This window comes from Salvelinus fontinalis, chromosome 29 (genome assembly GCF_029448725.1).
Source record: "Salvelinus fontinalis isolate EN_2023a chromosome 29, ASM2944872v1, whole genome shotgun sequence".
NCBI lineage: Eukaryota > Metazoa > Chordata > Actinopteri > Salmoniformes > Salmonidae > Salvelinus > Salvelinus fontinalis.
The window spans coordinates 11,186,040-11,246,987 of record NC_074693.1 but is presented as its reverse complement, the minus strand read 5'-3'; the positions used below and the strand labels follow the sequence as shown (position 1 = coordinate 11,246,987).

At 43.4% G+C, this 60,948-nt stretch overlaps 1 protein-coding gene across 1 annotated transcript; it reads left to right on the top strand.

Annotated features, from left to right (window-relative positions):
• The first annotated feature begins 457 nt into the window (after nt 1-457).
• Nucleotides 458-52,973, top strand: LOC129827410 (BTB/POZ domain-containing protein KCTD16-like). Its single transcript, XM_055888232.1, has 3 exons — nt 458-2,019; nt 52,362-52,580; nt 52,709-52,973. The coding sequence occupies exons 1-3, from the start codon at nt 1,179-1,181 to the stop codon at nt 52,951-52,953; spliced, it is 1,305 nt and encodes a 434-aa protein (XP_055744207.1). The 5' UTR covers nt 458-1,178; the 3' UTR covers nt 52,954-52,973.
• Nucleotides 52,974-60,948: the final 7,975 nt, after the last annotated feature.

Genomic DNA, 60,948 nt, shown 5'->3' with positions numbered 1-60,948 from the left:
TGTGCAGACAATGAGCTGCGCACTCATTCCAATGGCGGAACGATACCTGTCCATGGTGCTGAAGGGACGCCCACTCACCCAGTCCAATCACTGTACCCCCATAGGGCAGCTCAACTTCACAACGTGGAATAATAGCTAGTGATTGACAATTAAGACATTATTAATTTGCATAGATAATAATGGGGAGCAAATAAACATAAGGTGTGGGTATTTTCTTTTAGCAAATAATATAATTCATGGTTTTTAAATTATTCACCTGATAAGTTGAAGCAAATGCAAATCCCCTAATTAAATTCAACGTCACATGTTATCATCGCCTATTAGGCTACTTTGCAGAATGTTCATCTATTTTCTGAAAGTCATTCAGAATGTAGGTTAATCTACTCTACGTCACACGTTTTCAAATGTCATTTTCCTTTCAGATAATGATGTAAGACGTTACTCCCCATGATGTTTTTTCCCCGCGCCCTGCTGGAGAATCCTCATGTTAACCTTCTTCACTCCAGTGTCAAGCCTGGCCGTTACATCTGTTCTCCTCTCTGCACAGCAGTTTGGAGACGGAGAGATGGGAGCGCGCTTCACTGGCGTCCAGATTCCCATCTTCACTTTAAGAAAATCCTTGCACGCGCATGGCAATTTCAGCACGGTCTCAGTGAACAGCGAACGTGCAGTTGCTTCGGGCAGATGAAGTTACATTGGACCGTTAAAAAAAAACAAGGACAGGAGCTTGCCTTGCAGAATCAAAGAAGTTTGACATTTTTATCCAGAACGGACTGAAGTGCAGAGATATTGAATCATTTGTTCAATTGATGATGGAATAATGGTGATTTCACTTTGATTTCACTGTAGGATTAAATCAATGGACACACAGAAATAGGACATAGCAATGGACGTGTGTAAAATGATGCATTCGTTGGATGCGCTGATCGATTTCATTCAACAGAAGACATGCACGATCGGCAGGCATTTCACGCGCGGTTTAACTGAGGCACCTGAGTTTTTTTTTTACAGCACTTGTCTTGAATAATGTTGGGGAGGTTTGTAAATGGTGGTCAACGGTGTCCTTGTTATGTAGACCTAATCAGCACACAGAAGACATGCTATTTCATCCCATATAGATTGAAAACTTTTTCGGAAACATCTGCGCGCCTAACGGTGACCGGGATTTGGTTTTGTGCATGAATAAAAAAATGGCACTGAGTGAGAATTGTAAAACCCAGCCGGCTAAAGAAACAGGGTCGGTGCAAAACCCGCCGTCTGATGTTATTGAACTAAACGTAGGAGGTCAGGTATACTATACTCGTCTACATACTTTAACAAGCATCCCCAATTCCTTACTGGGACGGTTATTCTCCACCAAGAAGGGGTCCTCGAACGATTTGGCGCGGGACCTCCGGGGACGTTATTTTATCGACAGAGATGGTTTTCTGTTCCGATATGTATTGGATTATCTGCGAGATAAGCAGGTCGTTCTACCGGACCACTTCCCAGAGAAAGGAAGATTAAAACGGGAAGCGGAATACTTTGAACTCCCCAAACTGGTCAAACTGCTGGCTTCCGAGGAATCTAAACAGTTTCAGGACGACCCTTTTCACAGTGATTTCGACGACGCGTCGCTAGGCAGCGACCAGAGGATATATTCCTCCTACTCTCTGGACCGGAGGTATGGATACATAACCGTCGGTTTCAAAGGCACGTGTGCGGCACCGGGAGGCAAGGACAACCAGATTGACCCCAAATCCCAAAAAGCAGTACCCAGAATCTTCATCAGCGGAAGGATCGGCCTCGCCAAAGAGGTGTTTGGAAACACCCTGAATGAGAGCCGAGACGCGGACAGGCCTGCGGACAGGTACACCTCCCGGTTCTTCCTCCGGTTCCGTCACTTGGAGCGGGCCTTTGACATGCTGTCGGAGAGCGGGTTCCACATCGTCGCCTGTAACTCGTCGCTCACCGCCTCTTCCATCAGCCATTACGCACCCGAGAAAGTCTGGTCCAACTTCACGCAGTACATCTTCTACCGTAAGTGATTTCCCACATAACACTATAAACCTTCTTTAATAATGCCCTTTAGGTTAGGCCACTGGTTGACGCCATGTCACAATCAGTTGTTTATGTGGATTTAGTAAAGGGAATAGTTAAGCATGTTAGACTACGGATGTCTGACAGACTCACTAGGAGACATATAGTTAGTTGTCTTAGGCCTATATGGTTTCTTTTGCTATAATCCCAGCACCTGGTTTTAAATAGCTTTTCAAGTTTGTGATTATATACACTGAGTGTACAAAACATTAGGAACATCTTCCTAGTATTGAATTGCACCCACCTTTGCCCTCAGAACAGCCTCCGTTTGTCAGGGAATGGACTCTACAAGGTGTCGAAAGCATTCCCCAGGGATGCTGGCCCATGTTGAATCCAATGCTTCCCACAGTTGTGTTAAGTTGGCTGGGAGTGGATCTCTACTATGACTAGCTTGTTCCATCTCATCCCACGGATGCTCAATATACACATGGATACATTGCTGCTATGAAGGGATGCACCTGACTGACCGTGATGTTCAGATATCTTGTGGCATTCAAACTTTGCTCCACTTTTATCAAAAGGCCCAATGTGCGCCATGAAAACACACCCAACACCATCACCAGCCTGTAATGTCGACACTCGGCGTGATGGATGCATGTACTCGTGTGGTTCTCCATACCCTAGTCCTCCCATCAGCGTGAAAAAGCACCAACTGGGATTCATCAGACCAGGCAAATATTTCTCAAATTCTCCAGTGTTTGTTCTTTAGCCCATTTTCTATTTGTTTTTTGCTGAAAGAAGTGGAACTCTGTAAGGTCGTCGGCTGCCATACCCCATTAATGTCAAGGTACGATGAGTTGTACATTCTTTTATGGTAATGTTGTACTAGATTGTCAATTGACTAACTGTAGCCCATCGTGTCCTCTTTCATCAATGACCCATTTTCGACCACTGGATGTCCCCTGGGTAGTGGACCATTCATGATACACATGGGAAACTGTTGAGCGTGAAAAACCCAGCAGTGGTGCAGTTCTTGACACACTCAAAGTGGTGCGCCTGGCACCTTTTACCATACCCCGTTTAAAGGCACTTCAATATTTTGTCTTGCCCATTCACCCTCTGAATGGCACACAATCCATGTCTCAAGGCTTAACAATCCTTTTTAAAAATCGGGTTTCTTCCCTTTATCTACACGGATAGAATTGGATTTAACAGGTGACATCAATAAGGGCTCATAGACTAACCAGGTGAATCCAAGTGAAAGCTATGTCATGGAAAGAGCAGGTGTTCTTAATGCTTTGTACACTCAGTGTAAGTGCCACACACACACCTCATGCTGTCAGTATAGCGGTAGGGCTATATCATGAATAAAATAGTAACGTTACCACTGCATCGACCAACATCATTTATATTCTGTATATCACTTTGACAGTAGTGTGTGTGTATGTCACGGTGTGTGTGTTATAGTGTGTGTGTGTGTGTTGCTGTGTTCAAAACAACTGGGAACTCTAAAAAATACCAGGTCAAATCATGACGTCAGTGATCTTCAGGTGGGAAAGTCAGAGTTCTAGAAAGAGGCCTGAGTTCCCAGTTGGATGACCGTTCAAATCCATTCTTCCCAGTCAGAGTTAGTTTCCAGTCTCCCGGTTGTTTAGAATGTGACATTAGTCACAGTGTGTGAGTGTGTTTGTGTCACTGTTTGTGTGTGTGTGTGTGTCACTGTTTGTGTGTGTGTGCTACACCAGCCAACATCATTTCACATTCATACCCTCCCTGGTCTACACCCTCCCTGGTCTAAACCAGACCGTTGTGCCATTTAGCTGAAGGAGGAAAGACAGTTTGGCCACTGGCGACTGCCTACCTCCCTTCATTAGTAACTAATATGGCTCATCCCTTGCTTTCTCTCTCCTCATCCCTTGCTTCCTCTGGGTGGAGAGAGGAGGGAGATGTTGTACCATATGGCCAATTAAAAGACACTTTGTTCGTAATTCCAAATGGTTCCCCTCGGATTCCTGAAGGAAATCCAGCTGGCAGGTCAAGTTTGGGGGTTGGGTTTTTTGGGGGTGAAATCCAGCTGGCAGGTCAAGGTTGAGGGTTGATGTGGTGGAGGGTTTTAGGGAGGTAGAATAACTGCAGCTAAGGAAGACATATGGTTGGCTAATGATTTGCCTACGGAGTCGTTAATATAATTAAAATAGAATAGGTGGATGTTGACCTCCTAACACCAATTTTAGAGGCAGTTTTACTGAGTCATTGTGGGGTCTTGTGGAGACTGGGCATACGGCGTAGGTGATCACTGACGACCTCTAGCCTCACTGACAGATGCTTCTCCTGGACAGAGGGAAAGGACAGAGAGGGAGAGGAGGAGAAGGAGAGAGAGAGGTAGACTGGGTCAGAAGTAGAGGAGACTGGCAGACGAAGCGAGAAGGGACGGAGGGAGCGAGAAGGGAGAGGGGAAGAGGAAGAGAGAGAAGAGAGAGAGAAGAGAGAGAGAGAGAAGAGAGAGAGAAGAGAGAGAGAGAGAAGAGAGAGAGAAGGGAGAGAAGGGAGAGAGAGATAGAAAGAGAGAGATGAGTGGGAGGGAGAGAGAGAGAGAGGAGAGAAGGAAGGGAGGGAGGGAGAGAAAAGGGAGAGAGAAAGAGGGAGGAAAAATATACTGTAAAGGAGATGGATGAGGCAGAGGGATGCAGACCTTGTCCGAAGGAGAGGAGACAGACAGAGAAAGAGAGAGCGATGGAGAGAAGGGGAGAGGGGGAAAAATAGAGACAGGGGCAGAGGGAGAGAGAGAGATAAAGCTGGTTCTGGGGCTCTGTTCACAAACACAAACAGACCCCACAGAGCCCCAGGACAGATTAGACCCAACCAAATCATGAGAAAACAAACAGATAATTACTTGACACATTGGAAAGAATTTACAAAAAAACATAGCAAACTAGAATGCTATTTGGCCCTAAACAGAGAGTACAGAGTGGCAGAATACCTGGCCACTGTGACTGACCCAAAATTAAGTTAACCTTTGACTATGTACTGGAGGTGGACAGAGACATACTTTACTTTGTCAATGGTAGGTTACGGGGGACTCTTTGTGGAGATTCACCTATTACTCACCTCTTGGCCACAGCACAGTAAACTATATGATTACAGACATTGACCCTTTCTCTCTCAGCTCATTCACTGTCAAGCCCCTAACACCTCTGTCTGATCACAGCCAAATTACGTTGTTCCTCAAAAGAACAGACATGGAAACAACCACACATTCACAGTCCAGTAAGCTGTACAACATCAGAAATTCATACAGGTGGGCCCAAAACAGCACAGAAGAATACCAGAAAGCAATCTGGAACCAAAATATCCTAACACTCTTAGATAACTTTCTGGATACCACATTCACTCACAGTAAAGAAGGCATCAATCTAGCAGTACAAAACAACTATATATATATATATATATATATATATATTCAGGAAAACGGCAAAAGAAGCACAACTGAAATTGATAAAAAAACAAATCATAAAAGTCCACAGATGACAAACCAAACCAATCTGGTTTGATGCAGATTGTAAAATTATAAGGAAAACATTTAGAACACTATCCAACCAAAAGCACAGAGACCCAAATAATGGCGAATTACGCCTTCATTACTGTGAGACTTTAAAACTCTATAAACGTAACACTCAGAACCAAAAAAGCACAGTACAACAGCAAGCAGCTGACACTAATTGAGGAGTCCATAAACACAAACAACTTCTGGCAAAATTAGCGATACAAAATGGTGACATATGGACAACCCATTTTAAAACACTCTTCAACACCATTCAAATTGACACAAACGCAGTGCAATGCTAAATTCATGAGAAGTTGAATAGATTAGAAAAAGCTATAAAGGACAATCAAAATCCTTTGGTCTCCCCAATTACTGACCAGGAGCTCTATAAGAAACTTCCGGCCCTCAAATTTAAAAAGGCATGCGGACCTGATGGCATCCTAAATGAGATGCTCAAACTTACTAGTGTAAAATTTAAATTGGCTATATTAAAACTGTTTAATTTGATCCTGAGTGTAGGTTATTTCTCTGACATCTGGAATCAAGAACTCATAAACCCAATCTTTAAGAACGGAGACAAATTTGACCCTAACAATTACAGAGGCATTTGTGTGAAACAGTAAACTGGGGAAGGTTTTCTGTAGTATTATCAATGTAAGAGTTCTAAACTTCTTTAATAAGCACAATGTTTTGAGTAAAATCCAAATTGGATTTATACCAAAACATCACACGACTGGTCATATTTACAACCTACACACTTGATAGATAAACATGTCCACCAAAATAATACCAAAATATACACTTGCTTTATCAACTTCCAAAAAGCCTTTGATTCTATTTGGCATACAGGACTGTTCTACAAAGTTATTGAAAGTGGTGTAGGGGGTAAAAGCTATGACATAATTAAATCATTGTATACTGGCAATTCGTGCAGCATTAAAAATGTCAAGAAAATAGCAGAATTCTTTATCCAGGGGCGAGGCCTTCGCCAGGGTTGCAATCTGAGCCCTGCACTCTCCAATATTTACATCAACGAATTGACCACTGTTCTAGAAAAATCCTCAGCCCCTGGTGTTAGTCTCCACAATTCAGAAGTTAAATGCCTACTCTTCGCAGATGACCTATGCCTGCTGTCACCCACAGCACATGGCCTACAGCAGAGCCTGGACCTGCTAGAGCAGTACTGCCAGACCTGGGCCCTGGCAGTAAACCCCAAAAAGACTAAAATAATGATTTTCCAGAGAAGACCCAGATCTCAGGGAATTAAACCAAAGTTCTCAATTGGTACAACATATATAGAGTACTGTACACACTACAATTACTTAGGTTTAAAAATAAGCTCAACTGGACACCTTAATGAGGCAGTGAATGAACTGAGAGAGAAAGCACACAGGGCATTCTACGCCATTAAAAAACAAATTCAAATTGGATAAAACTAATTGAATGTGTCATTGAACCAATTGCACTTTATGGCAGCGAGGTGTGGCGTCCACTTGCAAAACAAGATTTCACCAAATGGGACAAACATCACATTGAAACTCTGCATGCAGAGTTCTGTAAGATTCTCCTACATGTCCAGAGGACAACTAAAAACAATGCATGCAGGGCAGAATTAGGCCAATATCCACTAATAATAAAACCTCAAGAGAAATTAAGTTTTGGAAACATCTAAAATACATATCATTACCAAGCCCTGCAATGCCAAGAGCTGAGCAAAGAAAAGAGTCCCCTCATCCAGCTGGTCCTGAGTTCACAAACCTGTTCTACTAACACAAAGAAGCCTCAGGACCAGAACATCCAATCAATCAGAATAAACCAAATTACAACACAGTCAAACAAAAACGACATTGCTTATTGTGAAACACAAGCACAACGCAAAATGCAGTGCTATCTGGCCCTAAATCAACAGTACACCATGGCAAACTATTTGACCATGGTCAAAACCTTGACAAAGTACAGGCTCAGAGAGCAAAGCCTTGCCATTGAGAAGGGTAGACACAGGAAAACCTGTCTCCCTGTAGAGGAAAGGCTGTGCAACCACTGCACCACAGCAGAACCTGAGACGGAGCTGCATTTCCTGACAAAATGTTTATAAATATAAAACAATTAGAGAGTGTCATTTCCCCAAATTTGAAACCCTTATTCAAGGTTTCAAAGACCTCTCTGATGAGAGTAGGCTACCCGTCCTGTTGGGGGAGGACGCAGGGAGCTGTGGGTTGGCAGCGCACTACATTGCTGCCTATCATAAGATGAGGGACAGTGTCTGACAGACCAATCAACCTGCACATGTCCTCTACTGTATGCTTATTGTTCAATGTATGGTTATTTTGACCCTTGGTTATTGTTGTTACTGTTGTCCCGTTGACAATTTTGATTCTTATTATCTTAATATTGTAAATATCCAAAGTAAGCTTTGGCAATATGTACATTGTTACGTCATGCCAATAAAGCTAATTTAATTTAATTTAATTAACATATCTGCACTCTGGACTGTGGTGAGACAACTTCAACAATATAAAAATCAAGAGCAGGAGAAGAACAGAGCACTAGAGAGGAGCAGACTGCTGGAGGAGAGGGTGAGGGGGAGGTGGCGACCCCCGCATAGAAGCCAGCAGAACAGCCCACCTCAGCTCCCGACAAAAGTCTCGAACCCACAGCAGAACAGTCCACACCAGACCAAGACCATGGCGTCGACATCACAGCAGAACAGACAAATGAAGAACCCCAAGCCCAAGGGTTCTCACCCCCTCTGACCATTCCCCCTGATAGCCCTCCTGACAACCCCCCCCCACACCCACTGAGGACAAACACAAGACACAGATTGTACTCCTTATGGACTCAAATGGGAAATATAACCAAATGTTTTCCTGGCCCACCACTCCACCCTGGACTTGAACAGCCTCTATGACCAGGTCCACCTATACAAGGCAGCAGTATCCACCTTCGCCCGGACTCTAAAGGACATCACTCTCAAACGCAGCCCCAATACTTCAAACAGGAGCAACAGATCAATAGACACCCTGCCCAGACCAGCGAGACTCTCTCCCAGACCTGCAGGACCCCCCCCCCCCCCCCCCCCCCCCCCCCCCTTCACATAGAGGACCCACGCCGAGAGGACCTACATCCAGACCACAACACCACATACACACCCCCACCAATCAACACACCCCCAAGTCAACTATGCCCACACCCCATTTATGCCCCCTCAGATCAGACCTATGCCCCTCCTGCCCACTCCATGCACCACACCCATGCAAAGAGGGCCTCAACATGGACGTCACACATACGCCGAGGCTGTGAGCGGCTAAACAGGCCCAACCCCCACTCTTACACTAGACCCCCACTCTTACACTAGACCAAGCCAATGGCATGTACCAGATGCAACATTGGACAACATTGGACACTTTATGGAACACAAAGCCTTCACTAACTCATCCTGAAACATCCAAGGCCCGAGGTCATCTGCCTTTGGCCTAAAGAGCAGGAACCTGGACTTCATCAAAGAAATTGGAAATACAGACATTGTCATCCTACAAGAAACATGGTATAAAGGAGATGGACCCACTGGTTGCCCTCTAGGTTACAGAGAGCTGGTAGTCCCATCCACCAAACTACCAGGTGTGAAACAGGGAAGAGACTCCGGGAGTATGCTAATTTGGTATAGAGCAGACCTAACTCACTCCATTAACTTAATCAAAACAGGAACATTTTACATTTGGCTCGAAATTCAAAAGGAAATTATCTTAATAGAGAAAAATGTCCTCCTGTGTGCTACCTATATCCCCCCACTAGAATCCCCATACTTTAATGAAGAGAGCTTCTACATCCTGGAGGGGTAAATCAATAATTTCCAGGCCCAGGGACATGTACTAGTCTGTGGCGACCTAAATGCCAGAACCGGACAAGAATCTGACACCCTCAGCACACAGGGACACACACACCTACCTGGAGGTGACAGCATTACCTCCCCCATATGCCCCCCTAGGCACAACCATGACAACATAACCAACAAAAACAGGTCACAACTCCTGCAGCTCTTTCGGACGCTGAGTATGTACAGTTGTGTCACGTTCTGACCATAGTTCTTGTGTGTTTTTCCTTGTTTTGTGTTGGTCAGGACGTGAGCTGGGTGGGCATTCTATGTTTTTCTGTTTCTATGTGGGGATTGGCAATTGGCCTGATGTGGTTCTCAATCAGAGGCAGGTGTTTGTCATTGTCTCTGATTGGGAACCATATTAAGGTAGCCTGTTTTGTGTTGGGATTTGTGGGTGGTTGTTTTCTATCTTTGTGTTTCTCTGCACCAGATAGGACTGTTTCGTTTTGCCACGTTTGTTATTTTTGTATTTGTATAGTGTTCACGTTATTCGTCTCTTTATTTAAAATCATGTTGAACACGGAATACGCTGCGTCTTGGTCCGATCCCTGCTACTCCTCTTCAGACGAAGAGGAGGAAGGCTGTCGTTACAAGTTGAAGTCGGAAGTTGACATCCACCTTAGTCAAATACATTTCAACTCAGTTTTTCACAATTCCTGACTTTTAATCCTAGTAAAAATTTCCTGTCTTAGGTCAGTTAGGATCACCACTTTATTTTAAGAATGTGAAATATCAGAATAATAGTAGAGAGAATGATTTATTTCAGCTTTTATTTCTTTCATCACATTCCCAGTGGGTCAGAAGTTTACATACACTCAAATAGTATTTGGTAGCATTGCCTTTAAATTGTTTAGCTTGGATCAAACGTTTTGGGTAGCCATCCACAAACTTCCCACAATAAGTTGGGTCAATTTTGTCCCATTCCTCCTGACAGAGCTGGTGTAACTGAGTCAGGTTTGTAGGCCTCTTTGCTTGCACCCACTTTCAGTTCTGCACACACATTTTCTATAGGATTGAGGTCAGGGCTTTGTGATGGCCAGTCCAATACCTTGACTTTTGTCGTTAAGCCATTTCTCCACAACTTTGGAAGTATGCTTGGGGTCATTGTCCATTTGGAAGACCCATTTGCGACCAAGCTGTAACTTCCTGACTGATGTTTTGAGATGTTGCTTCAATATATCCACATAATTTTCCTGCCTCATGATGCCATCTATTTTGTGAAGTGCACCAGTCCCTCCTGCAGCAAAGCACCCCACAACATGATGCTGCCACCCCTGTGCTTCACGGTTGTGATGGTGTTCTTGGGCTTGCAAGCATCCCCCTTTTTCCCCCAAACAGGTCATTATGGCCAAACAGTTCTATTTTTGTTTCATCAGACCAGAGGACATTTCTCCAAAAAGTATGATCTTTGTCCCCATGTGCAGTTGCAAACCGTAGTCTGGCTTTTTTATGGAAGTTTTGGAGCAGTGGTTTCTTCCTTGCTGAGCGGCTTTTCAGGTTATGTCGATATAAGACTTGTTTTACTGTGGATATAGATACTTTTGTACCCGTTTCCTCCAGCATCTTCACAAGGTACTTGTTCTGGGATTGATTAGCACTTTTCACACCAAAGTATGTTCATCTCTAGGAGACAGAACGCGTCTCCTTCCTGAGCGGTATAATGCCTGCATGGTCCCATGGTGTTTATACTTGCATAGTATTGTTTGTACAGATGAACGTGGTACCTTCAGGCATTTGAAAATTGCTCCCAAGGATGAACCAGACTTGTGGAGGTCTACAATCTACAATTGTTGGAAAAATTACTTGTGTCATGTACAAAGTAGATGTCCAAACCGACTTGCCAAAACTATAGTTTGTTAACAAGAAATGTATGGAGTGGTTGAAAAACAAGTTTTAATGACTCCAACCTAAGTGTATGTAAACTTCCGACTTCAACTGTACATAGTCAATGGTAGGCTTCGAGGGGACTCCTATGGTAGGTACACCTATAGCTCATCTCTTGGCAGTAGTACTGTAGACTACTTTATTACTGACCTCAACCCAGAGTCTCTCAGAGCGTTCACAGTCAGCCCACTGACACCCCTATCAGACCACAGCAATATCACAGACTACTTGAACAGAGCAATACTCAATCATGAGGCATCAAAGCCAAAGGAATATTAAGAAATGCTATAGCATAGAAATGATATTTTATATCTGATGTCCTTACACAGCTCTCTGGTCTTGGCCATTGTGGAGAGGTTAGGTTGGAGTCTGTTTGATTGAGTGTGTGGACAGGTGTCTTTTATACAGGTAACGAGTTCAAACAGGTGCAGTTAATACAGGTAATGAGTGGAGAACAGGAGGGCTTCTTAAAGAAAAACTAACAGGTTTGTGAGAGCCGGAATTCTTACTGGTTGGTAGGTGATCAAATACTTACTGTATGTCATGCAATAAAATGCTAATTAATTACTTTAAAATCATACAATGTAATTTTCTGGATTTTTGTTTTAGATTCCGTCTCTCACAGTTGAAGTGTACCTATGATAAAAAATTACAGACCTCTACATGCTTTGTAAGTTGGAAAACCTGCAAAATCGGCAGTGTATCAAATACTTGTTCTCCCCACTGTATATATACAGTGTTGTAATGATGTGCAAATAGTTAAGTAAAGTACAAAAGGGAAAATATATAAACATAAATATAGGTTGTATTTACAATGGTGTTTGTTCTTCACTGGTTGCCCTTTTCTTGTGGCAACAGGTCACACATCTTGCTGCTGTGATGGAACACTGTGATATTTCACCCAATAGATATGGGAGTTTATCAAAATTAGATTTTTTTTCAAATTCTTTGTGGGTCTGTGTAATCTGAGGGAAATATGTGTCTCTAATATGGTTATACATTTGGCAGGAGGTTAAGAAGTGCAGCTCAGTTTCCACCTCATTTTGTGGGCAGTGTGCACATAGCCTGTCTTCTCTTGAGAGCCAGGTCAGCCTTTGGGCTGGCTTTTTCAATAGCAAGGCTTTTTACTTTATTTTATTTCACCTTTATTTAACTAGGCAAGTCAGTTAAGAACAAATTCTTATTTACAATGACGGCCTACCAAAAGGCAAAAGGCCTCCTGCAGGGACGGGGGCCTGGGATTTAAAAGAAAATATATAAATATAGGATAAAACATACATTACAACAAGAGAGACAACACAACACTACATAAAGAGAGACCTAAGACAACAACATAGCAAGGTAGCAACACATGACAACACAACAACAACATAGTAGCAACACAACATGGTAGCAGCATAAAACATGGTAGAAACATTATTGGGCACAGACAACAGCACAAAGGTCAACAAGGTAGAGATAATACATCACACAAAGCAGCAACAACTGTTAGTAAGAGTAAGAGTGTCCATGAGTCTTTGAATGAAGAGATTGAGATTCAACTGTCCAGTTTGAGTGTTTTTTGCAGCTTATTCCAGTCGCTAGCTGCAGCGAACTGAAAAGACGAGCGACCCAGGGATGTGTGTGCTTTGGGGACCTTTAACAGAATGTGACTGGCAGAACGGATGTTGTATGTGGAGGATGAGGGCTGCAGTAGATATCTTAAATAGGGGGAGAGAGGCCTAAGAGGGTTTTTATAAATAAGCATCAACCAAGGGTTCTTGCGACGGGAATACAGAGATGACCAGTTTACAGAGGAGTATAGAATGCAGTGATGTGTCCTGTAAAGAACATTGGTGGCAAACCTGATGGCCGAATGGCAAAGAACATCTAGCCGCTCGATAGCACCCTTACCTGCCGATCTATAAATTATGTCTCCGTAATCTAGCACGGGTAGGATGGTCATCTGAATCAGGGTTAGTTTGGCAGCTGGGCTGAAAGTGGTGCGATTACGATAGAGGAAACCAAGTCTAGATTTAACTTTAGCCTGCAGCTTTGATATGTGCTGAGAGAAGGACAGTGTACCGTCTAGCCATACTCCCAAGTACTTGTATGAAGTACTTCTATACAGCAAGTACTTCTGTACAGCACTTTGAGATATCAGCTGATGTAAGAAGGGCTATATAAATAAATTTGATTTGATTTGAAGTGACTACCTCAAGCTCTAAACCCTCAGAGGTAGTAATCACACCTTTGGGGAGACCTTTGTTTTGGAAGTGTTCAGAACAAAGTTAAGGGTAGAGAAAGCTTGTTGGACAGTAAGAAAGCTTTGTTGTAAAGCGTTGAACACAAAATCTGGGGAGGGGCCAGCTGAGTATAGGACTGTATCATCTGCTAATAAATAGATCAGAGAGCATCCTACTGCCTGAGCTATGTTGTTGATGTTAATTGAGAAGAGCGCGGGGCCTAGGATCGGGCCTTGAGGTACTCCCTTGGTGACAGGCAGTGGCTGAGCCAGCAGATTTTCTGACTTTATACACTGCACTCTTTGAGAGAGGTAATTAGCAAATCAGGCCAAAGACCCCTCAGAGACACCAATACTCCTTAGCCAGCCCACAAGAATGGAATGTTCTACCGTATCAAAAGCTTTGGCCAAGTCAATAAAAATAGCATTGCTTAGAATCAAGCGCAATGGTGACATAATTGAGGACCTTTTAGGTTGCAGTGACACATCCATAACCTGAGCGGAAACCAGATTGCGTACCCGAGAGAATACTATAGACGTCAAGAAAGCCAGTCAGTTGATTATTGACAAGTTGTTCCAACCCTTTTGATAAACAGGGCAACATAGAAATAGATATATAACAGTTAGGATCATGGCTTGGCTGCCTTCCAAGCCATGGGAACCTCCCCAGAGAGAAGAGACAGGTTAAAAAGGTCAGAGATAGGCTTGGCGATGATAGGGGCAGAAACCTTAAAGACGAAAGGGTCTAAACCATCTGACCCAGATGTTTTTTGGGGTCAAGTTTCAGGAGCTCCTCTAGCACCTCGGACTCAGGTGACTGCCTGCAGGGAGAATTATTTTGTGGGGCAGGGGAAAAAGAGGGAGAAGCATCGGGTCTAGTCGCATTAGAAGGATTGGGAGATGAGGAAATGTTGGACGGGTAAGGAGGCATGGCTGAGTCAAATAGGAATCGTGACTCAATGAAGTGGTGATTAAAGAGCTCAGCCATGTGCTTCTTGTCAGTAATAACCACATCATCAACATTAAGGGACATGAGCAGCTGTGAGGAGGAGGGTTGATTCTCCAGGTCTTTAACCGTTTTCCAGAACATCTTGGGGTTAAACTCACAGAGAGAGAACTGCTCCTTAATGTAAATAACTTTGGCCTTCCGGATAGCCTGAGTGCACTTATTTTTCATTTGCCTGAACGAGAGCCAGTCAGCCTGAGTATGCGTGTGCCGAGCCTTTCATCAAATGCAATTATTGAGGTGGAGAAACCTGTCGAACCAGGGGCTGAACCTGTTTTTAATTCTCATTTTCTTTATGGGGGAGTGTTTGTTTAGAATACTGAATATATTGAAAAAGAAGGTCCAAGCGTCAGATCATGAAGGAAGGCTTGCTCATAATTTTTTTTTACCAAGCGTCTACGACAAATCAGGACAGGTCTTTTCACTGAGCAGCCATTACGAACACAGGCCGTAAAACAGTGATCACTAAGGTCACTACAGAAAACACCAGACTGGTACCTATCAGGATTATTTGTGAGGATAACATCGAGGAGAGTAGCCTTTTCTGGGGGTTTGGAGTCATACCTTGTGGGATTGGTAATAATCTGAGAACGATTTAGGGAGTCCGATTGCTTTAGGATTTGGTCAGATGGTTTAAGTCCCAATTTAGGTCACCTAGTAGGACAAATTCAGACTTAGTGTCAGGGGCCAGGAGAGAGTTTAGGGCAGGTAGGTTACAGGCCGATGCTGACGGAGGATGATAGCACCAGTCAACAAAGACATATTTGAAAGTTTAATGTTTAAAACCAGCAAATCAAATTGTTTTGGCAGAGACTTGGTGGAGACAATCAAGCACTGAAGGTGATCCTTGGAAGGTCTGTCTTGCAGAAAAAGGTTATAACCAGAAAGGTTAACTTCTTGCAACTATAGGGGGTGCTGTTTCAAATTAGCATAATTGTCTCTACAGATTAAACTGCCTAGTACTCAATTCTTGCTCGTACAATATGCATATTATTGTTATTATTGGATAGAAAACACTCTCTAGTTTCTATAGCCGCTTGAATTATGTCTCTGAGTGAAACAGAACTCATTCTACAGCACTTTTCCTCCCAGTGTGTGAGATTTAGACATCTTGGCCTCTGGTTCCAGATCAGTTTTAAAAGTCTCTGTTAATCCTATGAGATACAAACACTGCCCACGCCTTCCTCTAGATGTCAGTAAGTGGTGACAATTTGAATGGAGTCGATTGCGCAATCATTGGCTCTATAAATGACAAAATACCGGAAGTAGCCTTCCTTTGGACACTGCGCTCGACGCAAGAAGGATATCTGACTGGCCTTTTTCCAAGCATTGGTTTAGCCAGTAATATAGCGTCGGTCATCTTTTTACTTGTTATAGGTGTTAGAAACATCATAATGTAGTTAATTTAAACCGTTTTATAGCAATTTATATCCGTTTAGTGCGATTTTGAGGCATTGCTTTGTAATAGACTTTGAAGCTCCGGGCACGTTTCGGGGTCCCGGTCGTACGTTAGTGGGCATTTCGACGGACAAGTGGACATCTTTCGACCAAAAGAAGATTAGACCCAAGAAAGGATTCATTGTCCAAGATTCTGATGGGAGAACAGCTCATAGTAAGAACAATTTATGATGATAAATCGTGTTTCTGTCGATAAATGTTAAACGTTTATGCCGCCATCTTGTTTGCTATAGCTTCACTTGGCGCAACCTGTATTGAAAAGTAAGGATAATTAAAAAAATGTAATTCCGCGATTGTATTAAGAATTAAATTGTCTATCAATCGCTGTCCACCCTGTATTTTTTAGTCAAGTTTATGAGTATTTATGTATAAGACTAGATCACTGTTTAATATGGTGCAGGACATTTTCTGACCAGCTGAGCTACTTTTGTCATTGTCTAACCATGATTTTGGTGGCTAAATATACACATTTTCGAACAAACTCTCTATGTATGTTGTAATATGATATTACAGGAGTGTCAGTACCACTGAGGAAGTACAGTTCCCGCTCAGCCCAGTCCAAACTGTTCGCTGCTCTGGCACCCCAATGGTGGAACAAACTCCCTCACGACGCCAGGACAGCGGAGTCAATCACCACCTTCCGGAGACACCTGAAACCCCACCTCTTCAAGGAATACCTAGGATAGGATAAAGCAATCCTTCTGCCCCCCCCCCCCCCCCCTTAAAAGATTTAGATGCACTATTGTAAAGTGGCTGTTCCACTGGATGTCATTAGGTGAATGCACCAATTTGTAAGTCGCTCTGGATAAGAGCGTCTGCTAAATGACTTAAATGTAAATGTAAATGTACAGGAGTGTCATCTGAAGAATTCTGTGAAGGTTAGTGAAAAAATTAATATATTTTGGCGATGATTACGTTATCGCTCTCTTTGGCTAGAATTAATGCTCTGGTAATGTTTGCACATGTGGTATGCTAATATAACGATTTATTGTGTTTTCGCTGTAAGACACTTAGAAAATCTGAAATATTGTCTGTATTCACAGGATCTGTGTCTTTCGATTAGTGTATGCTGTGTATTTTTACAAAATGTTTGATGATTAGTAATTAGGTAATACACGTTGCTCTATGTATTTATTCTAGTCTAGTTGTGACGGTGGGTGCAATTGTAAACTATGATTTCTACCTGAAATATGCACATTTTTCTAACAAAACCTATCCTATACCATAAATATGTTATCAGACTGTCATCTGATGAGGTTTTTTCTTGGTTAGTGGCTATCAATGTCTTAGTTTAGCCGAATTGATGATAGCTACTGGTGTTGAGAGAAAATGGTGGACAAAGAAAAATGGTGATTTTTGCTAACGTGTTTAGCTAAAAGATTTACATATTGTGTCTTCCCTGTAAAACATTTAAAAAATCTGAAATGGTGGCTTTATTCACAGGATCTGTATCTTTCATTAGGTGTCTTGGACTTGTGATTTAATGATATTTAGATGCTACTATTTAATTGTGACGCTATGCTAGCGATGCTAATCAGTGTGGGGGGGGGGGGGGTGCTCCCGGACCCGGGGTAGAGGCTCGTGAAAGGTTAATATCAGTATTCAATCTTTCTTAACCACGTCTCAGTAATGGCCAACACATCTGGATTGGAGCTGTGAACCCACACTTTCAGTTGATCCATTTTAGGTAATAAGCTTCTAGTGTTAACGTGCAGAAATCCCAGGCTTTTACGAGAGCAGAAATCAGTGAATCAGATATCAGAGCACAAGTCAGAATTGGGGCTAGCAACAGTAGTTGGGCCAGGGAGTACATGCACATTTCCAGATATCATCAGCAGTAATACAATCAAGGCACGGCAGAGGACAGGGAGAGCTCTGCAGTGCTGATTTATGACATCGGAATGTGCATTAGATGGCAACAAGATCATATTATACAGCAATTTCATCCGGTAACATGAATACAAAGCCGGCGAGAGGTGGTTAGAATAGGATGGGAGGCCAAAAGTCTGTGTAACCAATAAAGAGTCAGAGTCCGGGAACAAACCGTCTGTCCCACGGTTGGGTAAACAAGGAAGTTCCTAGTCAACAAAACATACAGGAGTCGAGGCAAATACCAAAATAGCTAAATGCACAAGCAAAAAATTCAATATATAACGACTTGGGGCTAGCCATTGTAACTTCAGAGTCACTCGCCCCAACAGTGCGAGTGTGCTGGAGGCGAGCGAAACCTCGGGACAGAGGGTGGAGTGTGATGGAGGTACCTGTACCAGACAGGGGGAGAAAGGTCAGGGCAGACAGTGAACAGATCGCCAGGTGGAATCCAAGCAGCAGTGCAGCAGGCAACGGGAGAAGCTTTTATTTCTGGAGGCAGATTTCTTGTTGAAAATACCAGTGGAGATCTTTGAACAGCGGGAGGGGGCTTCAAAGACTCCTGACACTTGTTGGGCCCAAAGGCCTCAACACCTCTCACTTCACACCTTAGTGCTAATTGAAGATGTATCTGGTCTAGCCTAAACGTCTCCTGATGTACTGGCCTGTCTCCTGGTAGCGCCTCCATGCTCTGGACACTACGCTGACAGACACAGCAAACCTTCTTGCCACAGCTCGCATTGATGTGCCATCCTGGATGAGCTGCACTACCTGAGCCACTTGTGTGGGTTGTAGACTCCGTCTCATGCTACCACTAGAGTGAAAGCACCTCCAGCATTCAAAAGTGACCAAAACATCAGCCAGGAAGCATAGGAACTGAGAAGTGGTCTGTGGTCACCACCTGCAGAACCACTCCTTTATTGGGGGTGTCTTGTAATTGCCTATAATTTCCACCTTTTGTCTATTCCATTTGCACAACAGCATGTGAAATTTATTGTCAATCAGTGTTGCTTCCTAAGTGGACAGTTTGATTTCACAGAAGTGTGATTGACTTGGAGTTACATTGTGTTGTTTAAGTGTTCCCTTTATTTTTTTGAGCAGTGTATATATATGTTGAAGAGGGTGGGGCTTAAGCTGCATCCCTGTCTCACCCCAAGGCCTTGTGGAAAGAAATGTGTGTGTTTTTTGCCAATTTTAACCACACACTTGTTGTTCGTATACACAGATTTTATAATGTCGTATGTTTTACCCCCAACACCACTTTCCATCAATTTGTATGGCAGGCCCTCGTGCCAAATTGAGTCGAAAGATTTTTTGAAATCAGCGAAGCATGAGAAGACTTTGCCTTTGTTTTGGTTTTGTTGTTTGTCAATTAGGGTGTGCAGGGTGAATACGTGGTCTGTCGTACGGTAATTTGGTAAAAAGCCAATTTGACATTTGCTCAGTACATTGTTTTTGCTGAGGAAATGTACGGGTCTGCTGTTAATGTTAATGCAGAGCATTTTCCCAAGGTTGCTGTTGACGCATATCCCACAGTAGTTATTGGGGTTAAATTTCTCGCCACTTTTGTGGAATATGCCAGATCTGAGGCTATGGTAAAGAGTTGAAGTATAGCCAATTGGAATTTGTAGTCTGTATATTTGATCATTTCATTTAGGATACCATTAACACCACAGGCCTTTTGGGTTGAAGGGTTTGGTTCTTTTGTTCTGTAGTTCATTCAATGTAATTGGAGAATCCAATGCCTTCTGGTAGTCTTTAACAGTTGATTCTAAGTGGAGAAGTGGTTTATCCATACATCTCCATTTTGAATCGATAATTGCCTCAGTCCTCTCTCTGCCTCAGTCCTCTCTCTCTGCTTCTCTGCCTCAGTCCTCTCTCTCTCTGTGTCTCTTCCTCTGGCTCAGTCCTCTCTCTCTCTTTCTGTCTCAAACTCAACTCTCTCTGTCTCTTTCCTCTGAGTCCCCTCTCCTCTTCCTCTCAGTTTCCTCTCTTCTCTTTCTTTCAGTCTCCTATCACTCTCTCTGTTTACTTTCCTCTCCTTCTCTCCACTCTCTCACTCTCTCTTAATCTCTTTCTTTACCCCATGTTCTTCTCCATTTCCCTGTCCCCAGGGTAGTCAGGATAATCCGAGAAGGAAATTAGTGCAACACTGAAACTGAAACCATTAGAGTATATGTGAATTGACTTCATTTCCCAGCAAGCACCAGAGCAGCTGTTAACAATTTACTTTACTTCCTGGCCTGAGTGATTGATAATGACTCATCTGTGGTGAGTCTAACCTTGTTACGAAAAGGAATTGTTGTTCTGTCAATGATATCATCATGTGCCAAATGGACCATGTCAAATGGACCACCCATTCCCTTTATAGTACACTACTTTTGACCAGGGCCCATAGGGCTATAATGCCATTAGGGTACAATTTGGGATGCAAGCTGAGTTTATCTTCTGTTCAGAACATTACAAAAGGGAAAACACAGCGGCTGGCAGCGGCACACACTGAGACATTCGGGATGGATGATGTCACACACTGAGACATTCGGGATGGATGAGGTCACACACTGAGACATTCGGTATGGATGAGGTCCCACACTGAGACATTCGGTATGGATGAGGTCACACACTGAGACATTCGGTAGGGATGAGGTCACCCACTGAGACATTCAAGATGGATGAGGTCACACACTGAGACATTCAGGATGGATGAGGTCCCACACTGAGACATTCGGTATGGATGAGGTCACACACTGAGACATTTGGTATGGATGAGGTCACACACTGAGACATTCAGGATGGATGAGGCCCCAGACTGAGACATTCAGGATGGATGAGGTCACACACTGAGACATTCGGTATGGATGAGGTCCCACACTGAGACATTCAGGATGGATGAGGTCCCACACTGAGACATTCAGTATGGATGAGGTCCCACACTGAGACATTCAGGATGGATGAGGTCATACACAGACATTCGATATGGATGAGGTCACACACTGACACATTCGGTATTGATGAGGTCACACACTGACACATTCGGTATGGATGAGGTCACACACTGAGACATTCGCTACGGATGAGGTCACACACTGAGACATTCGCTACAGATGAGGTCACACACTGAGACATTCGGTACGGATGAGGTCACACACTGAGACATTCAGTACCGATGAGATCACTCACTGAGACATTCAGTACCGATGAGGTCACACACTGAGACATTCAGTACCGATGAGGTCACCCACTGAGACATTCGGTACGGATGAGGTCACACACTGAGACATTCAGTATGGATGAGGTCTCACACTGAGACATTCGGTACGGATGAGTGATGACGGTGATGATACAGTGGATGAATTTATAACAGACCTGAATAAGTTGGAGTGGAGTTTACATTGAGTAAACTATAGCTCTGAATGAAACACTTCAATATTCTATGTACCACATTGGTGTGTGTGTGTGTGTGTGTGTGTGTGGACGTGTTTAACTATACTTGTGGTCCCCACAAGGTCAAATGCTATTTCTAGAGGGTTTAGGGTTAAGGTTAGAATTAGTGTTAGGTTTAGGGTTAGGAGCTAGGGTTAGTTTTAGGGTTAGGAGGTATGGTTAGTTTTAGGGTTTGGAGCTAGTGTTAGGGTATAGAATAGGTTTTTGGTTAGGGTTTAGGGAAAATAGGATTTTGAATGGGACAGAATTGTGTCCTCCCACAAGGTTAGTTATACAAGACTCTGTGTGTGTGTGTGTGTGTGTGTGTGTGTGTAAATATGGATAAAAAAAAAACTGCCCTCAGTGCTTGTGTCAATGTAAAGAACCACCCCATTGTAAGAGACAGGAGCATATTTGTTAAAAGTATAGATGTAGGTTGTAAGTTTTAATGGGGACTATTATGCGTTAGATTAGGCTTGACAACGTGATTAGAGATAAATGGATCTAACCTACGTTGTTTTTTACGTTAGGGACCAGACTGAGGATGCATCCCAAATGGTACCCAGTTCCCTTTATAGTGCACTACTTTTCACCAGGGTTCATAGGGCTCTGGTCAAAAGGAGTGCACTATGTAGGGAATAGACTGCCATTTGGGATGCTACCCTCAATATGGCTACTTATCTCAGGCGGTGGCTAGAATGTTTTCCAAAAGCAGCACAAAATATTATCCTGCATGTTTTGTAGTGATACACTGGAGACTTCCACATCATTATCAAGACTTCCACATCATTATCAAGACTTCCACATCATTATCAAGACTTCCACATCCTTATCAAGACTTCCACATCCTTATCAAGACTTCCACATCATTATCAAGACTTCCACATCATTATCAAGACTTCCACATCATTATCAAGACTTCCACATCATTATCAAGACTTCCACATCAGTATCAAGACTTCCACATCCTTATCAAGACTTCCACATCAGTATCAAGACTTCCACATCAGTAGACTTCCACATCACTATCAAGACTTCCACATCAGTATCAAGACTTCCACATCATTATCAAGACTTCCACATCATTATCAAGACTTCCACATCATTATCAAGACTTCCACATCATTATCAAGACTTTCACATCATTATCAAGACTTTCACATCATTATCAAGACTTTCACATCATTATCAAGACTTTCACATCATTATCAAGACTTTCACATCATTATCAAGACTTTCACATCATTATCAAGACTTTCACATCAGTATCAAGACTTTCACATCAGTATCAAGACTTCCACATCATTATCAAAGGCATTTTCCCGAGACCTTTTAAAAGGAGGAATAATTTTGAAGAGTGACACTAAGATGGCCCCAGTTTAAACTAAGAATCTATATATTATAGTAGATGTTCAACTTATCAAGACTTTCATTATTCTAACTTGACCAGGATTATTTATGTTTAAAAGTGAGCCTGGGTCTACTTTACACGTGAAGGCCTACTGATTAGGCAGTGTTCTTTCCAGGTAACAAAAGCCCATAACACTCACTGCCGCGTCCAAAATGGAAGTCTACTCCCTCTATGGTGCACTATGTGCCCTTGTAAGTAGTGGACATTATAGTGAATAGGGTGTTTTCTGACACATACCCTGTCAATAGAATGTCCCCACAAGTACTGCAGTCACATAGAGATTGGTGTCATTGAATAGCAAACCAGCAGGTCTGTAATGACAAAGACAATTATATTTTCCACTATAATTCTGTGCAAAGCAACGGGAGGGAGCCTGTCAAAAAAAATCAGAGACATTTTCTCAGAGAAAGATTACTCCGAACCCATGTGTACTCTGATCTGCTAATACACATGGGATAGGGATCATTATGGCTCTGAATGCGATGATTTGTGGCCATAATGGATTTGTGAACAACGGCGAAAGGGGGACAGGGGGAGAGAGGGAGGGACATAGAGGGGGAGAAAGGGAGAGAAAGAGAGGTACAGTGGGAGAGGGGAGGAGGTAATCAATCGTTCCTCGGAAATAGTCTGACTGCCAATGACTGCCATGTATCATCTTGTAGGTGAGCTTGGGGGAGTTTCAAGCATTCTGAGCATTGTATAAGGCAAAACTGAGGTTTGAAAGGATGGCCCCATGAGATTAGGTGATGATATATGCTAAATTGAATTTTTTGTAATACTAAAATGCAGTCTATCACCACAACCAACACACACTCTCATAATCTATCATTAAACCAACACACACTCTCACAATCTATCATTAAACCAACACACACTCTCACAGTCTATCATTAAACCAACACACACTCTCACAATCTATCATTAAACCAACACACACTCTCACAATCAATCATTAAACCAACACACTCTCACAGTCTATCATTAAACCAACACACACTCTCACAATCTATCATTAAACCAACACACACTCTCATAATCTATCATTAAACCAACACACTCTCACAATCTATCATTAAACCAACACACACTCTCACAGTCTATCATTAAACCAACACACACTCTCACAATCTATCATTAAACCAACACACACTCTCATAATCTATCATTAAATCAACACTCACTGTCACGTTCGTCGTATACATAATGAGCGGACCAAGGCGCAGCGGGAGTTGAGTTCCACATATTTATTAAAGTGAACCTTCAAAAAACAACAAAGAATAAACGAAAGTGAAGTTCGTAGCGCACATAGCTCTAAACCAAAACAAAACAATATCCCACAAACGCAGGGGGGAAAAGTACCACACTAAGTATGATCCCCAATTAGAGGCAACGATCATCAGCTGCCTCCAATTGGGAACCATACTCACACCAACATAGAAACTCAAGACTAGAACACCCCCTAGTCACGCTTTGACCTATTGCACCATAGAGAACCCCAAGGGCTCTCTATGGTCAGGGCGTGACACACACTCTCACAATCAATCATTAAACCAACACACACTCTCACAATCAATCATTAAACCAACACACACTCTCACAATCTATCAGTAAACCAACACACACTCTCACAGTCTATCATTAAACCAACACACACTCTCACAATCTATCATTAAACCAACACACACTCTCACAATCTATCATTAAACCAACACACTCTCACAGTCTATCATTAAACCAACACACACTCTCACAATCTATCATTAAACCAACACACACTCTCACAATCTATCACTAAACCAACACACACTCTCACAGTCTATCATTAAACCAACACACTCTCACAATCTATCATTAAATCAACACACACTCTCACAATCTATCATTAAACCAACACACACTCTCACAATCTATCATTAAACCAACACACACTCTCACAATCTATCATTAAACCAACACACACTCTCACAATCTATCATTAAACCAACACACACTCTCATAATCTATCATTAAACCAACACACACTCTCACAATCTATCATTAAACCAACACACACTCTCACAATCTATCATTAAACCAACACACACTCTCACAGTCTATCATTAAACCAACACACTCTCACAATCTATCATTAAATCAACACACACTCTCACAATCTATCATTAAACCAACACACACTCTCATAATCTATCATTAAACCAACACACACTCTCACAATCTATCATTAAACCAACACACACTCTCACAGTCTATCATTAAACCAACACACTCTCACAGTCTATCATTAAACCAACACACACTCTCACAATCTATCATTAAACCAACACACACTCTCACAATCTATCATTAAACCAACACACACTCTCACAATTTTAGGTACCACTTTTTTTTTACCCAGTGGGCCTCAAAGGTAGACTCAGCAACCTATAGGAAGACAGAGACGAGAGATGCATTACTTGACATGACATTAAAAGGTAGATTCAGCGATATGAGATAGACGCAGAAAGTAAACAGCATAGTGGGTCAATTTCCACAACTAAGTGCGTGTGACTGTGTGAGAGTACAATCTTGCATCTCAATATCTGTAAGGGCTGTCGCTCTCCTCATCCTCGGACGAGGTGAAGAGAGAAGGATCATCAGACCAAAATGCAGCTTCAGGGAAATAAGCCATCTTTATTATAAATACGACGATGGCAACACGAAACACAAAACACTTTCAAATTTACAAAACAAGAAAACGACGTTGACGAAACCTGAACATAAACTTACATAACTACACGTAAACTCACGGACAGGAAACAGACGACATCGAAACGAAAACGAACAGCCAAACAGTCCCGTATGGTACATACATAGACACGACACAGGAGACAATCACCCACAAACAAACAGTGAGAACGCCCTACCTAAATATGACTCTTAATTAGAGGAAAACGCAAACCACCTGCCTCTAATTAAGAGCCATACCAGGCAACCCAAAACCAACATAGAAACAGATAACATAGACTGCCCACCCAAAACTAACGCCCTGACCAATTACACATACAAAACCAACATAAAACTGGTCAGGACCGTTACAATATCTGCGGTGCTGCTCGTGACAACGTCATTTCACTGAGTCTACCTTTAATCTCAGTGAGTTCAGTACTTCTATAGCTTTTCTCACACAAATCCTGGCATTTTGTCATTTTAACGCTGTGCTGTAGAGGGTGAGGAGGTGAAATGTGGTGTGAGGAGGTTGCGAGGTCATGTGAGGAGGCAGGAGGTAGGAGGAGGTGAGAGGACATGTGAGGACGCAGGAGGTAGGAGGAGGTGAGAGGACATGTGAGGACGCAGGAGGTAGGAGGAGGTGAGAGGACATGTGAGGAGGCAGGAGGTAGGAGGAGGTGTGAGGACATGTGAGGAGGCAGGAGGAGGTGTGAGGACATGTGAGGAGGCAGGAGGCAGGAGGAGGTGAGATGTGGTGTGAGGAGGGAGGAGAATGTGTGAGGAAGTGAAAGAACATATGAGGAGGCAGGAGGTAGGAGGAGGTGAGAGGAGGTGAGAGGAGGTGTGAGGATGTGTGAGGAGGTGAAAGGGGGAAAAGGACCACACTAAGTTTACTGTTAATTTGTATTGTTCATTTAACTTTTGTATATTATCTACCTCACTTGCTTTGGCAATGTTAACACATGTTTCCCATGCCAATAAAGCCCCTTGAATTGAATTGAATTGAATTGAATTTAATTTAATTGAAAGGAGATGAGAGGAGGTGAGAGGAGGTGTGAGGACGTGTGAGGAGGTGAAAGAAGATGAGAGGAGGTGAGAGGAGATGAGAGAAGGTCTGATGAGGCAGGATGTAGTGTGAAAAGGCAGAAGGAAGTGTGTGTGTTTGTATGTGTGTGTGTGTGTGTGTTTTAGTGAGTGTGTGTGTGGAGCCATGGGTGTCCCCTGTGTTGATATGCTAGAGGGGACTCTGTGAACCTGGGGAGAGGAGGAGATAGAGAGGCCCTGGTCTGAATGATGTCTTTGTTAGACAGTGATTGTAATCAGTCTATTCTCACCTGGAGGTGGAAACCTGAGCGTGTTTTGGGAATAAATGACCAGTGAGGGTTTTGAGTTTAGGCCAGTGGCATAGCGCAGTTAAAAGGATGTTATATGCATTATTTAGTTGTAATGGTATATAGTTGTTTTTGGATGGATACATGGTGTGCTTTGTTGGTAGTTAGTTATATACTGTGTGCATATGCCTCACACAAAATGACATTATTGTCATTGAGGCCCTACAGTTTCTTCCGCTCTTTACAGTGACACTCTGTCTTTCAGTATCTTTATCTTATCGGCCTTGTTTCTTGACAGGAAGTCCCTCTCTGTCAATTTAAGGGCTTTATTGGCATGTGAAACATATGTTAACATTGGCAAAGCAAGTGAAGTAGATAATAAACAAAAGTGAAATAAACAATAAAAATGTACCGTAAACATTACACTAACAACTTTTCCACATTTTGTTACTTTACATCCTTATTCTAAAATGGATTGAATTAATTTATACACACAATACCCCATAATGACAAAGCGAAAACAGGTTTTTAGAATTTGTTGCAAATGTATAAAAATAAAAAACAGAAATACCTTATTTACATAAGTAATCAGACCCTTTACTATGAGACTCAAAATTATGCTCAAGTGCATCCTGTTTCCATTGATCATTTTTTAGATGTTTCTAGGTAAAGTCCCGCCTTATCTCAGCTCACTGGTTACCATAGCAGCACCCACTCGTAGCACGCGCTCCAGCAGGTATATCTCACTGGTCACCCCCAAAGCCAATTTATCCTTTGGCCGCCTTTCCTTCCAGTTCTCTGCTGCCAATGACTGGAACGAACTGCAAAAATCACTGAAGCTGGAGACTCATATCTCCCTCACTAGCTTTAAGCACCAGCTGTCAGAGCAGCTCACAGATCACTGCACCTGTACATAGCCAATCTGTAAACAGCCCATCCAACTACCTCATCCCCATACTGTATTTATTCATTTATCTTGCTCCTTTGCACCCCAGTATCTCTACTTGCACATTCATCTTCTGCACATCTACCATTCCAGTGTTTAATTGCTATATTGTAATTACTTTGTCACCATGGCCTATTTATTACCTTAACTCCCTTCTCTTACCTCATTTTGCACTCTTTTTGTTGACTTATTGTTTTCTTTTTTCTACTGTATTATTGACTGTATGTTTGTTTATTTCATGTGTAACTCTGTGTTGTTATATGTGTCGAACTGCTATTCTTTATCTTGGCCAGGTCACAGTTGCAAATGAGAACTTGTTCTCAACTTGGCTACCTGGTTAAATTAAGGTGAAATAATTTTTTTAAATATAAATTCTTAAATGGAAGAAGTTTGGAACCACCAAGACTCTTCCTAGAGCTGGCCGGGGGAGAAGGGCCTTGGTCAGGGAGGTGACTCTGACAGAGCTCCAGGGTTCCTCTGTAGAGATGGGAGAACCAGAAGTACAACCATATCTGCAGCACTCCACTAATCAGGCCTTTATGGTAGTGGCCAGACGGAAGCCACTCCCCACTCAACATGACAGCCCGCTTGTGGTTTGTCAAAAGGCACCTGAAGGACTCTCAGACCATGAGAAACAAGATTCTCTGGTCTGATGAAACCAAGATTGAACTCTTTGGCCTGAATGCCAAGCGTCCCATCTGGAGGAAACCTGGCACCATCCCTACAGTGAATCATGGTGGTGACAGCATCATGCTGTGGGGATGTTTTTCAGCGCCAGAGACTGGGAGACTAGTCAGGATCGAAGGAAAGATGAACAGAGCAAAGCACAGAGAGATCCTTAATGAAAACCTGCTCCAGAGCGTTCAGGACCTCAGACTGGGGGCGAAGGTTCACCTTCCATCAGGACAATGACCCGAAGCACACAGCCAAGACAACGCAGAAGTGGCTTTGGGACAAGTCTCTAAATGTCCTTGAGTGGCCCAGCCAGAGCCCAGACTTGAACCCAATTGAACCTCTCTGGAGAGACCTGAAAATCTCTATGCAGCAACGCTCCCCATCTAACCTGACAGAGCTTGAGAGGATCTGCAAAGAAGAATGGGAGAAACTCCTAAATACAGGTGTGCCAAGCTTGTAGCATCATACCCGAGAAGACTCAAGGCTGCAATTGCTGCCAAAGGTGCTTCAACAAAGTCTCATATCAAAGGGTCTGAATACTTATGTACAGTGCCTTCGGAAAATATTCAGACCCCTTTTTCCAAATTTTGTTAGGTTACAGCCTTATTCTAAATTGGTTAAATTGTTTTTATTATTATTTATTATGTTTTCCATTCTCATCCCTGTCTCCATATCCCTGTCTCATCTCTCTCTCCCCCCACCTCTCTCTCTCTCTCAGCATAATTTATGTTATGACAAGAGCTCTCACAATTCCCCAGACAGTATCCTTCTCTATTTGCCTAATACTACTTCCTCTCTATCTACATCTCTCTCAATTCAATTCAATCCAAGGGGCTTTATTTGCATGGGAAACATGTGTTAACATTGACAAAACAAGTGAACTAGATAATATACAAAAGTGAAATAAACAATAAAAATGAACAGTAAACATTACACTCACAGAAGTTCCAGAATAATAAAGACATTACAAATGTCATATTATGTCTATATACAGTGTTGTAACGATGTACAAATTGTTAAAGTACAAAAGGGAAAATAAATTAACATAAATGAGGTTGTATTTACAATGGTGTTTGTTCTTCACTGGTTGCCCTTTTCTTGTGGCAACAGGTCACAAATCTTGCTGCTGTGATGGAACACTGTGATATTTCACCCAGTAGATATGGGAGTTTATCAAAATCGGTTTTATTTTCGAATTCTTTGTGGATCTGTGTAATCTGAGGGAAATATGTGTCTCTATGGTTATACATTTGGCAGGAGGTTAGGAAGTGCAGCTTAGTTTTCACCTCAATTTGTGGGCAGTGTGAACATAGCCTGTTTTCTCTTGAGAGTCAGTTTCGCTGACTCTCTATTGAGAGGCCTTTCTCAATAGCAAGGCTGTTCTCACTGAGTCTGTACATAGTTGAAGATTCCCTTCATTTTGGGTCTGTCACTGTGGTCAGGTATTCTGCCACAGTGTACACTCTGTTTAGGGCCAAATAGCATTCCAGTTTGCTCAGTTTTTTGGGAAATTCTTTCCAATCTGTCAAGTAATTATCTTTTAGTTTTCTCACGATTTGGTTGGGTCTAATTGTGTTACTGTCCTGGGGTTCTGTGGGGTCTGTTTGTGAACAGAGCCCCAGGACCAGCTTGCTTAGGTGACTCTTCCCACAAAATAGTGGGCTTCTCATCCCTCTCTCTCTGTCTCATCCTTCTCTCCCTTTCTCATCCCTCTCTCCCTGTCTCATCCCTCTCTCCCTGTCTTATCACTCTCCCTCTCTCCCTGCCATTATCCCTCTCCCTCTCTCCCTGCCATTATCCCTCTCCCTCTCTCCCTGCCATTATCCCTCTCCCTCTCTCCCTGCCATTATCCCTCTCCCTCTCTCCCTGCCAGTTTCCCCCTCCCTCTCTCCCTGCCATTAACCCTCTCCCTCTCTCCCTGCCATTAACCCTCTCCCTCTCTCCCTGCCATTAACCCTCTCCCTCTCTCCTTGCCAGTTTCCCCCTCCCTCTCTCCCTGCCATTATCCCTCTCCCTCTCTCCCTGCCATTATCCCTCTCCCTCTCTCCCTGCCAGTTTCCCCCTCCCTCTCTCCCTGCCATTATCCCTCTCCCTCTCTCCCTGCCATTATCCCTCTCCCTCTCTCCCTGCCATTATCCCTCTCCCTCTCTCCCTGCCATTATCCCTCTCCCTCTCTCCCTGCCATTATCCCTCTCCCTCTCTCCCTGCCATTATCCCTCTCCCTCTCTCCCTGCCATTATCCCTCTCCCTCTCTCCCTGCCATTATCCCTCTCCCTCTCTCCCTGCCATTATCCCTCTCCCTCTCTCCCTGCCATTATCCCTCTCCCTCTCTTCCTGCCATTATCCCTCTCCCTCTCTCCCTGCCATTAACCCTCTCCCTCTCTCCCTGCCATTATCCCTCTCCCTCTCTTCCTGCCATTATCCCTCTCCCTCTCTCCCTGCCATTAACCCTCTCCCTCTCTTCCTGCCATTATCCCTCTCCCTCTCTCCCTGCCATTAACCCTCTCCCTCTCTCCCTGCCATTAACCCTCTCCCTCTCTCCCTGCCAGTTTCTCCCTCCCTCTCTCCCTGCCATTATCCCTCTCCCTCTCTCCCTGCCAGTTTCTCCCTCCCTCTCTCCCTGCCATTATCCCTCTCCCTCTCTCCCTGCCATTATCCCTCTCCCTCTCTCCCTGCCAGTTTCTCCCTCCCTCTCTCCCTGCCACTATCCCTCTCCCTCTCTCCCTGCCATTTTCCCCCTCCCTCTCTCCCTGCCATTATCCCTCTCCCTCTCTCCCTGCAATTATGCCTCTCTCCCTGTCTCATATATCTCCCCCCACCTCTCTCTCTCTCTCTCTCTCTCTCTCTCTCTCTCTCTCTCTCTCTCTCTCTCTCTCTCTCTCTCTCAGCATAATTTATGTTATAACAAGAGCTCTCACAATTCTCCAGACAGTATCCTTCTCTATCTGCCTAATACTACTTCCTCTCTCTGATTCTCCCTCTCTCCCTGTATCACCCCTCTCTCCCTGTCTCATCCCTCTCTCATCTCACTCCATCAGCGAGGAGAATTGGAGGAAGGGGGGATGGGGGAGCTAGGACTGGGGAAGGGACATCGCCTTGCATGTCTTTTCTTCCCCCCAGTAAGACACACAGCCAGCCCAACAACACTCAGAAGTGTGTGTCTTCCAACTTCCGCTTGACATTGTCAATCAGAAAGATGTAATTGTCACTTTGCCAGTGGACAGCAAGGCTGGTGATGAGTCAGACCAGCACGACTCTGATATATAGACTGGTGGGCTTCTAACTCTGCTATATAGACTGGTGGGCTTCTAACCATCTAACTCTGATATATAGACTGGTGGGCTTCTAACTCTGCTATATAGACTGGTGGGCTTCTAACCATCTAACTCTGATATATAGACTGGTGGGCTTCTAACCATCTAACTCTGCTATATAGACTGGTGGGCCTCTAACCATCTAACTCTGCTGAATAGACTGGTGGGCTTCTAACCATCTAACTCTGCTATATAGACTGGTGGGCTTCTAACCATCTAACTCTGCTATATAGACTGGTGGGCTTCTAACTCTGCTGTATAGACTGGTGGGCTTCTAACTCTGCTATATAGACTGATGGGCTTCTAACCATCTAACTCTGCTATATAGACTGGTGGGCTTCTAACCATCTAACTCTGCTATATAGACTGGTGGGCTTCTAACCATCTAACTCTGCTATATAGACTGGTGGGCTTCTAACCATCTAACTCTGCTATATAGACTGGTGGGCTTCTAACTCTGCTATATAGACTGGTGGGCTTCTAACCATCTAACTCTGCTGTATAGACTGGCGGGCTTCTAACCATCTAACTCTGCTATATAGACTGGTGGGCTTCTAACTCTGCTATATAGACTGGTGGGCTTCTAACCCTCTAACTCTGCTATATAGACTGGTGGGCTTCTAACTCTGCTATATAGACTGGTGGGCTTCTAACCCTCTAACTCTGCTATATAGACTGGTGGGCTTCTAACCATCTAACTCTGCTATATAGACTGGTGGGCTTCTAACTCTGCTATATAGACTGGTGGGCTTCTAACCCTCTAACTCTGCTATATAGACTGGTGGGCTTCTAACTCTGCTGTATAGACTGGTGGGCTTCTAACCATCTAACTCTGCTGTATAGACTGGTGGGCTTCTAACCATCTAACTCTGCTATATAGACTGGTGGGCTTCTAACCATCTAACTCTGCTATATAGACTGGTGGGCTTCTAACCCTCTAACTCTGCTATATAGACTGGTGGGGTTCTAACTCTGCTATATAGACTGGTGGGCTTCTAACCCTCTAACTCTGCTATATAGACTGGTGGGCTTTTAACCATCTAACTCTGCTATATAGACTGGTGGGCTTCTAACTCTGCTATATAGACTGGTGGGCTTCTAACCCTCTAACTCTGCTATATAGACTGGTGGGCTTCTAACTCTGCTGTATAGACTGGTGGGCTTCTAACCATCTAACTCTGCTGTATAGACTGGTGGGCTTCTAACCATCTAACTCTGCTATATAGACTGGTGGGCTTCTAACCATCTAACTCTGCTATATAGACTGGTGGGCTTCTAACCATCTAACTCTGCTATATAGACTGGTGGGCTTCTAACTCTGCTATATAGACTGGTGGGCTTCTAACCATCTAACTCTGCTGTATAGACTGGCGGGCTTCTAACCCTCTAACTCTGCTATATAGACTGGTGGGCTTCTAACTCTGCTATATAGACTGGTGGGCTTCTAACCCTCTAACTCTGCTATATAGACTGGTGGGCTTCTAACTCTGCTATATAGACTGGTGGGCTTCTAACCCTCTAACTCTGCTATATAGACTGGTGGGCTTCTAACCATCTAACTCTGCTATATAGACTGGTGGGCTTCTAACTCTGCTATATAGACTGGTGGGCTTCTAACCCTCTAACTCTGCTATATAGACTGGTGGGCTTCTAACCATCTAACTCTGCTATATAGACTGGTGGGCTTCTAACCATCTAACTCTGCTATATAGACTGGTGGGCTTCTAACTCTGCTATATAGACTGGTGGGCTTCTAACCATCTTACTGCTATATAGACTGGTGGGCTTCTAACCATCTAACTCTGCTATATAGACTGGTGGGCTTCTAACCATCTAACTCTGCTATATAGACTGGTGGGCTTCTAACCATCTAACTCTGCTATATAGACTGGTGGGCTTCTAACTCTGCTATATAGACTGGTGGGCTTCTAACCATCTAACTCTGCTATTTAGACTGGTGGGCTTCTAACCATCTTACTGCTATATAGACTGGTGGGCTTCTAACCATCTAACTCTGCTATATAGACTGGTGGGCTTCTAACCATCTAACTCTGCTGTATAGACTGGTGGGCTTCTAACCATCTAACTCTGCTGTATAGACTGGTGGGCTTCTAACCATCTAACTCTGCTATATAGACTGGTGGGCTTCTAACCATCTAACTCTGCTATATAGACTGGTGGGCTTCTAACCATCTAACTCTGCTATATAGACTGGTGGGCTTCTAACCATCTAACTCTGCTATATAGACTGATGGGCTTCTAACTCTGCTATATAGACTGGTGGGCTTCTAACTGCTATATAGACTGGTGGGCTTCTAACCATCTAACTCTGCTATATAGACTGGTGGGCTTCTAACCATCTAACTCTGGTTAACCATCTAAGCCATTTTCCTCGTTTGTGTTGTGGGATCTTGTCTACAGTAAGTTGCCTTTGTGCACTCCAGTAGCGTCACGTTTCGTTTGTGCTTTTGTTGTTTTGTTTATGAGTTTCTCTTCATTAAAATCATGTGGAACTGTATGCACGCTGCGCCTTGGTCTCATCATTACAACGATCGTGACACTCTCTCTCTCAATTATTTTACATTTCAATCGAAGGGCTTTATTGGCATGGGAATCATATTTTTGACATTGCCAAAGCAAGTGAAATAAACAATACAAATTAATATTAAACATTACACTCACAAAAGTTCTAAAAGAATAAAGACATTTCAAATGTCATATTATGTGCAAATAGTTACAGTTGAAAAGGGAAAATAAATAAACATACATATGGGTTGTATTTACAATAGTGATTGCACACTTTTAATTTTTTTTTTTTTAACCTTTATTTAACTAGGCAAGTCAGTGAAGAACAAATTCTTATTTACAATGATGGCCTACACCGGCCAAACCCAGACGATGCTGGGTCAATTGTGCGCCACCCAATGGGACTCACAATCACGGCCGGTTGTGATACGGCCTGGAATGGAACCAGGGTGTCTTCTCCGTTTCCACCTCATTTTGTGGGCAGTGTGCACTGTCTTCTCTTGAGAGCCAGGTCTGCCTTCGGCGCTCTTTCTCAATAGCAAGGCTATGCTCACTGAGTCAGTCACAGTGGTCAGGTATTCTGCCACTGTATACTCTCTGTTTAGGGCCAAATAGCATTTTAGTTTGCTTAGTTTTTTTGTTAATTCTTTCCAATGTGTAAAGTAATTATCTTTTGTTTTCTCATGATTTGGTTGGGTCTAATTGTATTGCTGTCCTGGGGCTCTGTGGGGTCTGTTTGTGAACAGAGCCCCAGGACCAGCTTGCTTAGGGGACTCTTCTCCAGGTTCATCTCTCTGTAGGTGATGTCTTTGTTATGGAAGGTTTGGGAATCGCTTCCTTTTAGGTGGTTGTAGAATTGAACAGCTCTTTTCTGGATTTTGATAATTAGCGGGTATGGGCCTAATTCTGCTCTGCATGCATTATTTGGTGTTTTACGTTGTACACTGAGAATATTTTTGCAGAATTCTGCATGCAGAGTCTCAATTTATGAATTCCTCACAACCATAAAGGGCAATGGGTTCTATAACTGATTCAAGTATTTTTAGCCAGATCCTAATTGGTATGTTGAATTATATGTTCCTTTTGATGGCATAGAAGGCCCTTCTTGCCTTGTCTTTCAGCTCGTTCACAGTTTGTGGAAGTTAACTGTGACGCTGATGTTTAGGCCGAGGTATGTATAGTTTTTTGTGTGCTCTAGGGCAACGGTGTGTCTAGATGGAAGTTGTATTCGTGGTCCTGGCAACTGGACATTTTTTGGTCCACCATTATCTCTCTCTCTCTCCCCCTCTCTATCTGCCCCCCCCCCTCTCTCTCTCTCCCGCTCTCTATCTGTCTCCCCCTCTCTCTCTCTCTCTCTCTCTCTCTCTCTCTCTCTCTCTGTCTCTCTCTCTCTCTCTCTCTTCTCTCTCTCTCTCTCTCTCCCCCTCTCTCTCTCCCCCTTTCTATCTGTTCCTCCGCCCCCTCTCTCTCTATCTCTATCTCTCTCTTCTCTCTCTCCCCATCTCTCTCCCCCTCTCTCTCTTCCCCTCTCTCTCTTCCCCTCTCTCTCTTCCCCTCTCTCTCTTTCCCTCTCTCTCTTGCTCCCACTCTCTCTCTCACTCTCCCCCCCCCTCTCTGTCTCTGTCTCTCTGTCTGTACAAGGACATTCATGCCTGCTGTCTCCGCCAGGCTAGCTAGCTCATACCCCTGCAAGGATGCTCTGGCCTAATTTGTGACTTAACAAGCACACAAACAAGGCTTGTCCTTAGGCAGTGGCAGGGACGGAGTCAGATGAAGGAATTTACTGGAGACAGAGGGAGTCAGTCGGAGGAGGAACTCACTGGAGACAGAGGGAGTCAGTCGGATGAACTCACTGGAGACAGAGGGAGTCTGTCAGAGGAGGAACTCACTGGAGACAGAGGGAGTCAGTTGGAGGAACTCACTGGAGACAGAGGGAGTCAGTTGGAGGAACTCACTGGAGACAGAGGGAGTCAGTTGGAGGAAACCACTGGAGACAGAGGGAGTCAGTTGGAGGAACTCACTGGAGACAGAGGGGGAGTCTGTCGGAGGAGGAACTCACTGGAGACAGAGGGAGTCAGTTGGAGGAACTCACTGGAGACAGAGGGAGTCTGTCGGAGGAGGAACTCACTGGAGACAGAGGGAGTCAGTTGGAGGAACTCACTGGAGACAGAGGGAGTCAGTCAGAGGAACTCACTGGAGACAGAGGGAGTCAGTCGGAGGAACTCACTGGAGACAGAGGGAGTCAGTCGGAGGAACTCACTGGAGACAGAGGGAGTCAGTCGGAGGAACTCACTGGAGACAGAGGGAGTCAGTTGGAGAAACTCACTGGAGACAGAGGGAGTCAGTTGGAGGAACTCACTGGAGACAGAGGGAGTCAGTTGGAGGAACTCACTGGAGACAGAGGGAGTCAGTTGGAGGAACTCACTGGAGACAGAGGGAGTCAGTTGGAGGAACTCACTGGAGACAGAGGGAGTCAGTTTGTCGGAACTCACTGGATACAGAGGGAGTCAGTTTGTCGGAACTCACTGGATACAGAGGGAGACAGAGGGAGTCAGTCAGAGGAGGAACTCACTGGAGACAGAGGGAGAAAATAGGGGGACAGAATATCTGATCAGCGAGACAGTCTGTAGTTTATATGTGTGTGTGTTAGAAAGAGAGAGAGAGAGGTTGGTTTGGAGATGATGTCAGAACGGATGGGGTACTTCATGATGAAATAGAGAAGTTTACTGCACCAGGCAACACCAAGACAATCAGCTTTATTCTAGATTATTCAGATTTATTCTAGATTATTCAGATTTATTCAGATTTATTCACACCCCTCAGCTGTGTGTGTGGGTCTGGATGAGTCTTCAGGGTGGGGCTCTCTGGGTGAGTCTACCTGGGTGTGTCTGACTGTGTCAGGAGTGGAACAGCAGATTACATGTTTTACAAAGAATCTATCTCGCTAATGTAGAGGCAGAGATTAAATATTGTGGTCGTCTAGGAACAAGGCCTGGTCGTCTAGGAACAAGGCCTGGTCGTCTAGGAACAAGGCCTGGTCGTCTAGGAAAAAGGCCTGGTCGTCTAGGAACAAGGCGTGGTCGTCTAGCAACAAGGCGTGGTCGTCTAACAACAAGGTGTGGTCGTCTAGGAACAAGGCCTGGTCGTCTAGGAACAAGGCCTGGCCGTCTAGGAACAAGGCCCGATCGTCTAGGAACAAGGCCTGGTCGTCTAGGAACAAGGCCCGATCGTCTAGGAACAAGGCCTGGTCGTCTAGGAACAAGGCCTGGTCGTCTAGGAACAAGGCCTGGTCGTCTAGGAACAAGGCGTGGTCGTCTAGGAACAAGGCCTGGTCGTCTAGGAACAAGGATTGGTCGTCTAGGAACAAGGCCTGGTCGTCTAGCAACAAGGCGTGGTCGTCTAGGAACAAGGCGTGGACGTCTAGGACCAAGTCCTGGTCGTCTAGGAACAAGGTGTGGTCGTCTAGTAACAAATCCTGGTCGTCTAGGAACAAGGCCTGGTCGTCTAGGAACAAGGCCTGGTCGTCTAGGAACAAGGCCTGGTCGTCTAGAAACAAGGCATGGTCGTCTAGGACCAAGGCCTGGTCGTCTAGGAACAAGGACAGAAACCAGATAATAGCATCATACACATTTCAGGGCCGTTACATGGAAATGAGTTGTGATGTTGCTATTGGCTGAGCAGAGAAATTGACTGAGGAGGCGTGTTATGTGATTGTTGTGAAACATCATGAATGGAGTTTTGTGAACGATATAAAGAATTCTGATGCTTTACATTTTCCGAAGTCAACACAACTAACAACTCCATGTATCTTCTAGGATAAATGTCCACAATCCCTCATCCCCCGGTATCATACGTTAGACTCTAGAGTGTATTAGAGGACGCAGTACTGTATCTGTTCAGGGAAGCCATTGATTGTCTTTTACTGAGCTCTATGTAGCCTCATACATATCATATTCCAGCACCATTAGAGAGGCTGCATGTGTGGGGCTCTTCTGCAGAGCAGAGCTAACTCGTTGACTTACTGACTGTGTGTGAGCAATCTCATCAATAACAGAGGGGAGAGGAGAGGTAGAGGAGAGGTAAGGAGGGGAGGGGAGAGGTAGAGGAGGGCAGAGGAGGGCAGAGGAGGGGAGATGAGTGGAGAGGAGAGGTGTGCAGAGGAGTGGAGAGGAGAGGTGAGGGGGGGAGGGGAGGTGTAGAGGAGAGGAAAAGGAGGGGAGAGGAGGGCAGAGGAGAGGAGGGGAGAGGAGTGGAGATGAGTGGAGAGGGAAAGGAGAGGAGGGCAGATGAGAGCAGGGCAGAGGAGAGCAGGGCAGAGGAGAGAAGGGGAGAGGTAGAGGAGAGGAGAGTTCTGTACTGTGAAAGAATATAGCCTTGCATGTCACAAGGACATTCACCACCCCCTCTATCTCTCTATCAATTCAATTCAATTCAATTCAAGGGGCTTTATTGGCATGGGAAACATTTGTTAACATTGCCAAAGCAAGTGAGGTAGATAATATACAAAAGTTAAATGAACAATAAAAATGAACAGTAAACATTACAAATACAGAAGTTTCAAAACAATAAAGACATCACAAATGTCATATTGTATATATACAGTGTTGTAACAATGTACAAATGGTTAAAGTACAAAAGGGAAAATAAATAAGCATAAATATGGGTTGTATTTACAATGGTGTTTGTTCTTCACTGGTTGCCCTTTTCTTGTGGCAACAGGTCACAAATCTTGCTGCTGTGATGGCACACTGTGGAATTTCACCCAGTAGATATGGGAGTTGATCAAAATTGGATTTGTTTTCGAATTCTTTGTGGGTCTGTGTAATCTGAGGGAAATATGTGTCTCTAATATGGTCATACTTTTGGCAGGAGGTTAGGAAGTGCAGCTCAGTTTCCACCTCATTTTGTGAGCAGTGAGCACATAGCCTGTCTTCTCTTGAGAGCCATGTCTGCCTACGGCGGCCTTTCTCAATAGCAAGGCTATGCTCACTGAGTCTGTACATAGTCAAAGCTTTCCTTAAGTTTGGGTCAGTCACAGTGGTCAGGTATTCTGCCACTGTGTACTCTCTGTTTAGGGCCAAATAGCATTCTAGTTTGCTCTGTATTTTTGTTAATTCTTTCCAATGTGTCAAGTAATTATCTTTTTGTTTTGTCATGATTTGGTTGGATCTAATTGTGCTGTTGTCCTGGGGCTCTGTGGGGTGTGTTTGTGTTTGTGAACAGAGCCCTAGGACCAGCTTGCTTAGGGGACTCTTCTCCAGATTCATCTCTTTGTAGGTGATGGCTTTGTTATGGAAGGTTTGGGAATCGCTTCCTTTTAGGTGGTTGTAGAATTTAACGGCTCTTTTCTGGATTTTGATAATTAGTGGGTATCGGCCTAATTCTGCTCTGCATGCATTATTTGGTGTTCTACGTTGTACACTGAGGATATTTTTGCAGAATTCTGCATGCAGAGTCTCAATTTGGTGTTTGTCCCATTTTGTGAAGTCTTGGTTGGTGAGCGGACGCCAGACCTCACAACCATAAAGGGCAATGGGCTCTATGATTGATTCAAGTATTTTTAGCCAGATCATAATTGGTATGTTGAATTATATGTTCCTTTTGATGGCATAGAATGCCCTTCTTGCCTTGTCTCTCAGATCGTTCACAGCTTTGTGGAAGTTACCTGTGGTGCTGATGTTTAGGCCGAGGTATGTATAGTTTTTTGTGTGCTCTAGGGCAACAGTGTCTAGATGGAGTTTGTGGTCCTGGCGACTGGACCTTTTTTGGAACACCATTATTTTGGTCTTACTGAGATTTACTGTCAGGGCCTAGGTCTGGCAGAATCTGTGCAGAAGATCTAGGTGCTGCTGTAGGCCCTCCTTGGTTGGTGACAGAAGCACCATATCATCAGCAAACAGTAGACATTTGACTTCGGATTCTAGTAGGGTGAGGCCGGGTGCTGGAGACTGTTCTAGTGCCCGCGCCAATTCGTTGATATATATGTTGAAGAGGGTGGGGCTTAAGCTGCATCCCTGTCTCACCCCACGACCCTGTGTGAAGAAATGTGTGTGTTTTTTGCCAATTTTAACCGCACACTTGTTGTTTGTGTACATGGACTTTATAATGTCGTATGTTTTACCCCCAACACCACTTTCCATCAATTTGTACAGCAGACCCTCATACCAAATTGAGTCGAAGGCTTTTTTGAAATCAACAAAGCATGAGAAGACTTTGCCTTTGTTTTGGTTTGTTTGGTTGTCAATTAGGGTGTGTAGGGTGAATACATGGTCTGTTGTAGGGTAATTTGGTAAAAAGCCAATTTGACATTTGCTCAGTACATTGTTTTCATTGAGGAAATGTACGAGTCTGCTGTTAATGATAATGCAGAGTATTTTCCCAAGGTTACTGTTGACGCATATTCCACGGTAGTTAATGGGGTCAAATTTGTCTCCACTTTTGTGGATTGGGGTGATCAGTCCTTGGTTCCAAATATTGGGGAAGATGCCAGGGCTAAGGACGATGTTAAAGAGTTTTAGTATAGCCATTTGGAATTTGTTGTCTGTATATTTGATCATTTCATTAAGGATACCATCAACACCACAGGCTTTTTTGGGTTGGAGGGTTTTTATTTTGTCCTGTAACTCATTCAAGGTAATTGGAGAATCCATTGGGTTCTGGTAGTCTTTAATAGTTGATTCTAGGATTTGTATTTGATCATGTATATGTTTTTGCTCTTTATTCTATCTCTCTCTCTCACTCTCCCAGAAACCCATAATAGCATCATAGACATTTCAGGGCAGTTACGTGTTTTTTTCTGTACTGTTGAAGGTTTCTTTTCTATACAGAAAATTCATGATGGAAACAAACCTTTAACACTACAGAAAAAAACCCACGTCATTTCAGGAACAGCATCCTCTCTCTCCTGTAAAACACCATCCGTCCATCATGCCTGGTTGTTGGTGGGCACAGCCCCCGATGCAGTCTGATTCTCTTTCTGAGCAGGTGGTCTGATTTGCCTCTTTACTCACAGACCCCGTCCCAAATTGCACCCTATTCCCTATTATAGTGCTGGACTCATAGGGCTCTGGTCAAAAGTAGTGCACTATATAGGAAATAGGGTGCCATTTGTGACTCTGCCATGGATTAGTCATTAAAAAGCTGTTAGCCACTGTCTCGCTCTCTCTCCGCTATCAGACTAATGCAATCACATCAACATGCAGAGATAAGGCTGTAATTACAGTGAAAAGCTGAGAGGCTCAAATCCCGGTTGAACTAAGCTCCCTGTTCCATATAAATTGGTGTACACACTCCCCACGTCCCAAATGGCACCCTATTCCATACATAGTGCACTACGTTTGACCAGAGCTCTATGGGCCCTGGTCAAAAGTAGTGCACTGTGTAGGGAATAGGGTGCCATTTGGGATGTAGTAACTGTATGCATGTGATCTCTGCAGGTAATGGCCCAATGATTGCTCTTAGTGAGACCGTTATTACTGTTGAGACTAGAGCCTTATATTGGGAAAACCATTACATGTAGGAGGTTTTTGTCCATTTAGACTGTCTATGCTTGAGTAGTTTTATTATTGTTTAATATAGTTTTATATGTGTAAGCCATGGAGAGCAGAGAGAAGTCTGTGTGGATGTCTTCCCAGCCAGGATATAAAAAAACAGAACTTGGAAAGTTGAAATGGAAAGTGTTTCTTCAGGGGAGATACAAGGTCCTCGAAGACATGAGTGAATATAAAACAAAACCTTCCCAGTCGTAGTCTTCTGTTCTCCTCCTAACCTTCCCAGTCGTAGTCTTCTGTTTTCCTCCTAACCTTCCCAGTCGTAGTCTTCTGTTTTCCTCCTAACCTTCCCAGTCGTAGTCTTCTGTTTTCCTCCTAACCTTCCCAGTCGTAGTCTTCTGTTTTCCTCCTAACCTTCCCAGTCGTAGTCTTCTGTTTTCCTCCTAACCTTCCCAGTCGTAGTCTTCTGTTTTCCTCCTAACCTTCCCAGTCGTAGTCTTCTGTTTTCCTCCTAACCTTCCCAGTCGTAGTCTTCTGTTTTCCTCCTAACCTTCCCAGTTGTAGTCTTCTGTTTTCCTCCTAACCTTCCCAGTCGTAGTCTTCTGTTTTCCTCCTAACCTTCCCAGTCGTAGTCTTCTGTTTTCCTCCTAACCTTCCCATTCGTAGTCTTCTGTTTTCCTCCTAACCTTCCCAGTTGTAGTCTTCTGTTTTCCTCCCAACCTTCCCAGTTGTAGTCTTCTGTTTTCCTCCTAACCTTCCCAGTTGTAGTCTTCTGTTTTCCTCCTAACCTTCCCAGTCGTAGTCTTCTGTTTCCCTCCTAACCTTCCCAGTCGTAGTCTTCTGTTTTCCTCCTAACCTTCCCAGTCGTAGTCTTCTGTTTTCCTCCTAACCTTCCCAGTCGTAGTCTTCTGTTTTCTTCCTAACCTTCCCAGTCGTAGTCTTCTGTTTTCCTCCTAACCTTCCCATTCGTAGTCTTCTGTTTTCCTCCTAACCTTCCCAGTTGTAGTCTTCTGTTTTCCTCCTAACCTTCCCAGTCGTAGTCTTCTGTTTTCCTTCTAACCTTCCCAGTCGTAGTCTTCTGTTTTCCTCCTAACCTTCCCAGTCGTAGTCTTCTGTTTTCCTTCTAACCTCCCCAGTCGTAGTCTTCTGTTTTCCTCCTAACCTTCCCAGTCGTAGTCTTCTGTTTTCCTCCTAACCTTCACCGTCGTAGTCTTCTGTTTTCCTCCTAACCTTCCCAGTCGTAGTCTTCTGTTTTCCTCCTAACCTTCCCAGTCGTAGTCTTCTGTTTTCCTCCTAACCTTCCCACTCCTAGTCTTCTGTTTTCCTCCTACCCTTCCCAGTCGTAGTTTTCTGTTTTCCTCCTAACCTTCCTAGCACCTTCGCCTTCTTTCATTAGCTGGTCAGGTTCAGAAGACTGCCACATTTTATCTTGGTAAGACGTCTACTGAAAAACATCCTATTCAGAGCATATCCAGAGCCTGTGTGTGTGTCTTTGTGTGATTGTGTGTGTATCTATGTGTGAGTGTGTTTGTGCGTGTGTGTGTAAGGGCATATCCACAGGCAGTTGAACCACTGTCAGTTTTACTGCTCGTATCAATCCTCACTGACAACAGGTCAAAAAGACATTCTGACCCACACAATTCACTCCTCCTTCATCTCAGCAACCTCAATCTGCTCCTACTGCATGTGTAACACTCAAGATTAATGATGTTTTAGGTTTCGTCCCAAATGGCAAACCGTTCCCTATAGATAGTCAAAAGTAGTGCACTATGTACACTCATAGAAAAAAGGGTTCCAAGAGGGTTCTTCGGCTGTCCCCAGGTGGAACCCTTTTTGGTTCCAGGTGGAACCCTTTGTGGTTCCAGGTAGAACCCTTTGTGGTTCCAGGTAGAACCCTTTAGGGCTTGCAGATTATGTACGATGCCCCCTGGCGGCCATGTTGGAAGACCACCGCGTTTATTCTTCTGACAACAACAGCCGAGTGGCTACCCCAAACGGCATGATAACAGTGCCTAAAACGAGTTGATTCATCACCATGGTCATTTTCCGTGGAGTATTTGGCTGCTCTAAGAAGGCAGGAAAGACAACAGGATAAACATATGTTTACAGATTCCCCGCAATCATGAAACACGATTGGTGATACCAATATGATAAGTCTCAAGAACTGTCTGAAAAGCGAAGAAACCTTTTTGCCCGTCAAGACCTGAAACCAGACAGCTGTCAGTACAGGGAATGCTACGATCATTTCATCACTGACTGGTAAGTCAAGTCTGATCAATTTCGAGTTTAGTTTAGCTATGCTAGCCAGGTGTTACACAACAACACTACAGTAAGTTAGCCAACATTAGCTAGCTAGATAGCTTGTAGTCTAGCTATTAGCATGCGTTGCGTGAGTTTCAAGTTTTGGGGAAGCAATTTTTCCACCATAAAAATGCACCATTATAACAAAGGATTGCATGTCTCTATTATCACATTTGCAGTCTACTATTCCTAATGTGATGAGAAGATTGGATAGTGATAATTTAGGCTATTAATAAACTCTATTGGCATAGGAATGATAGGCTATAGCAGAGACGTTTCTTTCCGTTGCACTGGAAAAATGTGGATTTTAATAAACATTTCATGCAATTCTACTACACTTTATATGACTGGAGATATTAGCATAATCTTTTTGAATACGATTGTAGTCTAGGCCTACTCTACTGACACTGACAACAGATCAATAAAAATGACCTTGTCTTGAATGCAACCATGTAATCTAGGCCCAAAAGGGGTCATGGCTAAAAGGGATCCAGCTTTTGTCAAATTAACGTCAAAAGTATTTTTTTTTTGCATTTTAGCTAACCCTAACCCTTTTCCAAACCTTAACCTAAATCCCCTAACCTGCTACGTAAATTCTCCTAACCTGCTGAGTAAATTCTCCTAATCTGCTACGAAATGAGAAATATGATGTTAATTTGACAACAGCTGGATCCCTTCTAGCCATGACCATGAAAGGGGAGACATGAAGTCCATATAGCCTGGAGGACAATATTGTCCCAAAACCTCCAGTGGTTATCATATAATAACACAATAATCATTTGTTGAGAACTTTATTCATAAGAGGATGGAAAATGTATGGACATTACAGCATAGGACAAAGGCCTCAAAAGGATAGGATAACCTGCTGTGTTGACTATTGGTTGTTCCAGCCCAACAATAGACACGAAAACACCTGAATGAATTAAACACAACCAAACACTTAAGAGCCCTGATGGTTTAGGTGCCCTGAAGATGTGATATACTAACATCAGGTGTGCTTTTCATTTGTTTATGTAGGTTCACCAGCTGACCTCTACCAAGAAACCCATGTCAACTGGATTCCCATTGTGAAGATGAGCAATGCTGCAGCAGCATCAGTTTCTACTGTGAAGATGAGCGATGCTGCAGCAGCATCAGTTTCTACTGTGAAGATGAGCGATGCTGCAGCAGCATCAGTTTCTACTGTGAAGATGAGCAATGCTGCAGCAGCATCAGTTTCTACTGTGAAGATGAGCAATGCTGCAGCAGCATCAGTTTCTACTGTGAAGATGAGCAATGCTGCAGCAGCATCAGTTTCTACTGTGAAGATGAGCAATGCTGCAGCAGCATCAGTTTCCACCTCTACTTTGTCCTTTGACGAGAGGGGTGCCATATGCTGTGCTTTGGACTATCTGATTGATTCTGTTGTGCCATTTGAGTAGAGAGCACCTTCACCTTGTTGTCATGACACAAGGGCCCACTTAAACCATTTGAATATATACAATGTAATTTTGAACGTGTAAAATTCTATTGTTTATGATATTGTAAACATACTGTACTTTAATAATAGGCTATATTGTTGTCTGGGTGAAATGAAAAGTATTGTGTCGTCTCTGCTCTGCCTAACCCCATTGAATAAAAAGTATTTCTTATAGCCCAACTATTTTCTTTCTTTACAATTTAAACACATGTAGCATAGACAATGTAATTGTTGTGGTATTCTTAGGCAAACCATCTTCATTATCACAGTAGCACTTCCATGTGCCACTCCCCTTCTGGGAGAAAAGTATCTGGCAGTGAACTTGGTAGTAGTAGTTGTGTGTATGTTTACCGCTAAGGATCCCATTATCTCCTACTTCTGTTTTATGCTAAGGATCCCATTATCTCCTACTTCTGTTTTATGCTAAGGATCCCATTATTAGAAACAAGATTCTCTGGTCTGATGAAACCAAGATTGAACTCTTTTGCCTGAATGCCAAGCATCACATCTGGAGGAAACCTGGCACTATCCCTACGGTGAAGCATGGTGTGGGAATGTTTTTCAGTGGCAGGGATTGGGAGACTAGTCAGAATCGAGGCAAAGATGAACTGAGCAAAGTACGGAGAGATCCTTGATGAAAACCTGTTCTAGCGTTCTCAGGACCTCAGACTGGGGCGAATGTTCACCTACCAACAGGACAACGACCCTAAGCACACAGCCAAGACAATGAAGGAATTGCTTTGGGACAAGTCTCTGAATGTCTCTGAGTGGCCCAGTCAGAGCCCGGACTTGAACCCCATCGAACATCTCTGGAGAGACCTGAAAATAGCTGTGCAGCAACACTCCCCATCCAACCTGACAGAGCTTGAGAGGATCTACAAAGAAGAATGGGAGAAACTCCCCAAATACATGTGTGGCAAGCTTGTAGCGTCATACCCAAGAAGACTTGAGGCTGTAATCGCTGCCAAAGGTGCTTCAACAAAGTACTGAGTAAAGGGTCTGAATACTTATCTAAATGTGATATTTCAGTTTTTATTTGTGGGGTATTGTGTGTAGATTGATGAGGAAAGAAAACAATTTAATCAATTTTAGAACAAGGTTGTAATGTAACAAAATGTGGAAAAAGTCAATGGGTCTGAATACTTTCTGAAGCCTAAGATAACCATGAGCAATGCCAAGCGTCGGCTGGAGTGGTATAAAGCTTGCCACCATTGGACTCTGGAGCAGTGGAAACGCGTTCTCTGGAGTGATGAATCACGCTTCACTCCTTGGCACTCCGACGGACTAATCTGGATTTGGCGGATGCCAGGAGAAAGCTACCTATCCCAATGCATCCTGTCAACTGTAAAGTTTGATGGAGGAGGAATAATGGTCTGGGGCTGTTTTTCATGGTTCGGGCCCCTTACTTCCAGTGAAGGGAAATCCTAACGCTACAGCGTTAAGGCCCTTTTCTGTTTCAGAAAGACAATGCTCCCTGCACAAAACGAGGTCCATACAGAAATGTTTTGTCGGGATCGTTGTGGAAGAACTTGCCTGGACTGCACAGAGCCCTGACCTCAAGAACCAACGAACACCTTTGGAATGTATTGGAATGCCGACTGAGAGCCAGACCTAAGCAAGTCCAGAAATGTTCCAACATCTAGTTGAATGCCTTCCCAGAAGAGTGGAGGCTGTTGTAGCAGCAACGGGGGGACCAACTCCATATTAATGCCCATGATTCTAGCTCCACAATGAGATAGGGTGCAGGCCAGGCAGCAGGCTGTTAGCCAGCCTGCCAGCTTAGTGGAGTCTGCCACTAGCACAGTCAGTGTAGTCAGCTCAGCTATCCCCGTTGAGACTGTGTCTGTGCCTCGATCTAGATTGTGCAAAACTAAACAGGGCGGTGTTCACGTTAGCAATCTCACTGGAATAATTGACCTCCTCCATTCCTGTCATTATTGAAAGAGATTGTGATATCTCACATCTCAAAATAGGGCTACTTAATGTTAGATCCCTCACTGGCCAAGGCAGTTATATTCAATGAACTGATCATTACTGATCATAATCTTAATGTGATTGGCCTACCTGAAACATGGCTTAAGCCTGATGAATTAACTGTGTTAAATGAGGCCTCACCACCTGGTTACACTAGTGACCATATCCCCCACGCATCCTGCAAAGGCAGAGGTGTTGCTAACATTTACAATAGCAAATTTCAATTTACCTCCCCAGAATTACTGCGTTTTTGTCTTTTGAGCTTCTAGTCATGAAATCTATGCAGCCTACTCAATCCCTTTTTATAGCTACTGTTTACAGGCCGCCTGGGCCATATACAGCGTACACTGAGTTCCCTGATTTCCTATCGGACCTTGTAGTCATGGCAGAAAATATTCAAATTTTTGGTGACTTTAATATTCACATTTAAAAGTCCACAGACCCACTCCAAAAGGCTTTCGGAGCCATCATCGGGTTTTGTCCAACATGTCTCCGGACCTACTCAGTGCCACAGTCATACTCTGGACCTAGTTTTGATCCGTGGAATAAATATTGTGGATTTAATGTTTTTCCTCATCCTGGACTATCGGACCACCATTTTATTACATTTGCAATCACAACAAATAATCTGCTCAGACCCCAACCAAGGATCATCAAAAACCGTGCCATAAATTCTCAGACAACCTAAAGATTCCAAGATGCCCTTCCAGACTCCATCCACCTACCCAAGGACGTTAGAGTACAAAAATTGGTTAACCAGCTAACCGAGGAACTAAATTAAACCTTACGTAATCCCCTAGATGCAAATTTTTGGAAAAAGCTGTTGCGCAGCAACTCACTGCCTTCCTGAAGACAAAGAATGTATACGAACCGCTTCAGTCTGGTTTTAGACCCCATCATAGCACTGAGACTGCACTCATGAATGACCTTTTAATGGCGTCAGACCGGGGCTCTGCATCTGTCCTCGTGCTCCTAGACCTTAGTGCTGCTTTTGATACCATTGGTCGCCACATTCTATTGGAGAGATTGGAAACCCAAATTGGTCTACACGTACAAGTTCTGGCCTGGTTTAGATCTTATCTGTCGGTAAAGAGGTCTCTGTGGATGGTTTGTCCTCTGACAAATCAACTGTACATTTCGGTGTTCCTCAAGGTTCCGTTTTAGGACCATTATTGTTTTCACTATATATTTGACCTCTTGGTGATGTCATTCGTAAACATAATGTTAACTTTCACTGCTAACTTTCACTGCTCCAGAACGATACACTTCTGTACATTTTGATGAAACATGGTGAAGCCCCAAAATTTCCCTCCCTGGAAGCGTGCGTTTCAGACATAAGGAAGTGGATGGCGGCACATTTTTTACTTTTAAACTCAAAACAGAGATGCCAGTTATAGGTCCCAGGAAACAAAGAGATCTTCTGTTGGATCTGACAATTAATCTTGATGGTTGTACAGTCGTCTCAAATAAAACTATGAAGGACCTCGGCGTTATTCTGGACCCTGATCCCTCTTTTGACAAGCATATCAAGACTGTTTCAAGGACAGCTTTATTCCATCTACGTAACATTGCAAAAATCAGAAACTTTCTGTCTAAAAATGATGCAGAAAAAAATTATCCATGCTTTTGTCACTAGATTAGACTACTGCAATGCACTACTTTCCGGCTACCTGGATAAAGCACGAAATAAACTTCAGATAGTGCTCAACACGGCAGCTAGAATCTTGACTAGAACCCAAAAATTTGATCATATTACTCCAATGCTAGCCTCTCCACACTGGCTTCCTGTTAAGGCTAGGGCTGATTTCAAGGTTATACTGCTAACCTACAAAGCATTACATGGGCTTGCTCCTACCTATCTTTCCGATTTGGTTCTGCCGTACATACCTACACGTACACTACGGTCACAAGATGCAGGCCTCCTTACTGTCCCTAGAATTTCTAAGCAAACAGCTGGAGGCAGGGCTTTCTCCTATAGAGCTCCATTTTTATGGAATGGTCTGCCTATCCTGTTGAGTCACTGACGTGATCTTCCTGTCCGGGTTGGCGCCCTCCCTTGGGTTGTGCCGTGGCGGAGATCTTTGTGGGCTATACTCGGCCTTGTCTCAGGATGGTAAGTTGGTGGTTGAAGATATCCCTCTAGTGGTGTGGGGGCTGTGCTTTGGCAAAGTCGGTGGGGTTATATCCTTCCTGTTTGGCCCTGTCCGGGGGTATTATCGGATGGGGCCACAGTGTCTCTCGACCCTTCCTGTCTCAGCCTCCAGTATTTATGATACAATAGTTTACGTGTTGGGGGGCTAGGGTCAGTCTGTTATATCTAGAGTATTTCTCCTGTCTTATCCAGTGTCCTGTGTGAATTTAAGTATGCTCACTCTAGTTCTTTCTTTCTTTCTTTCTTTCTTTCTTTCTTTCTTTCTTCCTTTCTTTCTTTTCGGAGGACCTGAGCCCTAGGACCATGCCTCAGGACTACCTGGCCTCCAGTTTCAACTGTTTTGCCTGCGGCTATGGAACCCTGACCTGTTCACCGGACATGCTACCTTGTCCCGGACCTGCTGTTTTCGACTCTCTCTCTCTCTACAGCACCTGCTGTCTCTAACTCTGAATGATCGGCTATGAAAAGCCAACTGACATTTACTCCTGAGGAGTTGGCCTGTTGCACCCTCTACAACCACTGTGATTATTATTATTTGACCCTGTTGGTCATCTATGAACGTTTGAACATCTTGGCCATGTACTGTTATAATATCCACCCGGCACAGCCAGAAGAGGACTGGCCACCCCTCAGAGCCTGGTTCCTCGCTAGGTTTCTTCCTAAGGTTCCTGCCTTTCTAGGGAGTTTTTCCTAGCCAGCGTGCTTCTACCTCTGCATTGCTTGGTGTTTGGGGTTTTAGGCTGGGTTTCAGTATAGCACTTTGTGACATCGGCTGATGTAAGAAGGGCTTTATAAATACATTTGATTGATTGATGTTCGACAAGCAGGTGTCCAAATACTTTTAGTCATGTATACTTCATCCATCAGAGAGACACACACACACACACACACACACACACACACACACACACACACACACACACACACACACACACACACACACACACACACACACACACACACACACACACACACACACACACACACACACACACAAAGAGGCTCAGTAATGAAAGGTCAGTGATGCTGCATTCTGTGGAAGATGACATTGGGCTATGGTCATTTGTCAGGGTTTGTCTGTTCAGTAACTGGTCTGTTTGATTATACATCTCAGTGTAGGCCGAGAGAGCGTTAGCTAATAATGACGTATTGTGTGAGGATTCCCTTGTCACTGCAATTTATTCACATCTATGATAACCTTTCTAGGACATGCGTTCCGCTAGCGGAACCCCTGACAACATTCCGCTGAAAAGGCAGCGCGGGAAATTCAAAAATATTTTTCCGAAATATGTAACTTTCACACATTAACAAGTCCAATACAGCAAATGAAAGATAAACATCTTGTTAATCTACCCATCACGTCCGATTTAAAAAATGTTTTACAGCGAAAACACAACATATGATTATGTTAGATCACCGCCAAGTCCAAAAAACACACAGCCATTTTCCCAGCCAAAGATGAGTCACAAAAATCAGAAATAGAGATAAAATTAATCACTAACCTTTGATGATCTTCATCAGATGACACTCATAGGACATCATGTTACACAATACATTTATGTTTTGTTCGATAATGTGCATATTTATATCCAAAAATCTCAGTTTACAGTTTACCATGTTTAGAAATGCCTCCAAAATATTCGGAGAAATTGCAGAGAGCCACATCAAATAACAGAAATTCTCATCATAAACTTTGATTAAAGATACATGTTTTACATAGAATTAAAGATACACTTGTTCTTAATGCAACCGCTGTGTCAGATTTCAAAAAAACTTTACGGAAAAAGCACACCATGCAATAATCTGAGACGGCGCTCAGATATAAACAACATTTCTCCGCCATGTTGGAGTCAACAGAAATATGAAATTACATCATAAATATTCCCTTACCTTTGATGATCATCATCAGAATGTACTCCCAGGAATCCTAGTTCCACAATAAATTGTTGTTTTGTTCGGTAATGTACATTACTTATGTCCAAGTAGCTACCTTTGCTAGCACGTTTAGTACACATGTCCAAACGCTCGCGCAGGTCCAGGCGAAAGTCTGACGAAAACTTCAAAAAGTTATATTACAGGTCAAATAAACTTGTCAAACTAAGTAGAGAATCAATCTTCAGGATGTTGCTATCATAAATATTCAATAACGTTCCAACCGGAGAATTCCTTTGTGTCTACAGAAGTATTGGAACGCAAGTCGATATCACTTGGAATGCGCGTGACCAGGAACTGTCACTCTGCCAGACCATTAACTCAAACAGTTCCCATCCGGCCCCACATCACAGTAGAGGCTTCATTCAACGTTCTACATACTGTTGACATCTAGTGGAAGGCGTAGGAAGTGCAAACAGATCCATATCTTACTGGGATTTCAATAGGCGATGAGTTGAAAATCGACCAGCCTCAGAATTCTCACTTCCTGTTTGGATTTTTTCTCAGGTTTTTGCCTGCCGTATGAGTTCTCTTATACTCACAGACATCATTCAAACAGTTTTAGAAACTTCAGAGTGTTTTATATCCAATAGTAATAATATTATGCATATATTAGCATCTGGGAGAGAGTAGGAGGCAGTTCACTCTGGGCACGCTATTCATCCAAAGTGAAAATGCTGCCCCCTATCCCTAAAAAGATAATTGATGAATTCAACATGTGAGTCATTTGTGAACTATAACCTGCAGTCTCTATCTTCTTTTGTCACTTCAGTTATGGAAATCAGGTGTCATTCAAGATGAAACTCCATGTTGTGTGTGTGTCTACATACGTGTCTTCTCCAGGTGGCCCATCCAGGTGGTCTTCGTCCCACTGCGACTGCTGCTGCAAGAGCCACAGGAGCGAGCGTGAGGGAGAGAGCGGCACTTCTTTGAACGAGCTCTCTACTTCCTGCTCCGAAACCCAATCAGAAGCCAGCTCCCCTCAGGGCACTGTCATCTGTGGTTCCGTCAGCCGACAGCCTCACCCCATCGCCCAGACCCTGGAACGGCCACTGAAGAAAGGTGTGGGTGTACCTCTCCTCTTGTACCTCCTGTTTTACACCTTTCCCCTTGGGTGACCTTGGGTGTTTTGAAAGGCGTCTGTCAAATAAAATCTCTTCTTCTTCTTCTCCTCCCCCTCCTCAATATAGGTCCCGTTCAGCTGCTCCAGCCGTCGGAGATGAGGAGGAAGACGGACCTGCTCCGTGTGAGGACCATGGGGATCAGGGACCACCGGGAGGCTGCAGCCAAGAGGAAAGCCAACAAGGAGAAGTTAACACCGGAGCAGGAGCTGGAGAGGTGCATCCAGGACTTCCACAGGATCAGGATTCCTGACCGCTTCCCCGAGAGGAAGTACATGTGGCAACAAGAGCTGCTGAGAAAGTACCGTCTCTAAGGGGAAGGAGGGAGGGAGGGAAAGAGAAGGAGGGGAGGGGGAGGGAGGGAGGAGGGGAAGGAGGGGAGGGGGAGGAAGGGAGGGAGGAGGGGAAGGGGGGGGGGGGAGGGAGTTAGGGAGGAGGGAGGGAGGGAGTTAGGGATGGAGGGGAGGGGGAGGGAGGGAGGGAGTTAGGGAAGGAGGGGAGGGGGAGGGAGGGAGGCAGGGAGTTAGGGAAGGAGGGGAGGGGGGGGGGAGGAGGGGAAGGAGGGGAGGGGGAGGGAGGGAGGAGGGGAAGGAGGGGAGGGGGAGGCAGGGAGGCAGGGAGTTAGGGAAGGAGGGGAGGGGGGGGAGGGAGGAGGGGAAGGAGGGGAGGGGGAGGGAGGGACGAGGGGAAGGAGGGGAGGGGGAGGCAGGGAGTTAGGGAAGGAGGGAGAAAGATAGCCCATTCCCAACAGGGCAGAGTTAAAAAGTAAGACAAATATTTGCACAAAAAAAGGAAATAGTATCACAATAAAAACAATAACGAGCCTATAAACAAGGAGTACCAGTACTGAGTCAATGTCCAGGGGTACGAGGTAGTTGAGGTAATTACTAGACTATATACAAGGAGTACCAGTACTGAGTCAATGTCCAGGGGTATGAGGTCGTTGAGGTAATTACTAGACTATATACAAGGAGTACCAGTACTGAGTCAATGTCCAGGGGTATGAGGTCGTTGAGGTAATTACTAGCCTATAAACAAGGAGTACCAGTACTGAGTCAATGTCCAGGGGTATGAGGTCGTTGAGGTAATTACTAGACTATATACAAGGAGTACCAGTACTGAGTCAATGCCCAGGGGTATGAGGTCGTTGAGGTAATTACTAGCCTATAAACAAGGAGTACCAGTACTGAGTCAATGTCCAGGGGTATGAGGTCGTTGAGGTAATTACTAGACTATATACAAGGAGTACCAGTACTGAGTCAATGCCCAGGGGTATGAGGTCGTTGAGGTAATTACTAGACTATATACAAGGAGTACCAGTACTGAGTCAATGCCCAGGGGTATGAGGTCGTTGAGGTAATTACTAGACTATATACAAGGAGTACCAGTACTGAGTCAATGCCCAGGGGTACGAGGTCGTTGAGGTAATTGAGGTAATACAGTATGTACATGTGGGTAGGGGTAAAAGTAGGCAATCCAAAAAAAGTAACACAGGAAATAGTAACACGATAAAAACAACCAGGCTATATACAAGGCACAGGAAGAGAGAAAAAAAAGAGGGAGGGCTCAATTTCCTTGCAGGGTATTCGCTAAAAACTAACAGACTGCAACACTCTCAAAGACAATCATGTACTATATTAGAGAAATTGAAGAAATCAAGGACACTGTATTGCCAGCATGTATAGCAGAGCACAGTGAATCTAGCACAAAACGAGGCCACATTTGTCAAGGGTTTGTGATGTGTGCACAGTGTCTTTTTTGTGATATGCACATGTGTCAACCAGGTCACTCCTGTTGCTGTTCAAATCCCGGTCACTGCAAGGGACACTATAGCCACACTCCCTGTGGGGAAAGTCATGATTAGCCTGTTGAGCTAAAGGCTATTTCACCTGTTCAAGCCAAGAACCAACCTCAGGGGCAGTGGGATACACCGTAACCAGCTCAAATATCCATCCTCATCACAAGCTCCATCCCACACGTTCAGTTACAGCTAGCTAGTGCTTGATATGGAACGAGTTAGCAGCCACAGTTGAAGGGTTTTCTATGGACGTGTGAGTTTGTATGGATTCTGGACAGAAGGAGAGCACTATGCCTGTGGATGTATCAGAATGTTTCTGTGGTTCTGTGTCAGGCAGACCCATCACAGAAGATGTCACATCTCTTTAAGGTACTACAACGACGCCACTGCATGTCATTTCACCCTAGAAGACTATTGTGTCAGTAATATGGTCTGAGACTCATATCATTAGACTATAGTGTCAGTTATATGGTCTGAGACTCATATCATTAGACTATTGTGTCAGTAATATGGTCTGAGACTCATATCATTAGACTATTGTGTCAGTAATATGGTCTGAGACTCATATCCTTAGACTATAGTGTCAGTTATATGGTCTGAGACTCATATCATTAGACTATAGTGTCAGTAATATGGTCTGAGACTCATATCATTAGACTATTGTGTCAGTAATATGGTCTGAGACTCATATCATTAGACTATTGTGTCAGTAATATGGTCTGAGACTCATATCATTAGACTATAGTGTCAGTAATATGGTCTGAGACTCATATCATTAGACTATTGTGTCAGTAATATGGTCTGAGACTCATATCATTAGACTATAGTGTCATTAATATGGTCTGAGACTCATATCATTAGACTATTGTGTCAGTAATATGGTCTGAGACTCATATCATTAGACTATAGTGTCATTAATATGGTCTGAGACTCATATCATTAGACTATAGTGTCAGTAATATGGTCTGAGACTCATATCATTAGACTATAGTGTCAGTAATATGGTCTGAGACTCATATCATTAGACTATTGTGTCAGTAATATGGTCTGAGACTCATATCATTAGACTATAGTGTCATTAATATGGTCTGAGACTCATATCATTAGACTATTGTGTCAGTAATATGGTCTGAGACTCATATCATTAGACTATAGTGTCATTAATATGGTCTGAGACTCATATCATTAGACTATAGTGTCAGTAATATGGTCTGAGACTCATATCATTAGACTATAGTGTCAGTAATATGGTCTGAGACTCATATCATTAGACTATTGTGTCAGTAATATGGTCTGAGACTCATATCATTAGACTATTGTGTCAGTAATATGGTCTGAGACTCATATCATTAGACTATTGTGTCAGTAATATGGTCTGAGACTCATATCATTAGACTATTGTGTCAGTAATATGGTCTGAGACTCATATCATTAGACTATAGTGTCATCAATATGGTCTGAGACTCATATCATTAGACTATAGTGTCAGTAATATGGTCTGAGACTCATATCATTAGACTATAGTGTCATTAATATGGTCTGAGACTCATATCATTAGACTATAGTGTCAGTTATATGGTCTGAGACTCATATCATTAGACTATTGTGTCATTAATATGGTCTGAGACCCATATCATTAGACTATTGTGTCAGTAATATGGTCTGAGACTCATATCATTAGACTATTGTGTCAGTAATATGGTCTGAGACTCATATCATTAGACTATTGTGTCATTAATATGGTCTGAGACTCATATCATTAGACTATTGTGTCAGTAATATGGTCTGAGACTCATATCATTAGACTATTGTGTCAGTAATATGGTCTGAGACTCATATCATTAGACTATAGTGTCAGTAATATGGTCTGAGACTCATATCATTAGACTATTGTGTCAGTAATATGGTCTGAGACTCATATCATTAGACTATAGTGTCAGTAATATGGTCTGAGACTCATATCATTAGACTATAGTGTCAGTAATATGGTCTGAGACTCATATCATTAGACTATTGTGTCAGTAATATGGTCTGAGACTCATATCATTAGACTATTGTGTCAGTAATATGGTCTGAGACTCATATCATTAGACTATTGTGTCATTAATATGGTCTGAGACTCATATCATTAGACTATTGTGTCAGTAATATGGTCTGAGACTCATATCATTAGACTATTGTGTCAGTAATATGGTCTGAGACTCATATCATTAGACTATAGTGTCATTAATATGGTCTGAGACTCATATCATTAGACTATAGTGTCAGTAATATGGTCTGAGACTCATATCATTAGACTATAGTGTCAGTAATATGGTCTGAGACTCATATCATTAGACTATAGTGTCAGTTATATGGTCTGAGACTCATATCATTAGACTATAGTGTCAGTAATATGGTCTGAGACTCATATCATTAGACTATAGTGTCAGTTATATGGTCTGAGACTCATATCATTAGACTATTGTGTCATTAATATGGTCTGAGACTCATATCATTAGACTATAGTGTCAGTTATATGGTCTGAGACTCTTATCATTAGACTATTGTGTCAGTAATATGGTCTGAGACTCATATCATTAGACTATAGTGTCAGTAATATGGTCTGAGACTCATATCATTAGACTATAGTGTCAGTAATATGGTCTGAGACTCATATCATTAGATGCTGTTCATTTATTATGTGTGGTGTATAAATCCAATTGTGCATCCGAAGTAGCATTATATTCCCTATATATAGTGCACTACTTTTCAAAAGTAGTGCACTATATACAGGGAATAGGGCACCATTTGGGGACGCAACCCAATACTGTATGTCGTGGTGACTGAGTGAGGCCAACTTCGTCTATGAGGGCACTGCCTAGATTTTCCATTTGCTATCGTAAACATTCTTGTCTGAATTTGTCAATATGTCATGTGTGTGTAGCATAGGAAAACGTGTAGGTAGGCTGCAGAACGTAATGCTGATGGGTATTCTAAGACCCCCCCCCCCCCCCCCCCCCTGATTGTAAGTGTGCAAAAAAATCTATTAAATGAGTTGAAAATGCAATTACTTGTGGGACTCTGACTCTTTGACAGTGTTGCTGACTGGATTGAACGGTTGACTGTGCAGTTGTGTTTCCAGGATCAAAACATGAAATAAGTACAGGGTTTGGTCTGAAATGGAACCCTATTCCGTTTATAGTGCACTATGGCACCCTATTCCCTCTATAGGGCACTATGACACCCTATTCCCTCTGTAGTGCACTATTGTTGACTAGTCTTGTCGAAAGTATTTGCTCAAAAGGGTGTCTTTTCACAGCACAGGTCTAATTTATTTCAGAAGTTATTTACAGAGTTATATTCCCTCTGATCCTCATGCTACCCCTCTCACTGAGTTGAGTTGACAGAATTAAATATTATTCGCTTGGGATGATACGAAATTATCCAAAGAGGATTCAGTAGGCTTCTTCCCTGACAATGAGGCAGAGTTTGGAGAGTTTCTGCCTAATTTCTCGGGATAAGTCGCTCCATTGGATTCCCGTCAAAAATCCTCCTTTTCTCGTCTTATACACATTCCATGTATATAGTGCACTACTTTGGACCGACGCCCTATTGGTCCTCATAAAAAGTAGTGCACCGTAGTGAATAGGGGACCTTTTCAGACACGACCACTACTTTGGTCCTCCCACACTCCCTAGTCTTGCACTCTCGCCATACATTTTTGAGTTTAGAAGAAGTGAAAAGAGTCCTGATGTCTTAATGTATCGATCTCTTCCTGTTGAGAGGTTCTCAGAGAAACGTGAAGAAGAAGCCGATGTCTTAATGTATCGATCTCTTCCTGTTGAGAGGTTCTCAGAGAAACGTGAAGAAGAAGCTGATGTCTTAATGTATCGATCTCTTCCTGTTGAGAGGTTCTCAGAGAAACGTGAAGAAGAAGCTGATGTCTTAATGTATCGATCTCTTCCTGTTGAGAGGTTCTCAGAGAAACGTGAAGAAGAAGCTGATGTCTTAATGTATCGATCTCTTCCTGTTGAGAGGTTCTCAGAGAAACGTGAAGAAGAAGCTGATGTCTTAATGTATCGATCTCTTCCTGTTGAGAGGTTCTCAGAGAAACGTGAAGAAGAAGCTGATGTCTTAATGTATCGATCTCTTCCTGTTGAGAGGTTCTCAGAGAAACGTGAAGAAGAAGCTGATGTCTTAATGTATCGATCTCTTCCTGTTGAGAGGTTCTCAGAGAAACGTGAAGAAGAAACGTAGGCTTCTCTTTTTTCAGCAGAATCTATTTCTAGCTGAAAATAGTTCTGTCCTATAACTGGGGCTTGTGAAGCATAGCTATGACAACATCCCCAACGATACCCAATTCCCTTCATAGTACACTACTTTTACCCAGAGAGAAGGTTGTTCACTATATAGGTAATAAGGTGCCATTTGGGATGTAGTCATAGCTTTGCTTCACAAGCCCCAGTTATAGGACAGAACTATTTTCAGCTAGAAATAGATTCTGCAGTGTCACCACATTGCATCCGCTTAGGAAGATGCTCAGGGACCACAGAACCACAACCCCAAAAACAGAGTGTGTGTGATGGATGAAGCGTGTGTGTGTGTTTGTGTGTGTGTGCGTGTGTTTGTGTGATGGATGAAGCGTGTGTGTGTGTTTGTGTGTGCGTGTGTGTGTGCGTGTGTTTGTGTGTGCGTGTGTGTGTGTGTGTGTGTGTTTGTGTGTGCGTGTGTTTGTGTGATGGATGAAGAACTGTCTCTCTCTTGGGGGAACGATGACGATGTTTGTCTTCCAACACTATTTGTTTTGTAGCTACTAAAGGACACACAATACTGGGTAATGTATAAGACTACAGTACAGAAAAACAGTGTTTCCAATACTGGGTAATGTATAAGACTACAGTACAGAAAAACTGTATTTCCAATACTGGGTAATGCATAAGACTACAGTACAGAAAAACTCTATTTCCAATACTGGGTAATGCATAAGACTACAGTACAGAAAAACTCTATTTCCAATACTGGGTAATGCATAAGACTACAGTACAGAAAAACTGTATTTCCAATACTGGGTAATGTATAAGACTACAGTACAGAAAAACTGTATTTCCAATACTGGGTAATGCATAAGACTACAGTACAGAAAAACTGTATTTCCAATACTGGGTAATGCATAAGACTACAGTACAGAAAAACTCTATTTCCAATACTGGGTAATGCATAAGACTACAGTACAGAAAAACTGTATTTCCAATACTGGGTAATGTATAAGACTACAGTACAGAAAAACTGTATTTCCAATACTGGGTAATGCATAAGACTACAGTACAGAAAAACTGTATTTCCAATACTGGGTAATGTATAGACCTATAGTACAGAATAACAGTCTTTCCATAGTCTTATGAACTGAAGGTATACTGCTGGGTCTTGATAGTTCAAGTTTTGTTGCTAGCCTACTAAAGGGCAAACAAGCTAGACTGTGTAGTATCCAAGCTGGACTGTGTAGTATTCAAGCTGGACTGTGTAGTATTCAAGCTGGACTGTGTAGTATTCAAGCTGGACTGCGTAGTATTCAAGCTGGACTGTGTAGTACTCAAGCTGGACTGCGTAGTATACAAGCTGGACTGTGTAGTATTCAAGCTGGACTGCGTAGTATACAAGCTGGACTGTGTAGTCTACAAGCTGGACTGTGTAGTATACAAGCAGTGGTGGAAAAAGTACCCAATTGTCATACTTGAGTAAAAGTATAGATAAAACTGGACGTCACCCAGTAAAATACGACTTGAGTAAAAGTCTAAAAGTATTTGGTTCTAAATATACTTACAGTTGAAGTCGGAAGTTTACATACACTTACGTTGGAGTCATTAAAACTTGTTTTTCAACAACTCCACACATTTCTTGTTAACAAACTATAGTTTTGGCAAGTCAGTTAGAACATTTACTTTGCTTTACACAAGTACTTTACACAACTCTCCTTCCGTGGCCTCCAATTGCTCTTAAATACAAGTAAAACTAAATGCATGCTCTTCAACCGATCGCTGCCTGCACCTGTCCGCCTGTCCAACATCACTACTCTGGACGGCTCTGACTTAGAATATGTGGACAACTACAAATACCTAGGTGTCTGGTTAGACTGTAAACTCTCCTTCCAGACTCACATCAAGCATCTCCAATCCAAAGTTAAATCTAGAATCGGCTTCCTATTCCGCAACAAAGCATCCTTCACTCATGCTGCCAAACATACCCTTGTAAAACTGACCATCCTACCAATCCTCGACTTCGGTGAAGTCATTTACAAAATAGCCTCCAAAACCCTACTCAATAAATTGGATGCAGTCTATCACAGTGCCATCCGTTTTGTCACCAAAGCCCCATATACTACCCACCACTGCGACCTGTACGCTCTCGTTGGCTGGCCCTCGCTTCACACTCGTCGCCAAACCCACTGGCTCCAGGTCATCTACAAGACCCTGCTAGGTAAAGTCCCCCCTTATCTCAGCTCGCTGGTCACCATAGCAACGCCCACCCGTAG

Bases quoted from the DNA above. Each gene is read 5' to 3' on its own strand.
- LOC129827410 (XM_055888232.1), top strand. From the start codon at position 1,179: ATGAATAAAAAAATGGCACTGAGTGAGAATTGTAAAACCCAGCCGGCT. The intron at 2,020-52,361 runs GTAAGTGATTTC...TGTCTTCTCCAG, and splicing joins CACGCAGTACATCTTCTACC to GTGGCCCATCCAGGTGGTCT. The intron at 52,581-52,708 runs GTGTGGGTGTAC...TCCTCAATATAG, and splicing joins GGAACGGCCACTGAAGAAAG to GTCCCGTTCAGCTGCTCCAG.